Raw genomic sequence first — 70,397 nt, 5'->3', positions numbered from 1 at the left:
ATTTACCGCTAGTAAAACTAAAGTGACACAAAGATGATAATGAGTATATTATTATTTTGCAATGAAAGGGCAAATAAGCCACAAACCCCAGAATGGCTGATGCCACGTTACTTTTCCAGGTGACGCATAAAAAATCTAAAGCTCTTCAAAGAAATGTAGAGAAAAGCTTCCAGTGTCAGTGTCATCCTCCCTCCTTCCCTGCCTTCCTTCCTTCCCTTAAATGTTTCAAGCTCTAAATTTGTTTAGCAAGTAGGAAAATACTTGTGAAGTCCATTTAATATTTACAGATGTTTCGTGGAAGGAAAAGCAACTTCCTTTTACATTTCCCAGTGGAGGCCTCGTGCTTCTCCTTTCCCTGAGCCTGTCAGAGCCCGTTACATCCCCAGGAACTGGAGTGGAGATGAATTGTTTGTGAAGCTCCTGCATCTCCTCCTGGTCAGCTTTTCCTGTCACATCAGTGAACTGATACAGAAGCAGAAGGTTTTCCTCTCCATGAACAGGTTTCAGGTGTACTTGGAATGGGCCACTGCGCTGAGAAGAGAAGCTGAGAGGCTTTTCATTTCCAAATAATTTATTTTTCATTACAAAATCCATAATTAACCTTTAATTACAGAGATGAGTCTTTTTAAATAGCTGCAGAGATTTCTCTGTGCCACTGTTAAGATTCACTCTGTTAAATAAAACAGTTACACTTTTGTTCTCCATAGCACAAACAGCTTCTTTTGGATTCATTCTCATTCTCTTTTTTTGTTTTTACTTTAAAAGTAGCTTGGATAATCATGAGTTGCTGACTTTTGTCAAGACACTTGACTTATTTTATTGCTCCCTTTACAGCAAACACTCTTTATATGTAGTTATAGAAAAGGCCTATTCTATAAAATATGCAAAATAACTATATAAATCTGTGAAATTAATAATATATGGCCATGTTTTGACATTGCCAGCTGATGGCTTGAGCTGATTTCTGCTGAAGTTGATGGACAATTCACCCACTGGAATGAGAGGAAGATTTACTGCAGCCTTGACTGGTCTGACAGAAAACCCAGCTCTGGAATATCTGATAACTCCTGCATCTCAGGAATATCCGAAGCTGGTGTGCAATGGCAGCAATCCCACTGAAGACATTCCACCCTTGCTGAAGCAGGCAGGGGTCAGGAGGGGGAGCTCTGCTGTCCCCGGAGCTCTGTGCTCAGGACTCTGCTCCCCTCACCCCTCCATCCTCTGCTTTAAGGGACAGGGGCTGTTCTCTAAGGAGTGAATGACAAATATGTAAAGAATCCCCCAGGCTCCCCCTTGGGATGTTTTTTCCTTGCTGTCTAAGGAGAGGGCTCCGTGCTCTGGTGGGGGATAATCAGAGTTCCCATTTTCAGAGCCAAACCTTCCTGTTCTTTCCCAATCAACATTCCAATTGATCTGTCGTTATTCATTTTAACTAAGGAGATACAACAGGATAAAGGTCAAGTTTAAAATATTCATAAAAGCTCTTTGGAGGATGAGCTCTGATGTGGGGTTCTGCTGCCCAGGTTTCTCTGAGGGAATGTTCTGGCTCTTGGCAAATCCACTCTCCCAACGTCACTGGGGCATCACGTGCTGAATGTGGCATTTTTCTGGGGTGCCCAAGAGGCCAAACATCCCCTTCAAAGTGCTTTATCAAGGAGGAGAGGAAGTTTAAGGCACCAGCCTCAGGCTGTCCATCCCACATGGGAGGCACCAGGGCTGTGTCCACGTCTGCCAGCGAGGTCATTGCCCTGGAATTCCCAGGCAGCTCTGGTAGGAGCCTTGGCAGCTTTCTAGCCTTCTCTATACTCTTTGATTCTTTCAAACATTAGGGCAATACGAGCTCACACAAGTTCTCCTCCAGCAAATGTAATTTGTTCTGACACCTCTGGCACACTGGGCAGCACCTGCACACAGAGCTACCACTTCTGCTCGACCTGTGATTATTACCATGCATACATGTCCCCTGGATGCTGACAGATCTCCTGGAAGCTATTCCACTGCACACAGAACTGGCTGGAAGCATTTCCAGGCTGTAGGACCCAGGTCCTACAGCCACACGACCTGCTGGCCTGTGCTCCCAGTGCTTCCCCTCCATCCGGCCGCTGTTCCATGGAACTGAAATCACAGATGCACGAGGAGCAGCCCTGCTATAGGAATGTTAATCACCACTGTTTCAGCCTCAGAAACATGCTGCAAATCCCTTCGAGCCCTGGCTGTTTCAAGGAATAAGTGAGGATCAGGGAGAGACTTGCCCAGCTGATTTCATTTTTGCTGGAGCAAAGTTCCCCACTGGCTGCCGGCAGCCAGGGAATGCAGTGTTGCTTTTCCAGACAGGCTTCCACAGGGATGAATCTGTGCTATTGCAGCACAAAATCCTAATGAGGCAGCTGGGATTTATTGCTGGTTGCACAGGGCATGCTGTGGCTGAGGGTGTCCATGCTGAGGAGCTTGGGAACTGCAGTCCAGGTTCTGCATGGCCCTGGTCACACAGTCCTCACCGTGTCCATGGGGTTTGCTCCTCCAGCCCAGGGAGGATTATCCAGCTCTGCCGGGTCACAGGGTGACCCCACAGCCCCAGAGCTCCCCCAGGCAGCCCCTGCCCACTGAGCTCCCACCATGATTCCCACCAGCCCTTACACAGGGCGTGGCAGGAGCCAAACCCACCCCAGAAGATTCCTACTCAAACAGCACAGGGCACTGGGTTGCCTTCAGGAAGGTGGAGATGCCATCAAGAACCCCTCCTCACCCCACACTGCTGACTCAGATGTCAGTGACAGCTCTGCCTTGGTCTGCAGGAGCAGGGGTTTCACTTGTGGAGGCAGTGGCACAGCTTACATCAGTTAAATAAGGCCTTTTATTTACTGATGGACACAGAGCTTGGAGAAATCTGGCAAAGGCCCTGGCAAAATAACCTCACCTCTGTTCCTGGCATCCCCACAGAGGCATCAAACACATCTGTTCTCAATAGGGGTGTGAAAAATATTATTCTCTGACATCTCCATGTTCTTGATCAAGGGATTATTGATTTGATTTTGAATCAAAAAAAAGTCAAGAAGATTCAATACAGAAGCAGAGCTGCTCATTAACTCACTATGTGTTTAACACAGAGAAGTCAATATCTCTGAGAGAATGGCTTAAAAAGTCAATGTAGGCAAGTTTTAATGAGAAATTGTAGATAAAGATTAAAAGCATTTCAAAATGAGCCTGCTAAGAGATAATGTGTCACCTAGAAGGCTATTGGCAAGCAGAGGTAGGAGGAGCACTCTCCAGATGCATCTGAGCAATAGATGTGTCCAAAGGGATCCCTGCAGGCTGAGCAGGAGCAGCCCATGGCCACAGCTGGGGCAGGGGCCTCGTGCTGGACACAGAGATGGCACAACAGGAGTCACAGAGGGAGAAAGGCAAGCACACAAAACCCCACAGATATGGCACCCAAAATCTTTGGGTAACTGATTTCACATTTGCTGAGGGGTATTTTATATCCACTTCTCATGAATATTTAGCAATTTTCTGGACCTTTTTTTGTAAATCAATTTTAACCTAGTGGGGAATATTTTCATAAACCCTATTTTGGATTGCAGATGCAAGTGCTCATGCTGGAAGCCTCATTAGAAGCATTACCAATAATATGCCATTAATGTGTCCAACAAAAAGAAATTAATTCTGAAGATGAACTACAAGTGAACTTCAGATCAAGAATTGTCTGCTGAAATTACTTTGTGATGAAGTGAATAGTGAATACTGACGATTTGTGACAAGAAAATGAGGCAGAATTTATTGAATAAATTACTTGAGGGTTTGCTGTGGTGGTGGTCAGGGATTGCTGGGCTGAGGCTGCAGCAGGACCTGGGCTCTCACTGCAGGAATAAAGTCTCTGCTTTTGTTCCCTTACCTGGCATTTTCTGTGATCGTAGAAGCATAGAATGGTTTGGGTGGGAAGGACCTTAAAGATCATCTGGTTCCAATCCCCTGCCACGGGCAGGGACACCTTCCACTAGCCCAGGTTGCTCCAAGCCCCGTCCAACCTGGCCTTGGACACTCCCAGGGATGGGGCAGCCACAGCTTCTCTGGGCACCCTGTGCCAGGGCCTCCCCACCCTCACAGGGAAGAATTTTTCCTAATATCTGATGATAGTTTCTTTTTCAAGATGGGAAGGAATTGACAGAAATAGATGGGGAAATAAAAAGCAACATCAGGTTAAAAACGGCTGGAAAATGTGGGGATGTGTCTGTGGAGGGAAGGTGGCTCCCCTTCCTCTGGGCTTCCTCTGGGCCACCAGCACAGAGACCAGGCTGGCCCGTGGCAGGAGCAGGAGCACAGCAAAGGTTAAAGTGGGCATGAACTACCTACAGGCAGTTGGGGGGCTCAGCCTGGAGCAAAGGAGGCTCAGGGGGGACCTTCTGGCTCTGCAACCCCCTGACAGGAGGGGGGAGCCGGGGGGGGTCGGGCTCTGCTGCCAGGGAACAAGGGACAGGAGGAGAGGGAACGGCCTCAGGCTGTGCCAGGGGAGGGTCAGGTTGGACATCAGGAGGAATTTCTCCCTGGAAAGGGTGGTCAGGCACTGGAAGGGGCTGCCCAGGGAGGTTTGGAGTGCCCAGCCCTGGAGGTGTCCCAGGAAGGCCTGGCCGTGGCACTCAGTGCTCTGGGCTGGGGACAACGTGGGCACAGGGGGCACTCAGTGGTCTTGGAGGTGTTTTCCAGTCTCAGGGATTCTGTGGTTCTGTGTATGGAGAGTAAAACTGTATTTCCCGCGGCAATGAGCCGTCTCGCTGCATTTCTCCCGTGGCTCCCTAGGTGGCGGGGGCCTCCTTCCTTCATGGAGCTCCTGCCCACGAACTATTTCCTCAATATTTGGGCCCGTGCTTCTGGGTTCTGATTGACGCTGGAAGGCTGGGCACGAGCGTGAGGCTGGATTTGGTCCTGTAATGCACAGGGAGGAGGACATCCCCATGGACATCGCTCTCCGGTGTTTCCTGTCCCTCTGACAGGAGCCCTGGAGGGCAGGGATGCTCCAAGCCAGGGCCAGCACAGCCCAGTCCGTGGCTGGGGACTGAGACAGAGGGGCTCGGGGGCATCACTGAGCCCTGGGGGATATCCCTGTTCATCTCCAGCAAAACGCTAATTTCCGAGTTATTTCCAAATTGATAATGACTTCCTTCTGCCGGAGGGCAGGATGAGATGGGATACTGGGAGAGAATTCTTCCCTGGGAGGGTGGGGAGGCCCTGGCACAGGTTGCCCAGAGAAGCTGTGGCTGCCCCATCCCTGGGAGTGTCCAAGGCCAGGTTGGAGCAGCCTGGGCTAGTGGAAGGTGTCCCTGCTTGTGGCAGGGAATTGGAACTGGATGGTCTTTAGGGTCCCTTCCAACCCAAACCAGTCTGTGACTCTGTGATTATTGCACATCACTGCCAGGTTTACTCTGCTGTGCCTTGGGAATTTGTCACACTGTGAACAAGTAACCAGCTGTTTAATTATACAGACACGAAGCTCTTGTTCCACAAGGAAAACTGAATACCAGCTCTAGTTGGAGTTAGCAGGGACCCTGCTTTACTCAGAGCTCGCCAGTCCACAAGCATCTTCATGGATTTCAGGAAGAATCAATGTTCATATTCTGAGCATTAGTCTCATTTCTGTTTTCTCCAGGTTTGTAGAACTCCAGTACTGCTGAAATATTGAAACCAATCTGATGAGCAGCTCTCAACAGCCCTGGGACCAAATCACGGAAGGCAGTACCACAGTTTGACTAAAACCCCATTCTCTGACCAGCAGAACTCTTCAGGGATGAAAGAGCTGTCCATCATGGCTGGACTCATGGATTTACAGCCAATCCCTCCCAGTAATGGAGCAGCACTGGGGGAGAGAAGGACACACGGAGCAGTACTGGGAATCTTTCTGCATCAGCTGGAATCAGCTGTCTGGATTTTTTGCTGAACAATATCTCTTTGTACTGTCTCCTTTCACATGGCATCCCACAGACATATCTGTGACCTTCACAGATGTCACAGCAACAAAGAATGAGGTTCAGTTTAAAAAATGAACGTAGCAGTTCCAGACCTGGAGTAAATCCATGTGGCTGTGGCCAAGTCAGCAGAGAAAGGCTGATTTACAGACACTGCCCTACGATTACAAATTGTTTAAGTGAACTGTTACTGCTGTGCCAGGTCAGGGATCTGGTGATTAGACAAGAAAAAGCGTGTGATTCATTGGGATACGTGAGCTTTCCCAGCATGTGGGAGTGCAGTGCCTGGAAATGGGCAATGGAACTACCAAACATTCTTTCTGTGTTTTAAAAGTGGCACATGATGATGTGCATTTGATCCCACCTGATTAAAGGCACTCAAGGATCATCACAGTAACAAAGTAATACCTGTCTCATTCCACACCCTCTGAAATGTCATAATATATAACAATTCACCTTTCTGTCCCAAAATGAAGGGCCACAGCCCTCCTGCAGGGCTCAGTACAGCCCAGGATTTATGAACAAACAAACCTTAGTTCTTGTGTGACCTTTTCACAAGGTTCTGAGTGCAGCCTGTACTTGGCTTTCTTTTACTGAATCACGGAATCATTTGGGTTGGAAAAGACCTCTGAGGTCACTGAGTCCAACTGCTAAATCATTCTTTCACAGTGTCATGGAATGGTTTGGGTTGTAAGGGATCTTAAAGACCTTCCAGTTCCAACCCCCTGCCGTGGGCAGGGACACCTTCCACTAGACCAGGTTGTCCTTGAGGGATCTGTCTTTGGGAGCTGCTGCTGTTCTCCTCAGCCAATAAAATACTTAAAAGATAATAATTTAATAAGTAGTTTAAGATGAAGGGCTGTTTTCGTGTTTCTTATCTCTGAGTTTACTTAGCACTAAGATTACCATAATAAAACCATCCATTATGCTTGAGATTTTATTGGTTCTAAGAGCTGACAGAAGGAATGGGGGATCACTTGGAGCAGCAGGATGTGCCAGGGTGCTGGACAGCACCAGGGTGAGCTCAGAGTGTTTTACATCCGTGAGAACTTGGGGTGCATTTTCTGAACACAGCGAGTCCTCTCCTGGATTTTGGGGCACAACAGGCAACTGATGGCTTGAAAATAGTGGGAAACATTTCTGGCCTGAGACTTCCTTCCCACTGAGCTGTGCTGAGGTTCTTCAGTGTCCAGCCCTGGCCCTGCAGACTTTCCCCACCCCTCACAGTTGGTGCGTTTTTACCTCCCTGAGCACCCACGATGAGATGTGAGGGATGGAAATGCCAACAGCAAAATCACCCCCCAAAGGCCTGACCCTGAAGGGCATCTGGGCCACATCCCACGAGTGCATGAGTTCAGTTTTATCCCATTAAATCCCCACCAGAAGTGATAAAATATCAGATGTGTGAACGCAATTACTCTGAAACAGAGAGGGAAGCTTCATAAACCACATTTACTGCTGCTGTCACGTGTGCCACTCTCAGGGGACCCAGAAGCAGCAGCCAGTAAAGCACAGGTCAGCTTGGGGAGGATCATCAGAGCCCACACTAAGCTCAGAGCTGGGGTTTGCCTTTCCACAGCCCAGTGTTCCCTTCAGACAGGACCTGGGACCACAGTGCCATGGGGGTGTGAAAGGAATTACCCACAGGGGTTGGGCACTGACCCAGCTCTGCTCTCCTGCCTGCTGCCAGCCTTTGGGGATTCTTTCTTTTCCTCTTTTTTTTTTTTTAACCTTGACCAAGAGTTTTAAACCTCACCCAACCCCACATGCAAGTTGTAATTAAGATCAGCAGAGCACTTTGAAACCCTCAGATAAAAGCAGGCTATAAATGCAACAAAATCCATTTCCAAGAGGCGTCAGGCAAGATAAGAAAAGTTCCAATCCCCATATTTGCATTTTAAGGAAATTTGAAGAATCTGGGACCTAAGTATATTCTTGGATATTTTTAGATCTGGGCATTTCAGTTTTATTATCCAGGTCAAAAGAACTCCCTGTACCCTTCACCTCGGAGGCATTTGGTCTCTGCTTTTGGACTTCAGCTTTAAAATGTGTGTTTTATGATGCTGGTATTTGTTTGGGTGGTGGGTAGGTGCAAATCCACATGTATACATGCTTTTATGTTTAGTGTGACTTTAAAAATAAAGTTTCCAATGCTGCAAGCACTTCCACATGCCCTTAACCATACGTAATTAATGCCATGGAGATTACTGAGGGAAAACAAAATGCATTCCTGGGGACGATGGGACCATTCACTTACATCACCAAAGCAAGATTAACTAGAGATGTTTGTCATGTAAACGCTCAGCTGAGAAATTCCCAAGTAAGTAAACTCAGAGTAAAAATTGCTCTTTTTTCCAGTGTTCATTTTGTTTTCAGTGCTGGATTGTTTATGGGATTTTTAGAATCATTCTGGAATTCACTGAGGCAGAGGATAAAGTCAACAGAATGAAATAAAACTCAGGTCCTGCAATTCTTGTGTCAGAACCCTTCTGGGGTGAAACTGTGGAAGTCTGGGAAGGCCCAACAGCCACACGTGCCAAGGTCCTCGGAGCAGGACCCGGAGCCTTGTCGGGCCCATTGTCTGCAAACAGGAACATTAACACTGCTGTGATTTATCTGCTGCAGAGCAAAGCTCTCCTGGGCTGCTGAATGCATCTGGACCAGCCTAATGAGCACATTCTTCACCATCAGAGAGGCTGTGGAGGGCTTCAGATATTTTAGACATGATTCAGAGAGCCAAAAGGTCTTGTTTACTGATATGCTATTTATACCTAGCTCAATTAAACCTCTTTGAAAAGAAAAAAAATTCAAGGATGCCAACGTTGGCAGTGCTGTTGGAAGTGAGTATCTCCTCGTTAGAAAGGTTACAAAAACACCATTAATAATTTTGATAGACTCTGTTTATGCACCAATCTTTGTCCAAGTGGCCCACATGGTGCAGTTCTGGCAGCAGGAGGGATCCGTGGGGGTTTAACTGCGTCCTGGTGACCATCAGTCCTGGGTGCCACATCCCCGAGCTGCTCCATCCCTGGGGGTAACACGGGGGATGCACCATCCCTGGGGGGCTCTGGGCACCCGCCCCGAGGCTGGGGCAGAGCTGCACCATCTCCTGAAACCAAAGACCTGCAGCTCCTCCTGCGAGCATCGTTCTCATGCCAAGGTGCTTCCACCCCTGGAAGTGTCCAAGGCCAGGCTGGATGGAGCTCTGAACAGCCTGGTCTAGTGGAAGGTGGCCTTGCCCATGGCAGGGGAGTTGGAATGAGATGATCTTTAAGGTCCCTCCCAACCCAAACCACTCTAGGCTTCGATGATTCTATGAAATGTTCTCTGCTGCCACAGCTCCTCACTAACATCTGGTTGGAAAATCATTGGTAGTTGTCAGTGCTCAGGAGTAGGAGAGCCATTGGGAATGGAGATGGAGAATGGTGTGGGGTGTGAGGCACCTGGCAGAGAAGGGAAGGGCCCAGGCAGGAGGCACGTGACTCCACTGGGATCAGCTTGGCTCCTGCAGGTCCTGGCCTCGGGAGCCAGGAAAGAGGTAAATCAGCAGAAGGTCCCTTCTTAGAGAGAGGGAGAGGTCTGTTTAAAGGAGAAAGCTAAAGGATAAATCATACTATTGAAATCTATTTCTTGGAAATCCAGGGCTTTCAAACCTATGAGTTAAAAAAGTCAGTGCCATGTGTGTGAGGTCCAGTGTCCTGCAAAGTGCTCTTTCATGGAGCTTCCACAGCAGGATGAAATATCTCACCTTGACATTCCCATCCGTGTGTGCAGACTCCTTCTGGGACATGGAGCAGCCAAAGCTCCTTGTTCCATGTCACCAAACCTTATTTAACCCTTGCTCAAGAGCAAGGAGCCTGGGAGATAAGGAGCATTCCCGTGGCAGTGAACACTGGGAACATTGCCATAAAATATTGAGGCATAAGTTAGTGGTGGAAGGTAAGGACAACAACCTTTATATAACACTTTAAACTGATGTACTCATTAAATAACAAAGATTTTCTTCCCTTAATACACTATTAATAAATTCCAAACCATCATATCTTTAAAAAAATGTCCTTCAGTCGAGTGGAAATCAGACTAATGTGGGTTTAGAAAGAGGTTGGGAGTGCAACAAATTATAAATGCTTTCTACTTTATCAGCGTTATGGAGTACTATTAATTTTAAAAATAGCTTTTAAAAACATACATGGCATACCATAATGGAGATGGCTGGGTTTCAATACATCATCCTGATGACTCTTTCCACAGCAGTCAGTTATGCAGACACGGCAAGCTCCGGTTTGCAAATATGGTAAGTACTGGGCTGCAGGGAAAGTTAAAAAAGGCAGTTTTGTCTTTTGATTCAGGATTGGGCTGGGCTGGAACTTCCAATGTGAGCACTTACAGATGAGGTCTGTGTGTGCATTGAGGGCCAGGATGGGACAGTCCCTTCCACCACACATCATCCTGCAAAATGTCCATTATCCCATCAAGAGCTGGAATTGGACCTCTGGTACACATTCTGAATGATTAAAAATAAAGATGTTAATGGAAAATGCTAATGTGACTGAGTAGCTCCTCTGAAGTGCTTTGTCTCTATGAGTTTCAGGGCTAATTGGCGTGAGCGTCCTTCCAACAGTGTGCTGTGTCTGGCTGAGTGATGAAGGAGGTAGTTGCCATAGCAAGGGCTGTTTTTATTGACTGCTTAAAGGAAAGAGACACATAAAACCCTAACTGAGGCCAGAAAATGAGTTAGAAAAATCCCTGGGTAGCTCTAACTTACACTCGAGCTTGTTTGTTTGCCTTTTTTCTTGTTCTTCAGACTGCACAGTTCTCCACTCCTCATAATGCAGCAATTACAAATATGAGGGAGGGCAGTGACCCGTTCCCCAGCCCTCAGGGGCTCGGGAAAGCTCTGCCTTCTCTCTGCAGGAAAGGCCCCCCAGCCCCAGCCCTGCTGTCCCCAGGGTTTCTGCTCAGCCTCCATCGTGCCCCCATTCCCATCAGATCCCAGAGGAACACCAGGCCTGTCCGAGTGTGTGTGACTGTGCCATCTCTGCAGCTCCTCAGCCCTTCTCCCAGCAGGAATTTTTGAGCAGATTTGCCACTTTCTATCAAATTGCCCAAAGCCCTAAGGTCCCCTTGGCTCCCAGAGCCCCCCATTGTGAACAAGACTGACCCTGAGAGCCAGGGTTTGCGCTCTCCTGTTGGGAATGCACTCTCCCATTGGGAATGCACACTTGGGTTTCTCTCTCGTGGCCCCTTTTGTGTTCACTATGACACCAGCTCCAGTCTGAGCTTCCCTTCAGCTGTGACATTCCCAGCTTTTTTCCTCCACAATTTAATATTGTCACTTCCCTTGCAGATAAGAATATTCCTTACAGAGCATGTATGTGCTGCTTCAGTGTGTTCCCATTTTATTTTATTTAGTGACATAAGACTATCCCTAAATTAATCACCATTTACTGGTTCCCTAATTCATCCCAAAAGACCAGAATTCATTGAAAGGCAGAAGATTTGCTCTCTGAAGGAATTGGAATGATGGTCAGGCACTAGAACAAGCTGTAATGGTAAGGTTAGCAAAGTAATTTAATTTCTTTACCACCTCTAAAAAAATCGATGTGCCCACCTAGAAAAGGCAAACTCTATTTCCCTGTGTCCTAGGCTGTTGGACATCCTTCCTTTGGGTGTTCCCTCGTCCCTTCCTCCCAGTCTTGTCTCCTGGGCCAACAAGTTCTTGTCACCCACTGGGGATGATGGTAACTGGGTCAGTCTGTGCTCTGCTGTGCCCCTGGCCAGTGACAGGGACCTGCACCTGCATTATCATATTCCCAGTCAAATGAGTCTCAGATGCAAACCCATCTCTCTCATGACACTTAGGTAACACTGTTTCCTCTCTTGTTTATGTGATTACAGAGATAAATAATTCCTCTGGAGCTGTGCTGTATGAAACCTTTATTATGACAGGTACAAGGAAATTCCGTTGCCCAGATTTACTTCCACATGCTGCTATGGAGCTCAGGGCCATAAATCTGGCTTCATCTGTGGCCAACAGCCACATTCCAAACCCATGTTGTGAATGTGTGTGTGTGTCAGGCTGTGATGGATGGACACGCACACTGAGGGCACAACCAACCAGCGCCAGCAATTCACTCTTTCTTTTCTTTCTTTCTTCCTTCCTTCCTTTCTTCCTTCCTTCCTTTCCTCCCTCCTTTCTTCCTTCCCTCCCTCCTTCCTTCCTTCCTTTCCTTGCTTTCTCAAATATTTCCTTCCTTCCCTCCCTCCTTCCTTCCTTCCTTCCTTCCAACAGCACCTTCTCCAGGTTACAGCTCAGACCCTCGTGTGATGCTTCTGTAAAAGCAGCTTTCCTCGTCCCTGATGTCAACACCATGGACACCCAATGCTCTCGTCAGTCACAGATGTGTTGAGGGGATTCCCATTTTCTGTGAGGGCTCTGCCCCCTCCTCACTCTGTGCCAGATGTGCTTCATGTCCACGCTGCACCAGCTGTAGATCAGATGTTGGCTGTTATCTCACATCCAGAAGAAAAGTCTGAGTCAAATCCAGTATCAACTTAGCACTCTTGTTTTTCCCATTATGTTCTGATCAGCTGCCATTATTCCAGACTATTTCAACTCCATTCCTCAGGCAGACATGGAGGAGTGTTCTGCACTGTTGTTCCCAGAGTGAGATACCTCACTGTGAAGGAACATGATTGTTTCTGCTTTGAGCAAATGAGAAGAGACTTTTCTTTTTGCACATTACTGAGCTCTGCGTTCTGGTGTTGATTGTTTTACTGAGCCTACGGAACAGAATTAAAATATTCATACACTGGTATTATTTAGGTGGTAACTTGAGTATGTCTCTTGTTTATATGAATTTCCCAAGAGGGAGATGTTTCAGAGACCCATTCAGGGAACAGAAATAATTTTATCTTTTAAAATTATATAATTTCCTCTCCCTTATTCCCAGTTACAGGTTTCTGTGCCACATCCCTCAGAAATCACCAACAAGTTGCTCAGCCCACGTCACTTGTCCCAAGGCCCCTGTCCAGCACCTTTGGCCATCTTTGTTAGCTCCCTTTCCAGTTTCCCAGTTCAGGACTGCCACCTGTACCTACTCCTGGGCTGGTTTTCCATCCCCTTTCCCAGTGCTCTGGGGACAGAGGGTGCTTTGGCATTAGGGTGCAGACTAACACACCTGGTGCAGGTTTGTTGGGAAATGCAGGTTTGCTGGGAGAACTCCAAAGGTGATCAGTAGGGATCCCAAAGAGCATTTTGCATTCCCCAGAACTCGTGGCACTGCTGTGCTGCCCCAGGGAGCGTTCAGGGGCTCCCAGCAGCGCTCAGTGTGTGCACAGAGGGAGGGGTCCCTGGGATAAGAGATGGGGTGTCAGGGGGACAGCATGGTTTTACCACATCCCTTGTGAGAGCAGGGAGGAGAGCCTGACCTGGGGTTTGTACAAACAGCCAAAAAGATGAGGGCCCTTGGTGGGAAGTGTCATTTCTGGGTGTGCTTCTCTCCATCCACACCCTTTGGACAGAAAGGTGTTGTAACCCCTCCATCCTGCTGCTGCTCCAGACCAGAGCTCCTCAAGAGAGCGCCAGAGGAGGGCAAATCTCCCAGAGACAGGTCAAAAGAGTTACAACCCCTTAAATCAAATTAGTGACAGCATCTGAGTGGGAGCCTCCGGGAGATGAATGAGCTGGCAGCTTCCAAAGAGTAACAACGAGGTAATAAACAAGATTAACACAAAACTAATGGAGGAATGGAGATAAATACGGGGAATGTCCATGTAATGTCAGAGGGGTTGCATGCCAGACTTGGGCTATGTGCTTGAGACAGGCATAGGTAACTCATACCTACTAAATCACAGCCATAAATCCCACACAGTGTTCCCACAGCATGAATGATCTGCTCTGCAAAGAATGGGAAAAGAAAGGGAAGTTCATGATAAGAGGAGCTGCTAACCTGAGCTGGTCTTTTCTTTGGGCCGGGTTTGGAAAGGCCCTGCAGCTGCTGGGTGAAGCAGGCAGAGGGAGAACATCCTTTATTACATGAGCCAAGTTTTCGAACTGGCAGACTTTATCAGATCCCAGTTTTGTCCACTCTGCAGGGCCTCGCTTTCAGCATCCATGGGTCTGGGGTGCTTTCCTTCTCTCTACAAACCTTTTGGTCTCTGCACTCAGACCATCAAAATGTAACCAGAGGATTATTTTTCTGCACCTCTGGAGCTGTGGAGTGTGACCATGCAAACATGTGCTTGGTTGCAGCCCAGTCAGGTATGTTTTTATCAGCATCCACAGCTGGACAACAACAAAAGAGATGAAGGGGGGCTGGAAGGGCTGTGGACTGGAGAGCAGGCTGAGCCCTGGGGTTCTGAGCTGTGCCAGGGACCTGGGGAGCTCCCGGAGCTCCTGCTGCTGGCACAGACACTGCTGTCAGCGGTGGGAGAGCAGGGATGCAATGGAGCTGATGGAGCCACTCCAGGGAGGGGCTCACAGAAAGCTGGCAGAGGTTGGGCCCCTGTTTTAGGCATGTGAGCTCATCTTGGGGTGAAATCCTTTGGTGCCCTTACAGCCATTTGAGCAGGTAGTGGAAACTCTCCCTCTGTGCTGCCACTGCTGAGCAGCCCTGGGGCACAGCAGGGCCTTTCACTTAAGTGCTGCTTCAGCTTGCAAGAACGTTTGATAAACTGTAGCTAAACTATAAAGAAATAAATACTTTCTTTTAAATCCATGGTTGTTTTTTGAACTTGTGAGCAACCAGTTAAGCTGGACGGATTTAGAGAGGCCCTGCAGTGTTTTTCTGTTGAAATACCAGATGATAAGCACCATTTTTCTTGTGGCCCTGCGGAAACAAGACAGCCCAGGGTAACATAAAATGTTCTTTTACTTCCTTCCAACAATGACCCATTTCTCCTTTTAGAGGCTGATTAATATTTATTACTATAGTAAATGGCAATTTAAATATATGGTGTAGCCCTGCAGTGTAACATTAATTTAAGGAAACAGGATACCTCCTATCAAACCACAATGGATCCTTCTGCAGTGAATAATGGGGGTGATATGGCAGCCTTTTAAAAGGAATTACTGAACCCATTCCCATGCAGAAGCCGATCATTCCAACAGTCCATTACATAGGCAACCCCCAAGCGAGGCACCTTCTGGTATATGCTGAGAGTGGCAACAGAATAATCAGAAATATGAAAACAATCACAACCTGAACATGAAAATCCATGTTCTCCTCATTAAGGCCATGGAGACAAAGTCCTTCACATCCATCCCAGAGCTGCAGGGTGGGAGGGCAGAATGGCTCCGTTTGTGAAAGGTTGCACGTAAATTCTTCCAAAGGAGGGTTTGAAGTTGGAGTTGGGAGAGAGACCTTTGGGGCCGAGTTTCAATTAAGAAGATACTTTTCAGAGGAGGAATCTTTGTTTTAGACTGTTTTTCTTTTTGAGATTCCTGAGCTGTTTTCAGATGTGCTTTTTTGAAAGTCGAAAGAGGGCTCTTAGTGTCAAAATGAAAAACAGTTTAATCCATAAAACTACATGCCAGACTCCAAAGAAGAGCATCAGATAAGGTTAGTCCTGTTTTGCTAATGGTTCTATTTTTTAACTACAACGATCTGCAAAATTACTTTTGTTACTTTTATATTCTGGCATTTCTAAGATTTCTCCCTGGTAGTAAAGGTCTTAATGCCATAACATTCCAGTCCTCAGAGAAAGAACTCCAGCAGCTGACACAGCCACACTCAGAGGTGTCACCTGCTGCAGGACTGGGACCGATGGCCACAGCCTTATTTACATGTGCTTTTGATGCACAATAAGGGACCAGGGGTGCTGGGTCAGCAGGTCCCACAGCCCCCCAGCAGCCTCCAGCAGGATTTGGGCAGCACAGGACGGGCAGGAGCCCCCATGTGCCACTGTCCTGGTCACAGCCACACACCGCAGTCCCGGCGGCTGCTCTGCCTCGGCACAGAAGCTGCTTGTGCTGGGCAGCCACATCCTGACAGGTCTGCCTGTGCTGGAACAGCTTCCTCTGAGCACCACGGCCAAGGCAAGAGTAAAAACAGTCCTTAACTCAAAAGGAAAGGGAAAAAGGTGATTCATTTTCTTCCCGAGCACTGTGTGTCATCGCTCGCTCTACAGACGGGCGCAGAGCTCCGAGTCTGCCACTGATCCACGATTTCAAGGGCTTTACTCACTACAAATAATCTTTTGATGATGAAACCAACTGCGTAAACTTTGGATGAAAGACCCTGCCTGAATATAGCCAAATTAGGAAAGCCCTACCATAACAGCTGTGTTCAAACCCACACATATTGCTGGTTTATTTTTTAATCTACATTACTGAGTCTATTTTCAACTACAAATGGGATGACTCATTTGATCACGACCACTGAAAAAACATAGTGTGCTACCACAAAATATTTCTTAGAGTCGATGCGGTATTTTCTTTCCTTTCTACAGCAATCATATATCTCTTTAAACCAACCATGGGTAAAATCAGCCCATACAGGAATTGGGGTTGTTTAAGTCAATAATCAATAGAAAAGGAGCTGCCTGGACTTAATTCTCCTTTGTCTTCCTCTTTGATTAGTTTCTTCCGTTTATTTTCCTGTCATTTCCCTTTGATCACTCTGCTCCAAGTGGGAGTCCAGATGAAAATTTCTTAAAAAATATTTCAACCAAATTTTAGCTTTACTACCACGTTCATGGAAGGGGGAAAACACTTAAACGAAAGCAGCTGCGGAGCCGTATTTTCTCCTTCATTTATCCCTTTATGTTTGTACAAAATAGAAAAAATTGAAAATTAGCCAAGAATGTAATACCACAGATTCTCTCCCTAGAAAACACAGCAGAGTTTGCAGTAATCTCTTTAACCACAGCACCAGCCTCTCCATCTGCAGCACACAAATGCTGCTCTCAGAGAGGGGACAGCCCTGACTCATGAGGTGCCCTGAGGTGGTCCCTGCCAGCCCATCAGGCTGTGGCCTCACTAGCCTATGGCACCACAAATATCTGTAGTTTTTGGCCATTTCTGTTGTCTCTAGACTAGATTTCCACTTGAATCAGCCAAGGACCCATTCAAGAAGCTCTTTTAAATACACAGTATTGGTGTGGATGTGGCCTGGGAGCACCGGGGCTCTGTGGGCTCAACAGCTCCAGAGCCCAGAGGCCTCAGCTTCCTGGGGAACAGCAAACCTCACTTCCAGCTGCCAGCTTTGACTCCCTTTCTCCACTAATGCCTTTATTTCTTCACAACAAAGCAGGTCAGCATCAATTCCGGGCAGACGTTTGGCCCTTTCCTTCATGTGGGATTCCTGAAGAAATCACAAAACCCTTAGGAACATCTCTGCTCCCCTGCACTGCCCTTCCCCTGCAGCCAGGCTCCAGCCTCGTCAGCCTGCTCTGGGCTTGCCTGCTCCCCAAAACCCCCCGCCCCAGTTCCCCAGCCAGACCCCCTCACTCTGTGTCACATCTGCACCTCCCCTTGGACCTGTCCCCTTCCCTGAGGAGCCCAGGCAGGGAGAGGGGCTGGGATCAGCACCAGGACCCAGCACTCATCCCACACACAGCGAGGGTGAAGCTGCAGCTCAAGGACGTGTCTCCCTTGAGTCCTTATGGCTGATAACACTCCATGTAAGCCTGGACAACACCCCTGGTGGGACTCGCCTGGCTGCTGCTGTCCATGTCCAGGCAGGGACAAAAGATGGCAAGACCTCCAGCAGAAGGACAGGAGGAGCCCGGGGGGCTGTGCCCATCCGGTGGCAGTTTCAGATCCAAGGTCTGGTACTCAGGACTGCACCGAGCACATTGTAACCCCCTCATGCCAAGGCTGGATCCTGGCACAGTCTGTGCCGTGTGTCCCTGGGCACGTGGCAGGCAGTGTGTGCCACAGCCAGGGTTGGCACATGGGCAGCGAGGAAGGAGGGGACAGGGATACTCCAACTCAACAAGCTGACGTGGTGTTCCTCAGCCAGCTGCACCAACCCCGGGGGTCTGTCCTGATTCTGACAGAGCCTGTCCTCACCTCAGCCCCTGGAGGGCTCCCCACCTTTTCCATCCTCTCTTGCCACCTTATGGTGGGTCTCTGCTACCTGAGGATGATGCCTGTGGGCTGGGCTGGCCAGCTCCAGCAGCCTTGGTACACACACAGAGCTGGGCTCAGTGAGCAGACCCCTGGCAAGAGCCTGTGGGTTTGGGAAGGGGAGGAAGAATGTGACCTTCATTCTCCAGATTCAAAGTCAGAAAGGCTGGCAAGTGCCTTGCTCCATTCCTCAAAGCCATGGCTGAAACAATACGAGTGGCAGGAATATAAATGAGGAACAAAGCTGCAAACTCAACCGAGTTAGACCTTGCAACATCCATCTCAGAGAGTGCAGATTCTGACCAGGAGACAGGTATTGCTTCAGGGGCTTTAAATCACAGAGAGTGATGCTCTCAGAGAGGCTGCCCTCCACAGAGGAAAAGACCTCATATGTCTTTTCCTCCTCTGTGCTCAGTGTCTCTGATAAACTCCTGCCTTGCAGACTGATGAGGACAAGCTCCCAGGAGATGGGGAGCCTGGGCTCACCTTCAGCAGCAGCGAGGAGCAGCGCTGGGATCACAAACCATCGCTGATGCCCATCTCCCACTGCCGTCATTCCAGCCAGAACCTGGACTGCCCATGGCACATGCTGCTGCCCCTGGAGCTCAGCTGACCCCGAGGGCACTTCAGGAAGCCCCAGCCTGGTGTCACCTCTGCAGGGATAGTTTTGTGCTGATAAAAGCAACCGATGAATCAACAGGAAGCTGAAATCCCTGATTCTCATAATTGAGCATCTTTGTCCGTTTGTCGGCAGTTTATGGGCAATGACTCCTGCAGGGATTTAGCTGTGTTTAGTCACAGGATCATTCTGTCTCTTCCTAGCAGAGAGCTAAGTTTAGCACAGACTCACTCTGCAGAGGCTGTCGGTGATAACCAGCCCTGGCATCCTTCCCATGGCTCAGCAGGAGCAGCCGGGTCCTCCTCGGAGCCACTTCAGCTCACCTCCACCCTCCCTGCTCTGCTCCACAACTGCCGGGACACTGGAGCACATTTCATCCTCACAGACAGCATTTATGGCTGTTTATTGCTGTTTATTGACAGCCTGAAGCATTCAGAAACCTAGAAACTAAAGCAGTCCCCATCCAGCCTGGCTGGGTTTGTCATCCCAGAGAGTTCCCACCATCAGGGGCTTCCCAAAGGGGTTCTGAACATCAGGAATAACCTGCCCTTGGTGTGTAGCTTCTTGCTCTGGTTACACTTCACTATCACTTGTTATGATTTATTTGTGTTATCATTAATTACAACACTTCCAGACATATTTTGTCGTAAATGTAAGCATCTAGGATGGTTCTAATTCTTACTCTAATCTTGAGTTTATTGTCTTCCAATATTAAGTAATGACAGAGCCTCATTACACCCTGTGTGAAGCTGTTTCCATGCTGATGGAAAGTTCTGGCTGCACTGGGAGTGCCCAATCCCACCCCAGCACCTGGAGCCTGTGGGGGCTCAGCTTTGTAACTGCTGCCTAAAACTAAATCCAAGAAACAAAAAGCCCCCAAACCTGTCACTTCTACATAGAACATCTCCCTGTGGAATGGATTTGCCCCCCTCCCTCCTAGACAGAGCTTTTCCTCCACACTCATCTGAAGTGTGGTCTCAGCTCTGGGCAAGTGTGGGAGACAAAGGGGACCTGCCACAGTGTCCCACAGTGTGGGTGACAGTGGGGACCTGACACAGTGTCCCTGGGGTGGGTGACAGTGGGGACCTGACACAGTGTCCCTGGGGTGGGTGGCACCTGGGCAGTGCCACTGCTCCCACTGGGTGCTGACCCATCACCCTGTGCCTCGTGCCACCCTGAAATCCCTTTGTAAGTTCTTTCCTATGTCCCAGGTGGCCACGTGCATGTGTGCATTGGGAAAGTGAGATAATGTCACCCCATTGCCATGTCAAATGTTTCCTGGGGCTGCCAAGCTCTTCATGGGTTTGAAAAACAATATCCCTGTGCTGTTTGTTCCCTCTGCTCACTCCCAAAATGACACTGGAAGGTCAAGTTCAAACAACCTCTGCAGAAGGACTTCATCTCTCCAGAATTTCTCTTCTGCCTTTGCTTTTTAACCCTTTTTAATTTTTTGTTTAGGATGTTCAAATACCTCTTCTAAAAGTGAACAGACATTTGCTCAGGGACACATTCCTGCTCTCCAGGGGGAACACAAGCCCCTGATGCTTTGGCCTGTTTGCTGTATCCAGCCAGTATTACCTATTGGGCTCCATCCCCATTCTCTCTCTCAAAGAGAACGAATCCCTTCTCCCGGGCTGACCCCAGAGGCACTGCCCATTCCATCCTGTGCCGGAGGGGGAGCCCCCAGCAGTGCTCAGGGCTGCAGGAGCCAGGGCTCACCGGCCACAGGGTGGTGGCATCACCGTCCCGGGGGGATCCTGAGGCACAATCCAAGAATTCGGGGGCCCAGCTGCCCCTGCATGGACCCAGGCAGCACATCCCACAGCTGGGAGCAGCAGAAAATCCTTATCTTCTTCTGGAAGCAAAGCAGAGCGTGGCTGGGGCAGGGGACAGGAAACACAGGCGCCTGTGCCCATTCCTGATCTCCCTGGTGAGGGACCAGCCTGTGCTTCTCTGTGCACAGAGGCACTCTAAATTGTACTCCTTCATTTTGGAGAAGCATATCCAGGTCCAAATGACCCTGGGGTGCCTGTTTCCCTGTTCCCCCTCTCTGCTGCAGGAATGCTGCAAGAAATCTCAGAAAAATGTCCCAGCATGGGAGGTATTAAACCAACACAAGAGTTTCGGATTTATTTTTTTCAGATTACAGTTGTAAGCAGGCAGTTCAGCCCTGAGCTGGGGCTGTGCTCCCAGATCACAAACCATAAGGAGGCAGCTGGATCCTGGTTTGTGTTATTTCAGCACGGGTTTTTCCTGGACTCAGGCACAATGAAGAAGGGAGAATGGTGTGTATCAGTGGGAAGTGGGGAACCAGGGGAGAGAGCTGGGAGCACGTGGAGCCCTCTAACCCTCACCTGCACAAAGGGGCTTTGTGCTGGACCTCCCAGACACAGCAGGAGCAGGCAGGAATGTTTGTTGGAGCAGGCAGGAATGTTTGCTAAAGCTGTAAAGAACTCACCATTTCATGTAAAAAAAACCCAAAAACCCCAAAAGGCAATAGATTGTCATTCAATGCTCAACATCCGTTGAAATAACAAGAGAAACATAGTTTTGGACAGTTTCTTCTGCTAAAAACATTCCTTGTCTGTCTGCTGTGATAAACTGCCCCGGCACATTCCTCTCTGATTCGGAAATCCATTTCCCTGCACTTGATGTCAGAGCCTGGGATGGGAGGATGGTGGTGGGTCAGTGGGTCAGAGGGACTGTGGGACAGAGGGACAGTCCCAGCCCAGCCACAAAAGGCAACTTGGCTTGAGAGCTGCCAGCTCCCCCCAGCCCAGCCAGGGCTGTGCACTGCTTGGGCACCCCCAAATCCTCAGCGTTATCCCTCCCCACTGCACTCTCCTTGCACTGCTCCTTTGGGGCAAGAACGCTTGAAAATACTATCCATTTTTTTCATTATCCTGTCTTTTTTAAGCCCCGGGAGCCGTGGCAGGAGCTGTACTGTCTTATCATAGAGTCCTAGAATGGTTTGGGTTGGAAGGGACCCTAAAGCCCATCCAGTGCCACCCCTGCCATGGGCAGGGACACCTTCCACTAGCCCAGGTGGCTCCAACCTGGCCTTGGACACTTCCAGGGATGGGGCAGCCACAGCTTCTCTGAGCAACCTGTGCCAGGGCCTCCCCACCCTCCCGGCCAGGAATTCCTTCCCAATATCCCATCCGTCCCTGCCCTCTGGCAGTGGGAAGCCATTCCCCCTGTCCTGTCCCTCCAGCCCTTGTCCCAAGCCCCTCTCCCTGTTTTCCATCCCGTCCCTGTCGGACACGCGCCCATGTGCGCGCGTTCCTCTGCTGGCCCCGCCCCGCCGCACGCCATTGGCCAGGAAAGTTTTGAACCGGTGTGGGATTGGCTGAGAGCGGCCCGGGGGCCGCCGCGGGCGCCAATGAAAGGCGGCGCTCGGGCCGCGCGCCCGGCGCGAGCGGCGGGGGAGCCGGAGAGGAGAGCGGGAAAGAGGTGGGACCGTGCGGGGACGGACCGGGAATGGACCGGGAATACGGACCGGGAACACAGCCCGGGTCTGTGCGGGGACGGACCGGGAATACGGACCGGGAACACAGCCCGGGTCTGTGCGGGGACGGACCGGGAATACGGACCGGGAACACAGCCCGGGGCCGTGCGGGGACGGACCGGGAATACGGACCGGGAATACAGCCCGGGTCTGTGCGGGGACGGACCGGGAATACGGACCGGGAACACAGCCCGGGTCTGTGCGGGGACGGACCGGGAATACGGACCGGGAATACAGCCCGGGTCTGTGCGGGGACGGACCGGGAATGGACCGGGAATACAGCCCGGGTCTGTGCGGGGACGGACCGGGAATACAGCCCGGGTCTGTGCGGGGACGGACCGGGAATACAGCCCGGATCCGTGCGGGGACGGACCGGGAACACATCCCGGGGCCGTGCGGGAACGGACCGGGAACTGATCCCGAGTCGGGGCACCGGGCTGTGCCCCCTGCCCCGGGAACCACTCCGGGGAATGGGCACCGGGCTGTGCCCCCCTTCCCCAGGAGAGCCCCGGGTGGGTCCGAAGGGGGGACCGGGCTGTGCCTCCCCTTCCCGGGGGGCGCCGGCGAGGCCGCACCGAGCGGGAGCCGCGTCCGGGGGGACGCGGGAGGGGCGAGCGCCCACCGGGCACCGGCACGGCTGAGAAACTCCGGGGTTTTATTTTTTCCCCCTATTCCTCATCTCCCATGTTCTGCCCAGCGCTGTGCCGGCAGGAGAACAAACCCTCCCAGCTCGGGGCTGAGACAGGACAGACCCCCCACTCTGGGCCGGGAGGGAACAGACCCCATCCCTGAAGTCCTTCCCTCCTCCCTGCCCCTCCATGGGCACATCCACCCGTGAGTTCCAGCCCTGCTCCGGGACTGCCCACCCGCAGTGCCCAGCACTGCTCCTGGGTTTGGGCTTTTTTCGGTACAAAAAGGTACTCCACCAAAGCTTTTGCTGGAAAAGCGACTGTTTATTGTCTGAATTAAGTGGTGTAAGGCACAGCTGCGCTGAGCTGGGGTCCTGGGGCACATGCTTGTGCCCTTCCAGACCGTCGGGAAAGTGTTCGTTCCAGGAAATCCCAGCTGTGCCACAGTGTCCTTGGATGGGGACAGAATAGCCGACAGACCCTCCTGGCATGGCACTGAGCTGGATGGAAGGGATTCTAGTTGCCAGATAAAAGCGTGTTGTCAGGGAGCAGCTGCTTTCACGACCTTCCTCTCTGCACCTTTGTCACCGCGTGGTTCGGGGATGAGTTCAGCGCCCCTTGCCAGCTTGCTGAGATTCCATCTCTTGATGCCAGATGGCCCCGAGCGGGCAGTGCCGAGTGCTGTGCCCTGGGACCAGCATCCATGGGTCTCCCAGGGCACAGGGGCACCTCCAAAACCTTCACCAGGGGGGATGCTGCCCTTTGCCAGGAAGTTTGTCGCCGGTGCTGACCTTGGAGGTCCCTCCCTGCCTGTCAGGATGGGAAGGTCAGCCTCTGTTGTCGAGGTGTAGCTCCTTGTTAGGTTAGGTTTGAACTGAGCCACTGCTGGATCCCAAGAAAAACTGTTTGCCGGGTTTTACTGAGGACTGGCTGCTCCTCGCAGGATGCCCCGGGCAAAGGTTGGTGTTTGGCAGCAGGAGTTGCTGTCTGTGCCTGGTCTGGGTGACTGGGGCTGTGTTGTGCTCCTGCTCTCCCTGTGTCCTGCCTGACATACATGATGCTTTGAGGTGAGACTGAGGGCTTTGGGGTTCCTCCTTCCCTCCCTCCCTTGCTCCTCTTTCCAGCACTGCCACCTTCGCTGTCCCTGCTGACCCTGTTGGCTGCCTGCCGTGGCACTGTCAGTGCTTGCTGGCACGGGCAGGCACCCCCAGTGTGGCACTGCAGGGTGACCCTGTCCCTGCAGGGGGTGGCCAGGGTTTGGTGGGACCTGTGGGGAAGGGCTCCTGGTGTGTCATGCCCAGAGACTCAGAGCAATGTGTCCCCTGCCAGCAGGTCCCTGCTGCTGATAACCCTCGGGCACATCCACAGGGTCCTGTCTGCCACAGTTCCCGTGGGGGCACCTCTGGGTGCCAGCTGGAGCACTCGGGAAGTGTGTGAGATGGAGTGGAGTGGATCCCATGGGAGTGAGAACTGACCCTTTTCCATGGGGCTGTGTGCAGGCAGGGTCTGCTACAGCAGCTCAATTCCTGCCTTGTCTGGAGCAGGGAAGGCTGAGCAGGACCGAGCCCCTGCCACAGCTCCAGGCTGGGTGTCCTTGTGGGAGAGAGCACAGGAACAGGGCTGGATGTGGGCAGCAAGGAGTGCTGAGCAAATCCATGCTGTGGAGCAGAAGCACACCCTGGCAAAGCTATTTCTGCACTGGACCCATCTCCCAGGAGCTTCTGGAGCATTGTCTGCAGGGAGTGGAGCAGTGAAGGCTCACAGTGGTGTGTCAGAAGGCTCACAGTGCACCCCAAAAGGTTCATGGATGCAGAAACCCTCAAGCCTTCCCCAAACATGTGGCTGGATCCTCAGCTCCCCTTGGTGGTAGGGCAAAGGACAAGATGCCATCTTTATTCCACTTAAATCCATGAGGGAAAAGCACAAAGTGCCTGCAGTGGAAGGTGTAGTTCTGCTGGGAGACCCTCTCGGGGCCCCCTCTGGACTGTGCCCAGTGTAACCCCTGTGGGGGCGAGGGGGTGGTGCCCTGGTCTGCAGGGCTCTGCTGCCCAGCTGCCTGTCTCCTCTCACCTGAACACAGCAGTATCAAAAAAGAAGTCCCAGCTAGTTTGCACTTCAAAAGGGATATGAAGTGACATAATGAAAACAAGGGAAAAGAATAATGCAGGCTCTGGATCAGTGTGTGAATAGTCCATGTGCAAAGACAAACGGGCGTCTCCGCAGCAGACGGCTGTTTAATTTCCTGAATCCTGAGACGGGCATTTTTTCTGGGCATGGCGTGGAGTACTGTCAGATTTTAATTTGGCTTGGCAGTGTCACACAGCCAGTCTGAGCAAGTCGGGGAAGGCAAGTCTGGAACTCATTAGGGCTTGTTGCGAGGCCCCGAAAATTTGATTTTCAATCACTGTTGGGTTTAATTATTGTTGATGTCTTGCCTAGCGCATTCTGGGATTCTTTCTGAGGAAATTAAAGCAGCATGAGTGGGACAGCGTTCCGTTTGGCACAGGGCTTGTTTGGATGAAGCTGTAAATGGAGAGTTAAAGCTGGGAGCAGAGCGGGTGCGATGGCTGGCACAGCGCGGGCGCTGCAGCGGGGCCAGCTGGCCAGGCGGGCACTGGGCTTGGGTACTGTTCTCACTAAACTCTCTCCCTTCTTGTCAGGAGAACAAAATAACCCACTGAGCTAAAAGCACCCATCAAAGCCAAGGTAAAGTTTGCTCAGTTATTACAAATTTTGATTCTTTAGCTTTTTCTTTCTTCAGTTCTTTAGCACGGGACTTGCAAACATCCAAAGCAGCCCGTAGGACAGGAGAGAAGCGTTGTTGTTACAGGGATAAATGGGCTCCAGATATGCTCTGGGGGCCTTGGGGAGAGGCAGGAGCTCCCTCTCCATCAGCAGAGTACCTGGATGATTGAAAACCCCTCTGCATGTATCTGCAGACGTGGGTGGGAATGCTGGTAGGGACTGGGAGCTTGCCCTTGATAAAATCCAAAAATTTAGAGCTTTTAAAAGCTTGAGGAACACATTGGAGACTCAGCTTTTTTGTTTGTGCTTTCACAAACCAGGTCCCTCGCTCAGGGTGTGCAGGTGCCTGGCTGAGCCCCGAGCTGTTCTCCAGGGCCTGGCAGGTGCCCAGCTCTGTGGGGAAGGACACTCAGCTCCCAAATAATGGGGTGCTCTGCCCAGAGATTTCCTGTGGGACACATCTGCGGAGTCTGTTGTGTCCCAAAGCAGCGTGAGCAGTTTGGGCAGGCAGTGGTGAGGGTGGCAGGAGCTGTGCCTGCCCAGAGGGGCTGCAGAGCCAGCACCGAGTCCTTTGAATGTGCTGCTGCTCAGTTGAGTAAACGCTGTCAGAGCTGTACAAACAGCTTCATCTCGGCTCTGGGGACTTGGACCTCATAACTTTTAACAATTACACCACTGGGAGTTGTTTGTCCCTTGCAGCCCTTTCGTGCTCATCCCTTCTGGCTGTGGTCCCTGCCAGCAGGAGCTCAGTTCCCATGGGGAGTTGGTACCTTCTCTGCAAAGCCCCCTCATGATGGATGAGGGTCCTGGTGTTGGGGACAGGTCACACATGCATGGCTGGTGGCCCAGGGAGATGGCTGTGCCAGCTGTGAAAGCTGGTTTGACCTCATGGGACTGAAACTCCTACTCCCAGAACAGCGTCCTTGTGTTGGAGCCCAGGGGAGGAAGCAGCTGTCACAGGGAAGCAGATGTTGATCTTAATGCAGAAACCTGCTCTGAGCAAGTATTTATAGACATGAAATCATAAAGCAGCACAGGGGTTAAGGAGCTTATTTTGGGACTTGGACTCAGAGCTAAATCAAGTCCCATAAAATACAATTTACAAGTTACAAAATCCCGCTGGTGCTGCAGGGAGGCAGTGTCTGGAGTATTTGTGTAGCCTGAGGTTTTTCTCTTTTTTTAAAAAGGAAATATTGTATCTCAGCCATTCAGGAAAGGCAGTACTCGGATGTCCCAGCTTGGAGCTACTATTTTATTTAGAGATGGGGCTCAGAGAAAGGGGAAGATTTCTGGGCAGTTGTTTGCTTTTACCATCTCATCTACTCCCAATGCTTTGACTCCATCACTTGGTTATGTCAGAGGAACACAGGAAAGCAAGTTCACCCAAAAGCCTGGTGGCTGGATACCTGTGTCTTGCCAGTATTTGGGGTGGCACAGCCCCTCAGCTTCTGCCTTGGGGTTCAGGGCATCACCAGCCACAAGATTCACTTGGACTTGTTTATTTGCTCTTTCTGAAGACCTGGAAACCTGTTGCTCAAAACCATCTTACTTTATTTCCCTTCTAACAGGGAAACTTGTGTCAAGATTATGAAGCTCCAGGTAAAAAATAATTCTATCCCTGTTTTCCTGTCTCACATGCTGCCCAGTCAGTTTGGACAAGCACAGAGCATCCACAGGTGCCAGCTGCAGCAGGAGGACTGTCTGGGCTCCTGTCAGCCTGTGTCCTAATCCAGAGCACCAGGATGGAGTCAGTGAGCAGCACCTGTCCTGGATCAGGACCAGCCCTGCAGACCCAGGGCTTGGTGGGACAGCTCTGCAGTAGCTGCCAGGGCTGTTAGCTCACTGTGCCTTTCCTCTGAACTGCCTCATGCCCCAGCCATTTTTTGGCATTTTGCACAGCTGAATGGGCATGTGGGGACTTTGGAGGGGTTTGGGATAGGTGGCCACATTCCATGGTCTCCTTGGAGCTGACATGGTAAGGCTGCAATGCAGGATGGGGTGAAGGAGAGGGATAGGAGGCCCAGGCCCTTGTACCCACCTTCAGCTTTCTCCTGTTTCCTTGACTGTAAAGATCCTTCTACTTCTGAGAGATATTTAGGACTAAATCAGCTGTTCTATGGAAGTCTGATGGAAGCAGCTCCAGCAGTGCATCATGGCAGTGACTGAGCCCCCATTCCCAGTGACAATCCATCACCTTCTCCTGCTGCAGGAGGTGGGAAGGACACAGCTAGCTCTGGGCAGGTAACTGGAGGTCACACTTCAACACTTACCTGAGTGCTCTGGAACTCAGCACAGCTGCTGTTTAATTAAATTTGGGTGGGTTCTTCCTGTTCCAGGTATGTCCTCATGGCTTGGTTTGGGTTTATAATTAAGCCCAAATATCTGAAGCACTGTCTGGCTTGTGGAAAAATCTGTTCATCTGATTTTTCAGCATTTACCCTCATCATTAATTCACACATTGTTAGTGAAGAAAGGAATGTTGCCAGCTATGTGCTCTTGGAAGAGCGAGGTATTTGCAGAGGCCCTGGTTGTTGGAGCTCTGTCATCCCGTAGGCTGGGATTTGGCAGCTCCATTGAAATAGTTTCTTCCAGTATTGGTGCCTTTTCCTGGTCTTTTTGTTGCTAAAATATAAGGCAACAAACTTCTTACTCTGCAAAGTTTAATAAGTGCTTCTGGTATTCCAGATGATACCAGCCCATTCACTGGTGCCTTAAATAAATCCCATAGAGAGAATTTGAGATGAAAGACAGCCTTTTGTAAGGGATTTTTTTTCCCTGTGAGTGTGGTAATTGGAATAACTGCTTGCTCAGAATCTGGCAGGGAAACAAATTGCTTTCAGGTCATGATTACAATAGATGTTTTCTGTCTATAAAAATGAGAAGAAAATAGATCAAACCAGCCCTGTGCTGTTCTCAGAAGGGCAGTAGTGAGTGTGTGTATTGGTTAATGCACTTTTAGGGGCAGTTGTTTGCCCTTGCACGGATTTATTCCACTTGCAGATGCACTCATGGAGTCCCTCCTGAAATTCAGCATAGCTTGGCCAGCACAGACCTGCATGTTCCACTGAGCTGAGCTCTCCTGCATCAGGTCCAGGGGATGTTTTGGACTGTTCTGTACCAGGACTGGATGTTAGTCCTGAGCACACCTGAGGCTGGACCTCACTGGGCATCAGGTGTAGTCAAGGAATGTGTTGATCTTAAAGGTCCCTTTCAGCCCAGATCATTCAGTTCATTGGTCATCAGCAGGAGGGGAAAAAATGAATACTCAATAATAGTCTGTATGTAAGACTGTTGGCCAAGGTCAGGTGTTCCAGGAGTGGCAGTTCTGCTGTGCCACTTCTGCTCTGGTGTGTCAGGGTGAAGTGGAAAGAAAAATCCTCAAGAGCTGATATTTTTATACTTCAGTTGGTCCAAGTGCTGTAGGTTTGCATGCAGAGTCCCAGGCTGGGAATGTCTGGAGGGAGGGATGTCTGCAGGGCTGGCACGTGTCAGCCCCATGCCATCAGACCTCACCTCTGCCTGATAAGCAGAAGCAGCAACACCATCCCTGAGGAGCGGCAGAGCAGTGGAACCAGACGGGGCTCTGGCACAGGAGACTCAGGGAGGATCTGTTCCAGAAGAGAGGATGAGCCAAACAAACCCTGAGGGGACTCAGGCTGTGCTCCTTGTTCTCCAGCAGGGACATGGGGATTTCATCCCACCCGGGGCTGGTTTGTTGGATTCCTTCAGTGTCTCAGTTTTTGTCTTAATGCTCATTTAGGACAAGTGAAGTGGGTGGCATCCCTTGGCATCCCCAGCGGGAGCCTGGGCAGCGTTGGCTCCAACACTGGTACCTGCAGTGAGCTCAGCTCGAGTGATCTCTGCCAGCACTTGGAGCTGGAGCAGCACTCTCCCCAGGCCATGCTCAGCACTGGATCCTGAGGAACAGGTCTACAGTGGAGCTTGTTGGAACTTTTCAGCTCTCCCGTGGTGTCTTTGAGGGTAATTTCCCCCAGCAGTTTGAGAGGCAGGTTCAGTGAGAAGCAGGTGACCCTCCTCCCCAAGGAATTTATTGAGAGGTTTTCCCAGATGGGAAAGCTATCTAGGAGAATGCTGAGTGAGGCAGACTGCCCATCCAAACCAGGAATTAAGGTGCTGGAGGCCAAGCTGGTCCTTTGTGAAGAGAGTTCAGAGGTGCCTGGGTTGGGTGAACAGGCTACCTGTCTCTGCCCTGTCCGGAGGAGAGGCGGCTCTGTGGGACTGGGAAGGGACACTTGGGTGCCACACGTGGCTGTGTGCATTAAGGCATGACAGCAAATCTGCCTGTCTGGACCCACAATAGGAAGGAAAATGCAACCAACAGGCTTTTTGTATGTGCAGCATCTGGCGTCATTCCTGGTTTAACTTGGATGCATTAACACTGTGTTGTTGGGTTTGGCTGATTTTCCCTGCAGCCCATGTAAGTCCAGCTTCACTTTATCCGACGGTGCTGTGCTTCCCCAGAGTTTGCAGCACTCCCCTTGTTGGGATAGAAACCTCTTGTGTTGGATGTAAACCCTTACACCCTCCAGTTATTGGAAATCCTCAAGGAAATTTGAACTGGCTTCCTATTATTATGCAAGCTTAGCTCTATTATAGTCAACTAATGACAACAAATTAAGTGCTATCCATCCGTATCCCAAAACTCCTCAGCAATTGTGCTGAGGAGACTGGTCCCACCCATGTGAATATTGTGAGACTTTTCCCTTTTCCATTGTTCAAGGGTCTGTTTCAGAGTTAGTTGTTAATCTCCAAAATTCTTAGTGGCTGGAGGAACCCGCCCAAAGGTTCACGTGGTCCCTGAGCTCTCTTCTGCCATGGCTGTTATTTAGGGGCAGGGTATCCAATGCTGAGGCTGCAGGAGGGTCTTCCAGAGGCTGCAGGGAAGGGTTTGGACTGAGCTTGCTGTGGGTGCTGGGAAGTGCTCTGACTGCAAGGAGAGGTGAAATGAGGAGCTCAGCTATGAAGGGCTGTTGTGAACTTGGAGTAACTTTTTGGAAACCAGCTTTTCCTCTTCCCTCCCTAAAAAGGAGGAGAAAACATACTTGAGGTAGTTACGTGTCTCCAGCACCGTTTTCAGTCTCCAAATAGGGAGTTGTGCAATAAGTGCTTTTGGGATCCAGAAGCCTCTGGAAGCAGGAGGGCCCCCCTTTGCTCGTCCCTCCCGGAGCTGTGGCCGTGGCAGTGTGTCCCCAAAGCCCTTCTGTGACTGGAGAGCTGCAGGTGACCTCCCCAGCAGGGAGGGCTGACAGTGCTGCAGGATGGATACCCTTCACCCTGCTCATGGATCTCCCTGACACTCATGCTCTCCCCTGGCACTGAGCACAGGAGTCAGAGCAGCTGAGTCCAGCCTCGTGTCCCGTCAGTGTCTGTGGGACCAGCTTGTCCAGGAGAGGGGGTGTAACTGTCTTGGAAGTGTAACGAGCCTTTGATGGTCTTGATTAATGGCTGTGTTGGCCAAACCTCCAAAACTCTGAACCTTATTTCATGCCTGAGTTCCTCTGAGAATGAAAGTCCAGATTAACCTGCCAGTTGGGCTGGTGACCCTCTGGGTCCCCTCCACAGTGGCCAGTGCTGCTGCTGACCAGAGAGGTGTCAGGGCTGAACCCTGACCTGCTTATGGCTCCTAGCCAGAGGTCCATCTCACTTGACTTTCCTGGGAAGCTCAGTGTTCCTTTCCAGAGGAGTCCTCAAGCTCTGAACCAAGGTGGAGCCATGTTTGGGTTCTTTCCTTGTCACTTGTCATTATGGGCTCTCTGTTTTCCAACTGTCCAGCGAATGGATGGCCCTGCCTTTGGCCAGTGGAACAGCAAACCATGGTATTACCAGCGTGTTCCTGAGCCTGTTCAGAGATGTTTTTGTGGGTAGAATGGCCTCTGTTTCCTATCATTTCACTACCCAAGAATTTCCTCTGCCCTGTCTTGCTTTCTCTCCTCTAACAGCAAGAATGCTCTAAGGCATGGAAAGCCAAAACAGAAATGTTGCAAGGAGTGTATATCTAGTCCTGGTGAGCAGGATTTTCTTTTCTTTAAGCAGTTTGTTGACACGGGCCTGGTTTTATCTTTTTTTTTTTTTTTTTAAGCATTACAAATGTCTTCAAACTCTTTATCTTAAGGTGATGCCAAAGTTCAGCTGCAGTTCCCGGATGGGCTTGGGCATAGGTGGAGCCTGAGATAGTTGGAGCATTTGTTTCACATTATCTTACTGGGTTTGGGTTTTTTTGCAGTGTCTTGCATATTTTTTTAAAAAGAAATCTCCTTTCATGCCTATGTGAGGAGCTGGAGCAGAGCAGTGAGCAGAAGCTCCGTGTCTGGGCAGGACGTGCTGCTGAGCGGGCAGCGGCGCCTGCTCCGTTTGGGCCCTGCACAGGGGTGGGAATGAGAGTGGCTCGACTCTCCCTCTGCTTCCAAGGGGGTGAGGAATCACCTTCTCCTTCAGAGACCTGGCTGGGCTTTCAGGACCCTTGAGGAGGCACTACCCAGAGGGATCTGAGCTTACAGGGCATGGCAGTGCTGCAGCTGGTGGGCAAGTGCACCCAGGCTGCTCCTGGTGCCCTGGCAGGACCTGTCTGTGCCACAGGGATGTCCCTGAAGCTCCATGGGGTCACCTAAGCAGCAGTGGGGATGAGCTGCCATCTCAGCACCTTCCCCTACTGCTGCAGACCTGCCCCTCCAAGGGCAGAGAGACCTGAGCCATCTCAGGAACCATGTGTTGGCTTGAGGAACCTCCCAGTTTGCAGAGTGTTTCCCCCATGTGTTTTCCTGTAGCTCCAGACTCATGTGGTGAGGAGCCTCCTGCTGCTGACACTGCAAGCAGGAGTTCCTGAGGTGGTCACAAAATCATGAAATCCTAGAATGGTTTGGGTTGGAAGGGACCTTAAAGATTATCTAATCCCAACCTCCTACCCTGGGCAGGGACACCTTCCACCAGCCCAGGTTGCTCCAAGCCCCATCCAACCTGGCCTTGGACACTTCCAGGGATGGAGCAGCCACAGCTTCTCTGGTTGTGCACTGGAGCTCCTGGTCTCAAAGGTGTGGTCTCATCCTGGCTAGAGCAGGGCAGAGGTGGGAGGGCTGAGGACCAAGTCTCCTGCACATGCCTGAAGCTGTATGTGCCCAAAAGTAATGGCTCAGACTTCCTTGGTTTTGTCCTGGAGAAATGGAACCCCAGCTTTTGTTTAGAGCCCAAAGGCCCCTGGGAGCACTGGTCAGACACGTCCATCCACCTGAGCTGGCTGTTCACCCACGGTGCTGTGGGGGAGCACCCGTGGGACCCCAGCTCTGCCCACTGTGGGCTGCAGGACACTCACCCTACCCTTGGCAAGGGACAACAGTGCCCAAGCCACTGCTGGCAGCGTTTGGAGTGAGGAGCAGTTAACCTTGATTGAACTTGGGCAGGGAACAGGAATCATGTTTGAACAAGTAGAATAAATTACCAAGAAAGGGACTTGTTCTCACTGAAGCAAGGAAGTGGCATATGGGGTTTGTCTCTGTGTGGGGGTCACTGGCTGGTGCCACCCCAAAGGGCTGTGAGTTCTTGCAGTGACACTTCCTTGGACTCCAGTGTCAGGTTGTTTTAGGAGGGCTTACATGCTGCTTCTTGCTACTGACCGTGCTTTTCCCTGGGCTTTTCCCCTTGTGTGTAATGAACCTTTTCCCAGTGAGTTTATTTAATCCAGATGTTTGTATTTTAGATAAACCACCACTCACAGTGCCTTGCTGATACTCAGCTTCTGTCTGACTCACTAAGATCAGTCAGTTAAACCCATCAGTCAGTGGGTACCTGGCACATGGCTCCAGAACTGGGGGATTGTGAATGTTACATGGAAATCTTAGATGCCTTTATCTCTCCTGGAGAGCTGGCACATGGCTGAAGAACCAAAAATGTCCTCTCTTTCTGGATATTAGAGACAGAGTGGAGTGTTTGGGCATGTTAAGGTCATTTTTAAGATTTACTTTTATTAACTCCTGGGGTGAGAGGTCTTTTCACTGGCTTCAAAATCTTGGGACAAACTGCAGGTGGAAAATTGAGTGAAAATTACAGGTGAAAGATGAGGCAGAAGTGAACTAGCAGTCCTAGGGCAAAGGGAGCTGAAATGGGCCATTTTGTACCCCTTTGTGTTTTTCCAGGATGAGCAGCCTTGTGTAGAGATTTATTAGTTCTGGGCAAAAAAAAAAAGGCATGTAAAGGCCTGTCATCTACCTTAAAACTGGCAAACAAACCTCTGGTCATTTCTAGAACATCTGTTTATAGAACCTTTGTCCTTGTTAGCAAATTTTACTTGTTTCCAAATAAATGAAATGTCTTTCCTGAGTGCCATCAAATGACCTCATCCTCCTGAAGGCTGCAGAATGAGTTTGAATGTCAGAGAAGACCGTGGGGTGCCCCAGATCCATGCAGGAGCTTTGAGGACCCTGGGAGCTGGTGCTGGAAGTGGGGGAGGTGGATGCAGAAGGAAGGAGGGCTGAAAGCATCTTCACTGGCTTCACACCCGGGCAGAGCTGCAGAACCTGGAGCTGGACAGAGCTGGGGCAGCACAAGGGCCCCACAGGACTGGGGAGCAGCATCTGTTCTTTCACCTGTTCTTTTACTGCTGTTGATCCCTCTCTTTGAAAATAGGTTTTGGCAAGAGCAGCCTCTGCCAGCGTAACTGGTAGTGACTGAAATAGTGTATGATCTTGTAATGAAAGACTGTCACAGCTCAGAGACACATAGAATAGGCTCAGATTCCGTGGGCAGGCACCAGCCTTCCCCAGCACTGGAAACCTGTGCAGCCTTGCCTGTGCTTTGCTGGAGTGTGAGCCCTTGAGCCTGTCCCAGGACCAGGGAGTTGGGCATTGATGATCCTCGTGGGTCCCTCCCCAGTCAGGATGTTCTGGTATCCAGACAGGCTCTCGGGGTGTGTACAGGTCTTGAATAGTCAGTGCCTAGAACAAGGGAGATTAAAGATCTTCCATAAAAGCTCAATAAATGGGAGCAGGGCCCAAAAAGGGGCTGGGAGGTGCGAGCCCTGTGCATGTCATGAGCCCTCATGGGAAATGCAGACTGTGAGGTCCAGAGTGGTCAGAAACCTCCCCCTGGCAATGCCTGGAGACTGAAGGTGGTGTTTTTTGCAGCGGTGGATGGTGGGTTAAGCCCTGTGGTTTGATCTCTGACTGCACAGACTTGGGTCTGCTGAGCTGGGGTGACCGTGGTGCTGCCATTGCTCCTGCTGGGCCTGGGACAGTCCTTGTTTTCCTTCAGCTCATTTTTACAGGGAACAAATGTGTCTTTCAAGCAAGAGCCTGACAGTTCCTGTATAAACATCCAGGCTGAGATAAATCCAGCGTCTCGTGGTGTCACCTCGCCCTGGTGCCTCCTGCAGCACTTTGTTTTTGTCTCCTGCCATTCCCTCCTGCGTTCTTCATGTTCAGAGAGCTGTGTTTGATAAATTCATGGGACAGACACTGAAATAGGTTTATTTACCAATGGTATTGGCTCCTGGTGTGGATTTTTGCTCTTGTCTCTCCTGTTGGGAGGTTGTTTGGATGTCTCTGCAGCAGTGAGTGGCCATGGATATGAGTGACTTTTTTCTGTGTTCAGTGAGCAGCACAAAGTGCAGCACAACTGCATCCCTGCATCCCCCATGTCCCCCCCTCACCTCCCCAGAGCCTTTCCACTGTTTCCTGTTCACTGTTGAAGTCACCCATAAAGCCCAGTGCCAGAAGCATGGAAATGTGCCACATGCCCAAAATACCCTTGGAGAAAGACCAAGGAGGTCCCAGCTGCAGTAAAACAAGTTTAGCACCAGGTTATTGTAACACACCTCCATGTCTCCTGTGTGATCTGAATTGCACAGATCCATGAGCAATACATGACCTGTACAAACTGAATCAAAATCACCTTTAAATGAGACCTGAGGTCTCAGTGGACGAGGTGAAGGTGGCTGCCCAGTGTGGCCATGTTCACTGGCTTTGATGTGCCATCCCCTCCATGCTGTTCCATTTTCCCTCACTTTGAGGTGAACCTTCATCCCAAGCATCCCTAAATGAATGTGTAGTGGGGCTGCATGGACATGGTCAGTTGGCATCTGGGAGGTTTGAGGCTTCATGGGCCATAAGGAATGGCTGAAGAAGTCAATGTCTGAAGGACAAAGCACACTCTCAGTGCTCTGTCTGGGATAACCCCTGAGGATAAAGCCTCTCCAACAGGGTGTCCTGCTCTTTTGCAGATGTCGGGGAGCCAGCCGCAGATGGGGAGAGCTGTGCCTTGCCTGCGCTGCCGAGGGACCTGCATGGGCTTCGAGCCACACTCCTGGAGGTAACTCCTGTCCTGGAGGGGCCCTGCCTGGCCACGTCCTTGGGTCCTGTTGGTGTTCAGCCTCTGGGGACTGAGAGCAAAGTAGAGATGCTGAGCTGAGGGGATGCTCGTGCCCCTGCTCTCCGTGCCCCTGCTCTCCATCCCCCTCCTCACTGCTCCTGCTCTTTTATTCTTTGGGTTCAAATCTCATCTACAAGTGCTTAAAGCGAGCTGAGGCTCCATGCAGTGGGTTTGTCCCCTTTTGCTATCACTCTGCAGCCTGCTGTGCTTGGCCAGCCCCCCAGTGCCCTGCAGTGTGTGTGTACCAGAGCACAGCCCCCTGCCTGCCACACGCTGCCCTCTCAGCTTGTTTGGGAATACTGAAAACAAGCACAGCCCTGCTGGCTGTGGAGGCAGGGAAGTGCAGACCCAAATGACAATCCCACGTGGTCAGGAGGAGCTGTGCTCAGTGCCTGGCTGTCACCCTTGTCCATGGGCTCAGAGCTGGGGTGTGCCCAAGAGCCACGGGCTCAGCCTTGGTGCTGTGTCTGGTCCCATCCCGCCTCCTCCCAGCTGAAAGGCTGTGCTTAGTGCCAGAACGTCTCATTTGAGATTTCATCTTCAATATTTCCTTTTAAGAGCACTAATTGAAGTGAATAGCCACTGGTGGCAGTAGCTGGTGGGAGCTGCCCAGGCCAGCATGCCCTGCTCAGGGCAGGGATGGGAGGCTGCTCCCTGCCCTAACAGCACGACAAAGGGGCTTTCAAATGGAAGGCAGCCCTACATATGTCACTAATTAAAAGAGAATTAGTGCCCCCTGAGCTGCCTTGCAACACTGGGCTCCTTTCTGTGTGCCTGCAGAGCTCTGGGGTCTGTGTGTGTCTATAGCAGCAGCACAGGAGCCTGTGGCCCAGCTGTGCTGGCTGCAGCTGGAGTGCCTTGGACACTGTCAGCTCCCTGTTTTGATACCTCAGCTGGGTAGAATCCAAACTTTAAAACACTCATTTGGTGGAAGAACTACGTTTTTTTTGTTAATTGACTCCATTAGAGGCTGGTTTGACTCATTCTTGCTCCAGGATCCTGCTGAAATCCTTGGGATTATGTCAGAATTACTTTGTCCTTTTTGTTACTAGTGTTTGATGGCAATGCTGGCCAGCAGAGAGGAGCCTTAGATATTTGTGTGATTTATAGCTATTACAGTTCAAATTATAGTCAATTAAGCATCAGTTCCTTCTAGCAATCACTTTTTTAATGCCATGTAAAGCTTCATAAGAGGTGAGGCTGTTACTGGGCCATTGGAGTCTGATGAGGAGACTGATCTCCAATTTAGTGATGCTTGAAGGGGTTTTTGAAGTTCAGGGGAAGCAGCAGCTCCCCACAAGTGGGAGTTTTTGTAGTGACAGGACAAGGGGGAATGGTTTCACACTGACAGAGAGCAGAGTTGATGGGATATGGGAAGGAATTCTTCCCAGTGAGGGTGGGGAGGCCCTGGCACAGGTTGCCCAGAGAAGCTGTGGCTGCCCCATCCCTGGAAGTGTTCAAGGCCAGGTTGGACGGGGCTTGGAGCAACCTGGGCTGGTGGAAGGTGACCCTGCCCATGGCAGGGGGTGGAGCTGGATGAGCTTTCATGTCCTTTCCAACCCAACCCGTTCCATGAATTGTACTGAGCCTTCTGTCCTGCAGTGTGACCCTGGGCTGGGTTTAACCCCTGGAAGAGGCTGACGCTCCGTGACCCCCCCGCCTCCCACAGCCCAGCTCACACCCAGAGGGTGATGTCTCTTGTGGCCCACAGGAAGATCTGCAAGTCGTGCAAGTGCAGCCAGGAGGAGCACGGCCTGAGCTCGGAGCTGGACGATGACCGCAAGGTCGGGCGCCTGCTGGCCGACTCCAGGTACTCCTCGCTGACCGCGCGGCTCAAGGGCGGCGACGGCGTCCGCGTCTACAAGAGGAACCGCATGATCGTCACCAACCCCAACATCTCGGGCAAGGACCCCACCTTCGACACCATCACCTACGAGTGGGCTCCCCCGGGGCTCGCCCAGAAGCTGGTAAGGCTTCATTTCATCCACGGCCTGTTGGGTGGGTCGCTGAGTCAGGAACAGAACTCAGCTCTGGAATAAAGTTATTGGGGAAAAACAGTAAATCCTGGTTTGCCTCAGAGAGCAGAGGTGAACAGAGCACTCTGTGTTTTGGAAAACCATATGAATAAGCACAGTAGGTAGGAGAGGGGGATGGAATGCCTTTGGGGTTTACAGGTTGGTTTACATTTCTAGGAGAAGTTTTAATGGAGTTTACAAGTAGAAAGCTCAGTCTGTTGGTAAAGCTCATATCTAATGAAAGCATTGCTGAGAAGAGATCCCATCCCTGCTGTCCTACAGCCCTGCACAGCCCACCTCAGCATCTGCCAGCTCCAGGCAGGATGTGGGAGCAATTCCTCCAGGCCTTCCTGGGGTGTCTGGGCTGGGCAAGCAGAGGAGCAGGAAGGGGTTTGACTTCTCCTGGTGGTGGGCAGTGTGGAACTGGGTGGGCACTGGGTGGTTGTGCCCCCGGGCCCCCCATCTCCTGCTCACAGGGAGCATCCCTTCACTGCTGGAGGATGTCCTCCCCTGGGGCAGTGGGCTCAGAGCCTCCATTCCCAGGGCTCCTCACACTCCCTTTGAAGAGCAGCAGCAGCCCAGCCCTGTTCCAGCAGACTTGTGGAGCTTCCTGCCTCCGGGAACAGGAGCAGGAAGGCTTCTCGTGCCAGGGCATGTGAGCCTGGAGCAGAGCTGAGCTCTGTGCTGAGAGTATCCTGCTTGCATGGGCAGGAGCTCTGCCCACCTCTGCTGCCAGAGGAACCCCTCCCAGATCCAGCTCTGGAGCTAGGAATTTTTTTCCTTACAGTTAAACATAATCTGGCCCAAATAAAAAATATTTTGTAAAGAGAACTCAGGATAAAAAGAGTGTGGTCCTGTGCCAAGGCCTGGATCTGAAACCAAGCCCCCAGCCCTGCTCCACCTCCCTCCCCTGCCCAGTTTCCTTCCGGACAGGCTGTGTGGGAAGGGATGGAAGTGGTTTTTGGTGTGTGGAAGTGTGAGCCAGCAGAGCATTTCTTGAAGGAAAGCATTTAACTGGCTTTTCACTGTGCTGTGGTATAAAACCATTCTGTATTCCACTGTCAGGGGTGGGCAGGGAAGAGCTTCTGCTCCTCGGATGACACAAATAACTTAAAGCTGCTGAAACTGCAACCAGATTTTTTTGAAGAAGAACTGGGGATACAAATGTGGAAGTGCAGCTGCAATCCCCAGGGACAGACTGGTTAACTCTCCCTAAAACCCAGCGGCCCTCAGCCCGTTGGACAGGCTGACTGGGGGGTGTGAGCTCTGTACTGGGGATGCACAGGGGGCTAATTGGAGCAGCACTGGGCTTAACGAGGGGCCGTGACCCTGGTGCCCCCCTGCTCCATCGTGTGCCCGCAGCCACCTCTGCCCTCCCTGTGCTCTGGGGGGAGCTGGCCCAGCAGGAATGTTTGTGTGACCAGTGTTAGCCTTCCACAGGTCCCAGGGGGAATCAGGGAGCTGGTGAGGGATGGGCAGAACAATGATGGTGCTCTTCCCCCAGCCTAGGATTTCTGGGGAACCCGGGATCCGTGGCGGCTGCGGGGTGGTGCTGCCAGTGCCTCGGGCAGGGCTGGCTCCTTGCCCTGAGGGGTGCCCAAACTCTGTGGCTTCTGGGCTGATTTCATCTTTCATGGCCCTGCACTCTCTCCCTTGGGAGTGTGTGTTTGGAGTGACCCTGAATGCAGCCCCGTGGGAGCCCAGGGGCACTGGGGAGTCTGGGGACACAGAGGGGCCCTGGAGATCCCAGCTCTCCTCTTCCTGCAGCATCCAGCTCCATCCCTGCAGTGCTGGCAAGGGGCAGCTCCAAGGGTACAAAATATTTCTGTTTAGGTTTTATAGAAAGAACTCAGGGTAAAAAGGGCAGATGGGGAGCATGGTCCTGTGCCAAGGACTGTGTCCAAAAACAAGCCCCAACCCTGACCCACCTCCCTGAAGGTGGGGGGTCAAAAACTTTATGAAAGCTTTTGATGTCTTTATCGTGCCTGGATGTGCTGGAATATATCTTGGTTCAAATAAACAACGTTCAGGAGCTTGGAGACAACGTTGATAAATTTTGGCTTGAAGATCAACTTGACAAATTTTGAGGAGAAGAGCTGGATGTCAGCCACTCTCGGGATAGTTTAAAGGGGATTTGGGCCAAAAAGCTGTTAGTGCATAACTGCCTCTCTCCAGTGGTTTCCTTCTGAAGGCAGGCTGCAGACTTGGGATGGCTTTTAACCTCACTGGGCTGAAGTGGTTGGTCAATAATAGGAGGAAGTTCAGAGCACGTTCTCATTAAGCAGTGCCTGGAGAAGTCATGAAGTGGATACTCAGGGTCCCTGGGGAGAGGGAGAAGAACAGGTCATAAAATAGCTCCAAAATCAGTAGTGAACAGTGAAATCCTAAACATGCTCTTCCTTAAAATTACCTGCACCCAGGCAACGTAGTGAAGCATTGACTGTAACAATATGTGGTAACAGCAGACGTAGCAACTTTTTATTATCCTTCATGTCAATGTTTGGTGTCAGGTTGGATTTTTTTTTTTTCCCTTATCTTTTCTCTGGACACATTTAATGACATCTGCAATTATATCTTCAAGCATTCCCTTGATCAGGAAGTGACATCCCATCACATGTTGGGGCAGATATTGAAACCTGTCCCTGAGCAGGCTTTAAGGAAGGCTCGAGGTTTTGCTTTTTTTGCTCTCAGCACAGACACTTTGTGTTGGGAATGGAGAGGCTGCACTGGAACAGGAGGCTCCAGGTGCCCACGCTGTTCTCCTCTGTGTGAGTGCTCATTAGTCTTGGCACGTTGGTAGTGGGTTGAGAATCTTTCCCATTCAGATCCCACCATGTCACTGCTCTGCTGGAGCTGGTGCTGTGGTGAGGGCCGTGCAGGGCAGCACGTGCTGTCCTGGTGTCCCTGGTCACACAGCAGCGGGTTTGGTTTTCTCTTTGCAGTTGTTGGATACCACCGGCAGTGCCTGTGTGAGCCTGGGAGGAGCTGTCAGGGAGTTCTTGTCCCTTTCTCCTGCCATTCCTATTAGGATTCCTCAGGCCTGTAAAAGCCATTAGTGCACCGGATCACTCCCCCAGCATCCTGCAGTTCTCCAACCTGCTGTTCCTGAGCAGCCTCTTCTTCCACAGGGCACCAGCCTTCCCAGGAAACTGGACATCAGCCCTGCCATTGCACAGGGACACAGTGTACTGAGTCGTGATGTCTAATATCCCAGTGTACAGTGATTTTAACTTACACCCCAAGATGCAGGGAAGAAGCCCTGCTTCCATTAAATCATTATCTGTTGCTAGTTTCCTCTCAGGAATTCTGCCTGGCAGCACTGTTCTCTGGCTCAGAGTAGCCCAGGTGGAAGGGACTTGGAAGTTTTTCCCAAGGTGATGAGTTGTTCGGTGCTGTGCAAGCATTTCTGTATTTAAAAGCCTGGCCCGAGCCAGCCCATGTGCCACAAACAGTTAAATCTCTCTGCTAATTCTTTTTAAATTGAGTTCCCAAGTGCTGACCCAGTAAGAAGCAAATCTAATGCAGTTGGATGCTGGTCTGACAGGGAATGGCAGGGAGCCAACTGGCTGCCCTGTCACTCTTCACACTACAATAGGAAAAATGCCGGAGTGGGAAACTCCCTTCCCTTGTCCCCAGCCAGAGAAGTTAACTGTGCAGCCCCCACATCCCACAAGCACTAACCCAGCCTGGGACAGAGATGGGCTTACTCTGACTTTAAGGTAATGGCAGTTGAATTGGGGATTTATTTTGGATATTGTCTTGGCATTTCCTTTCCATATCACAGGGCACTGGAGACCAAATACCTTCCCTCCGCTGGGAAATCAGTAGTGGGGTGGAGTTGGTGCCTGTTGATGTTCCAGACCCAACTGCTATTTAACTACTTTTTCCTGTATTAAGATAAAATTTTTAATTGATAAAAGGGGATATTTTACTGTAAACTGTGCTCTGTGCAGCCCTGGGGGCTCTGGGATGGCCTGGGTACAGCCCCTTACCCACTCCCTGCAGCTCTCGCTGTCCTAGCACAAGGCAGAAGGAAACTGGTCTTGGACTTTGATGTTTATGGGCTTTTAGACTTTTCAGCAACCTTGTTGTCAAATTACACAGAAAAGTATCCTGGTAGTGCCAGCAAGGGAGGGTGTGCTGGGATCTGGGTGTGAGCCAGCAAAGCAGGTCTGTCCATGCTGCTTTGCTTTCCTGGGCAGGCTGGGTTTTGTTTGAAACAAAACAAAACCTCTCCAAAAACAGGCAACCTGTTTTTGAGGGTGAAGTGATTAAGTACAGCCTGCCTGCCACTGGCATCTGAGCCAGTTCAGCCTTTTATTTCCAAACTGTGGGTTAAAACACCTCAAAGGGAGAAGGGAGGGGAAGGGTCACGTTTTCTGCCACCACTCCATAAGATGAGCAGAGCGTCCCACACCAAGCTCGTGCTTCCCTGCCACAGACAGCTCAGAGTAACTGGGTCTGTCCCTGTCCCAGGCCATGCAGTAACTGGTCTCTCCCTGTCCCAGACCATGCAGTAACTGGTCTCTGCCCGTCCAGGCCATGCAGTAACTGGTCTCTCCCCATCCAGGCCATGCAGTAACTGGTCTCTCCCCGTCCAGGCCATGCAGTAACTGGTCTCTCCCTGTCCCAGGCCATGCAGTAACTGGTCTCTCCCCATCCAGGCCATGCAGTAACTGGTCTCTGCCCATCCAGGCCATGCAGTAACTGGTCTCTCCCCATCCAGGCCATGCAGTAACTGGTCTCTGCCCATCCAGGCCATGCAGTAACTGGTCTCTCCCCATCCAGGCCATGCAGTAACTGGTCTCTCCCCGTCCAGGCCATGCAGTACATGGAGCTGATCCCGAGGGAGCTGCAGCCGGTGGCGGGCACGGACGGGGCGCTGCAGCGGCGGCGGCGGCTGGCCAGGCAGCTCCCGCTGTACGACCAGGACCCGGCGCAGTGCCGCGGCCTCGCCGAGGGCGAGCACCGCCTGATGGAGGAGTTCGTGAAGAAGTACAAGGCCGAGGCGCTGGGCGTGGGGGAGGTGGCACTGCCCGGCCAGGGCGGCGGCGGGAAGGATGAAGGGAAGCCCCAGGATAAGAACATCGACTCCAGCAAACCCCCCGAGTCCACCAACGGGGCCCTGGAGAGCGTGGCCGGGCACTACGTGAGTGCTGGGATGGGGTGGAATGGGATGGGATGGGATGGGATGGGATGGGATGGGATGGGATGGGATGGGATGGGATGGGATGGGATGGGATGGGATGGGATGGGATGGGATGGGGGCACGGGGGGATGGTGCTGCTCCGGGCTTGGGGAGCCTTCAGGAATACAGTCAGTCTCAGCTGGATGGGGAAAAGATGGCACCAGCCAGGGTGGTCTGTTCCTTGTCACCATCCTGCTCCCGTAGGCTTCTCCACCCCTGCTGCAGGTGCTCAGCCACGTCGTGCTGTGCCTTGGTACAGCTCTGGGAAGCACCCTGGAGAGACCCTCTGCTCCAGCAAGCCCTGCTGAGCACAAGGGGCTGTCTGACAGCGGTGAAAGGGTTTCTCCTCTTCCTCATTGCCCTCCCTCCACAGCAAAGGCCAAGGTGAGGGGATTCTTGCTGTAGGAGCTGGTGATTTCAACTTTGGAATCTTGGCAGCTCTGAAAGGTTGGGCATCCCTGGATGATACGGTTTAGTGGGTGTGGTGGTATTCAGTTGAGGATTAAACTGATGAGCTTGGAGGTCTTTTCAAATCTTAATGCTTCTATGGTTCTGTGATGTGAGCCAGTAAGGTACTTGCAATCAGAAGCTGTTTCTCTGTGAGTTAGTGTTTCCAGGTGGGCTTCCAGCCCAGGGTGAGTGGAAAGACCAGAGCTGACGGGAGGTGATGGCTCAGTGCAGTTACCACAGAGCTGTGAACATGGAGATGGTGCTCCCAGGGCTGTAATTATTGCTCTGGGGAGATTTAAACAGCCACCCTGTGTCCCTGGGAATACAAATACATTTCCACAGGGAAATGATTGAGATTCTCCAACACCCTTTTAGATTTATGTTCCCCCAGCACTGTCTGGAGTGGCCTCTGTGGCTGCTGAACAGATGCTTATCATAAAATATGGTGAGTGGAAATATCTTGTCCTGGCCTTTGTGAGAGTGACTTGCAGCAGAGGATTTAAAGCTGAAAAAACAAATGGTGTCCAAGTGTTTTTAAGAGGAGATTTTTTCCTGCCATTCCTGCACTGAGGTTGACATGTTAAGAGCAGTTTTCATTTTCGGTCCATATTGGGTAATGTCTCCCCTCTGCCATGGCCTGTTAATGTGCATCTGACTTTGGGTCCAGTGGCACAGTAAAGGTTTTCACTATTGCAACAAAACACCGAATTGGACAAAGAATTGTAAGCTAAAAAAATAGCCTAAAAAGGAAGGTTTCCCTTAAACATTTCAATAAGTTGTCATAGTGATAAAGGTTTACTTAAACTGCAAGTTTGTCCTTTCAAATAAATAAATACATAACTGTGATGTTATTCTCCTTGATTTGAAGCATCATTTTTCTCAAGGCACCAGCTGAAAAATGGAACAGCTTCCAAAACAGTGGCAGATCCAGTGGGATGGCCACAGCGTGCAGCCCAGTGCATGGCAGAGCCATGGCAGGCCCAGTGTCAATCTCTGTGAAGGCAGCTGAGCTCAGGCAGCTCCTGAACTCTTTTGGGCTGCAGAGGGGGCCATCACTGCTGTAAGTCTGTCCCACAAGCTGAGTGTTCTCTACCAAGCACAAGATTATCCTTAACCCCCTCAGAAGTGGGGACTCCTCTGGTGTTACAGGTCACTGGGCTGGAATCAAATGGAATCCTGAAGCAAGGTGTCCAAACTAGCAGCTGTTCCCAAAAGCTTGAGGCCAGCAGTGCAGGGAGTGCTCTGGGGAAGGCTGGTGCTGTCTGGGAGCTCCTTCCCTGGGAGCTGGCACTGCAGGACAGGAGCTGCTGAAGAGAGCAAGCTGAGAAAAACTTAGGAGAACAGGACACTTTTTTGGCCAACACCTCTGGTAATTCAGCTAATAAAGTCTTCACTTCTCTCCGTGCACAATGGAGATGTAAAATGAGCACCAATCCCATCTCAAATTGGAAGAGCCCCTTTTATGTAGTGTGTAAATGGCAGGGGATGGAGGTTATATGATGCTTGGAAAAAGCCCTGTGAAGAATTTTTCCCTGTGAAGAATTTCCATAGAAAGAAACACCAAAATAAGTTGGTTTTTTGACAGTTCTTGTTGGCGATAAACTTGAGCTCAGGGTTGGAAACTGCTGTGTTTGTTCTCACTTTAGATCCTGCAAGATAAGCAGAGCTGGGATGGTGGGTCTGTGGCTTCTTGAGGCTGACAAAGCAGAGGCAGCTGCAGGGCTGGGTTCTGGGGCCCCAAGTCACCCAAACTTGGTGCCTCGGGGAGGTGTCGGGGGTGTAGGGAAAAGGCCTCAGTCCCGTATGGTGGGTGCAGAATTCCTTGGTGCCCATCCATCCACGCTGCTGGTGTGCCAGGAGTGCTGCTCTATGCCAGTCACTCAATGCTGTTCCTGTTCCTCCAGAGCAGAAATCCCACAGTTTCTGTGCCGTCTCCCCCTTCATTGATGCTGGGCTTGGAGTGCTTGGAGTCTTGGAGCCCTCCGAGGTGGAATGAGCATTGTCAGCAGACATATCCCCTTTCAGCAGAACAGCCAAACCAGGAAACATTCTGTCTGTGCTCTTGTGCTGCCTCTTCTTGTCAGAATGGATTTCCTGGGAAAACAGGAGATGCCCATCAGCGCGGTGGAACCGCTCCAAGGGCGGCGGGTGGTTACTGACAATCCAGCTGGATGAGGGAGGAGGTGATGGCAAAACGTGGGATGCTGGAAGTATCAGTGACCAAACGGAGAAAAGGGGGTGTAGATAATCCCGTGGCCTCCTGCTGTGTATAACAGGAGGGATGAGAGTCAGGAAACACTGTAGATGCAAAGGTCAGTGTCTCAAGCTCTCACATGTGAGTAGGTGGAAGGGGCTGGTGATGGTGGTGGAAATCTGTCCCCTCCCCTGTCTCTGCCCCATCCCTGATGTCCTCCTGCAGCTCAGGGACTGTTAGTTTACCTTCTACTGAAAAATCTTATTTTCGTGTCTCTTCTTTTCTGGAGCAACATGGTCTAGCAGAAGGTGTCCCTGTCCATGGTAGGGGGTCAGAACTAGGTGATCTTTAAGGTCCCTTCCAACCCAAACCATTCTATGGTCCTATGATTTCACCCACCTATTAGAAGCTGTTGACTTAAGTCAGGGTGTTGATAAGTGAAGTTGTCGCCTGAGCAGAGGGACATTCCCAGTCCCAGTCCCTGTGCCACCTGGAGCAGGGACAGCACTGTGCCAACGCTCGGGTCGGGCACAGCAGAGTAACCACGACACGTGTGACACACAGGCAGCTCCTGCTGCCTCGGCCAGGCTGCTGCAGGGATTGCTGGTAGAAATCCAGCCATGGCTCTGCTGAAGAGATTCCAGCTGCTACTGAAGAGTGTTTCTTGTCCGGAGTGACGAAGGCCAGACTCGGAAGCTCTTCCCCTGACCTGGACTATCCAGCTTCAGTGGGAACTGGGACAGCATCCTGTCAGCCTCTGAGTGGAGCTTTAGTGCTGGCTCTGCACTAATCACAGGATCGCTCTGTGGGCACACATAAACAGCCAGTGGTTGGTCTTGTGTGTAATGTGCACGGATGCTGTTAATCCTGAGATTAACCATGGCTAATTCTGGCTCTTTGGCCTGTTAGAAATGGAAAATGCTGTTCTGAAACTTGTGGAGTGACATCTGAGTTAGGCACAGATAGAAAGCAGTGAGAAAAGACCAAAGTTCCTAATCTCTTTGTAAAATTACATCTTTGATGTGCTGCAGTGCTGCACTGTAGGAATTCTTAACTCTGTCTTGCAGGACCTTGGGATTCCAGTGAAGGTTTTAGCCTGGGGGGTCCCAAAGGGCAGTCACTTGGCTGGTGGTGGGTAGTACTGTTCTTACCTGCCCGAGGATATGGCTGGAAGAAAGTGAGCAGTAGTCTAGACAAATATATTTATAATTACTTTTAACATGTATTACAGCTTGACACTGTCCATAGGTAGCACTGGTCCAGGTGTTTGCCCAGGATGTGGAGTGATAGTCCTGGGGATGTTGGCCCTGCTGGCCATGGGTGCCCTATGATGCCCTGTGTTGTCTGCTTTTGATTGGCACTGTCCTGCTCAGTGCTGTGGGACGTGGAGCAGCAGCACAGCAGGTCCTCCAGGCCGTGTAGAAGTGGGAAGCGTTGAGGACACGCTTGGAGATGAGTTTGTTCTGTTTTGCTACCGGGGCTTCTGACCAGCTGTGTGGTTCAGAGGGATGCAGAGAGCACATCTGGGAAGGGAGGATCCCTCCCAAGACCTCCAAAATAAGCTGCTCAGCACCCTGTCTTCCCCCTGTGCCCTGGAGCCAAAGGTGCTTCCTCGTGGCTGCAATCCCAGGGCTTTGAGCCCCGGCACGGAGGGTCCCGCTGCCCCTCACTGCCGGCCTCTCTCCGCAGCGCTGCGAGACCTGCAAGCAGGCGGTGCCCGGGGACTGCCCCGTGGTCTACGCGGACCGGGCCGGCTACTCCCGCCAGTGGCACCCGGCCTGCTTCGTGTGCTGCCGCTGCTCCGAGCCCCTCGTCGACCTCATCTACTTCTGGAAGGGCGGAGCCGCCTGGTGCGGGCGCCACTACTGCGAGAGCCTGCGGCCCCGCTGCGCCGGCTGCGACGAGGTACCCGAGCCCTGACCCCTGTGCCACAGCCCTGACCCTCTGTGCCAGAGCCCTGACCCCCTGTGCCATAGCCCTGACCCCCTGTGCCAGAACCCTGACCCCTGTACCACAGCCCTGACCCCTGTGCCACAGCCCTGACCCCCTGTGCCACAGCCCTGACCCCTGTGCCACAGCCCTGACCCCCTGTGCCACAGCCCTGACCCCTGTGCCACAGCCCTGACCCCTGTGCCACAGCCCTGACCCCCTGTGCCACAGCCCTGATCCCCCTGTGCCACAGCCCTGACCCCTGTGCCACAGCCCTGACCCCCTGTGCCACAGCCCTGACCCCCTGTGCCAGAGCCCTGATCCCCCTGTGCCACAGCCCTGACCCCCTGTGCCAGAGCAGGGACCACCCAGAGCCCTGACCCCCCTGTGCCAGAACCATGACCCCCTGTACCAGAGCCCTGACCCCCTGTGCCAGAACCATGACCCCCCTGTGCCAGAGCAGGGACCACTCAGAGACCCTCTGATCCAACCAGTGCCAGGACAGGGACCAAACAGTCTCTCTCTACCTCTGCCAGTGCTGGGATCCTGGCACAGGCTCAGCCAGGGCTTCTGAGCAGCCTGGTCTACTGGAAGGTGTCCCATGCCCATGGCAGGGGGTTGGAACGAGGTGACCTTTACAGGTCCCTGCCAACCCAAACCATTCTCTGGTTCTTTTATGTACCCATTCCCAAAGCCTGGCCCCCGCGTTGACGGGCTTGCCCGGAGGTGTAGGGCTGGCTGTCCCTGCTCCTGGCACACTCCAGCTTGGCGAGAAGGTGGCAATAAGCAGTGGTGTGTCTCTCTGTCTGTGCCATAGATCATCTTCTCGGAGGACTACCAGCAGGCAGAGGGGCTGGCCTGGCACAAGAAGCACTTTGCCTGCCTGGAGTGCGAGACGCCGCTGGTGGGCAAACCCTTCGCCCTGGCCAACACCAGCCTCCTGTGCACCATCTGCAGCCAGAGCAAGCGCCTCTGAGGGGGGCAGCCGGGGTCCCACCAGGACTGGGGGCATTGGGCAAGTACAGGAGAAGGAGAAGGTTAAAGAAATTAGAGCCTGAGTATTCACTTGCATCCAGCACAGCCTGGGGCGGGTATTTTCTTGGGGTCCTCTTGGATCTGAAGGGAGCCCTTATGCCCATGGGTGGGAGGTGCATGGCATACCTGGCAAGGAGGAACTGGAAAGGAGGGGCTGTGCTGTGCTGGTTTTTATCATCTGTCCAAGCTTCTTATGACTAAGATCTTGCAATAGTATTTTGGAAATAACACATCTCAACAGTAACTTCTGGCATACTAAACCTACGGTCATGGTCAAAACCAAGGGGTGTTTGTGGTTTTTGAAATCCTTACTGGAATTAGGCTGACAGGCTGCTGTGGCTGTGCTAGGGCAGTGGGTTTGAGGAATTTGATCAACCTTCTAAAAGCAAATTGCAGCCACACGCAGCCGTAGCTTTGTCCTCTGCACGTGCAATGGTGTAAAACCAAGGAGTGGGCACACAGGGTGATGGGCTCAGCCCCGTGAGAGGGGCAGGGCACAGCTCTGCCTGGGCAGCAACTGGCTCAGCCCTGGAGCTGCAGCCATGGAACTGGAACACAAAGAATTTTGTGGAAAACCGCTTTCCAGCCTAAGGTGTCTTGGGGGGCAGGGAGGGTGTGTCCCTGAGATGCTACAATGCTACTTTACCCTGCAATACATCAGTGACCCCTCCAAGTACCAGGGAGCTGTACCTTCCCCTCTGAGCCAGCAGCCCCTCACCCTGGGCTCTGCCCTGCTTCTTGTCCCACAGCTCTCCCATCCCCTCTTGGATCTGATGGGAGTGACACTATCCCAGGATCCAGCACTGAGTCCCTGAGAATTGTATTTGTTCCCTACATCGAGCAATGTCACTGAAAACATTGGCTACTCCAGGCTGGCAGGTGTCTGTGTGCTCAGTCTGTTTTCTTACATTAAAAATCTATGTTATTTGGCAGAGAACTGGAGTAGTTTCTCACCAGGGTGAGTGTGCAAGGAGCTCACAACTGCCGGGGGTTCTTTCTGCTCAGAAGACACCAGTTTCTCCTCACAACCTGCTCCATTCAGAGGGTGTTTGCTTGCCTCTGATCAAATAACCTGGAGATGAGAGCTGGGTGGTGCTGTACCTGCTGCGGGGTTGGAGCAGGGGAGCTGTGGGCCCTCAGCCCCTGCCCCAGGGGTCCCTGCTCTGCTGCTGGGGGGAGCAGGGCAGATCCATCCCTGTGCTGGGGCAGGTGGAGGGCCATACCTGGCTGTGGGTGCAAGAGCCTCTCACGCCTCCTCCAGCCCTGTGCACAGCCACCGTGGTGGGTAGAACTCCTGGGAGCCCTGGGGTGTTTGGAGGGAGTCAGTGGGAAGCTGGAGTGGAGCAGGGAGGTCTCAAGGTGCAGAGAGAGGTGAGATCTCCCCCAGCCCCCATGGGTGGCACATTTGCTGCGTCTGGGATCAACATCTACACGTGAGCACTTTAGAGTCTGGATTTTCCTAAGGGACCCCTGTTCTCATGGGGTCCCTCCTGCCTGGGGAGCTGTGAGGGAAAAGGGGATCCCCTTCCACCACAGCCAGGGTTAAAGTCCAGCCGAGACTCCCTCTTCTCTCAGTGGAGAGGAGGTGGTTCTGTTCCTGCTGCAGAAGAATGTGCGTGGTGGGAGCTTGGGCAAATGTCAGAGCGGAGGCACGGGGAGGGGACAGGGTTTGGGGGGAGCACTGGAGTTGCCCTTTCCTCGTCCCCAGCCCTCACTCCCAGGGACTGTGAGAGCAGGGCTGGGTCATCCCCATCACCCTCCCTGCAGTGGGGTGCTCTCTGACAAGAGAGAGGTCAAGTTCACTTTATGTACAAGAAAAGACTCCAGGGAGACCTTGTAGCACCTTCCAGAACCTCAAGGGTGTCCAAGAGAGCTGAGGAGGGACTTTGGACAAGGGAGAGTGGCAGCCCACTGTAGCATGTTCTGAGTTTTGATTTTGTGATCTAGAAATTGTAATTCTTCTCTGAAGTCCCTTTTCCAGCACACACTTGCTTCAGGCTTATGGCACTGCTGGCACCTGCTAAAGCCTTGCAGGTATTTCTGCAGCTCATAAAATACTGTCTGCTAAAAAATGTACTGCAATTAAACAGCTAAACAAAATCCTGTGCCTCTCCAGTGTCGGGAGCAAAAGCATGAAATTAATGCATCTAACAGCTCAAAACATATGGCAGTCTTTAATGTTGATTTAAGGACTGAAATTCAGTGCAGGCATGAGAAGATCCTCGCCCCAGTGAGGACATTCACTGTGTTTTATCACCCATAGCGGAGGCAGCAGCTCCTGGAGGCAGGTGAGGGGCTCTGGGGTTCAGGAAAATCGAATTTACAGGGATGTGGTGCTCCCCCACAGAGCCACAAGCAGCACGTGGGGGATGTGTGGGTCCCACACAGACGGTGCCAGTCGGGGCAGTCCCTGAGAGCTGAGCTGGTGAGCTGAGCTTCTCACCTCGTGGGATTTGTTACTGATCCAGCTCTTCCATGCAAGCAGAGGGATAAATTGTCCAGCAGTCAGTTCAGCCCCAGGTGCCTCAGGAAGCGACTGCAGTGTTCTAACTTGTGGGGCTGCAAAGGACAAACCCTTCACGTCCCATCGATGGCCAGGGGGGCGAGCACACGGACTTGGTGCCTCCTGAGGAACAATCAGCTCCAGTTCGAGCTCACGGGTTCTGTGGAGTTGTTCTAAACATGACTGACAATACATGAAAATGTTCCTAAAGCTTTAAATAAAGTATTTCTGGATGCAAAAGTTCTTCACCTGCTCCCCCAGGTGACAGGGTGGGAGAGAGGGAGGGCAGAGCCTCCCCACAGAGAGAAATAACATTGACTGGGCAGAAACCACATTTTAGCAAAGTTTTGCAAACTGAAGTTTTTCAGAGCTTAACTGCTCTGAGTCTGCAAATATTTGCAGTGCTGTCTTATTTGTGGTCCGTTTTTTTTTTAAGGAATACTTGAGGCAGCAGAAGGGCCTCAAGTCTGTCTGTGATGTGGAAGATTTCACCAGTGGAGAGGCAGAGGCTGTTTAAGGACAGCAGCTCTGTGCAGGTCACCTTCCTCCTCTTGGGTTCCCCACAGCATCCCCCCCGGCACTGGGATTATCCCCCCCTGTCCACAGCATCCCTTTCAACACTTGGATCATCCCCACTCAGGGCCAGGTGTCCCCTGGGACCAGAGGAGGGGGTGGCCCTGGCTGTAGGGACATTACTGTGCCCTGCACATGGGCACAGGGAGCCTGACCTGCTGAGGTGGGGAGGAAAACCACTGGGAAATGAGCAGTGGCTGGAGTGATGCTGTCACACACCCCAGAGAGAGCCCTTCAGTGGCTGCTGGGTCAGTATGTATTTGTAATATCCAGGCCAAGGCAAACCATAAAACTTGAAATTAAATTCCTGGTGACAGGGGGACAGTAACTTGCTGTGAAAGAGCTGCCACTCCAAGGCCAGGGGTCCATGAACCCACCAGAGGAAGCTGGTTGGCATCTCACAGCAAGGCTCCCTCCCACCACTGCCCTGCACAGGTATCTCCAGAGAGAGACAGAAAGGAGGGAGGTTGGGAGGCATTTAGCAGGTTTCCCTGATCTATGGAAAACACCTGGGCACTGAGGTTTATGTATTTATGGGCCCTGGACCCGTGTGGAGGGAGCCCTGTCCTCAGGGTCAGTGTATGGGAGATAGGATCTGTGGGGCACAGATGGTGTGAGGGGCCCAGGGCCAGTTCTATAACCCCTGTGCTTCTGGGACTGTGCAGGAAAGGTAGGAAAATCCTTAAAAGAGGGGCAAAATTACATGTCTGGCCTTTCCCTGCAGTGCATGGCTTTGAGAGCAGAGCCCCAGGGGTGAAGGTTGGCACTGATAGTGACTGGGCTGTTTTGCACCATTCCAGGTAAGAACAGTGATCAATATTCCCCTTTACCTTTTATTTCCAAAAAAACCTGTTCACTTGGGTACCTCTGCAATGAATTGACTCGGTCTTGACTTACTGGAATTGATGGATTCTTCTTATTTACCCCAGTGGTAACAAACGGCCACAGAGAAGCTGCTGATCCTAGGTATAACAGTAAGAACCTGATCCCCAGGTGGAGGACAATTGCCTTAAAGAGAAACTTTTAAGGAGTTTTATTAGTGCAGTCAATTCTTAAAAGAATGTGATTTCAGATACCTGTAACTAATAAACCTCAAAATTCAGTGGCTGCAGGTGAGAAAAACATAAACCAAAGGCAGAGTGAGGTGGCTATATAAACACTACAATAAAACTTGCTTTAAAGACCCAGAGAGAAAAATTTAGAGGAGAAAAAACAAGTATTCAAGAAGTGTTGGTGTGTTTCAGTGGAAACTCTTCCAGAGACCTGCAGCAGCTGCTGCTTTAGGCTGAGCTAAAGAAAGCTCGTCTGGCGGTGTTATTCTGTAAAAAACCAGGTTAATGATGGCTCTATAATCTAATCTGAGCTTTTAGTTACTTTTTAACTCCCCTTCTTCAGCCACATCACCAAATAAGTAAACCTCTCCACAGAGAGGAGTTTGTGGATTGTTGCCTGACTCCAGGAGCTGATGCAGGTGAGGATTCCAGCAGCCCCGAGGCTCAGGGCTCATCCCACAGTGCTTCCTGCAGGAATGATTGATGTTCTTGCATGTCCGTGCACTGCAGGGAGTTGTAATAAAGTAAGTGGGTGTCCCTGCCTATGGCAGGAGTTTGGAGTGATCTCCAGGGTCCTGTCCAACCCAAACCATTCCATGACTGATAAAGAGAGGTGAAGGGCACCAGTTTTGTCTGCCTGGGAAGTGAAGAACCTTCTGTAGAAGTCACAATGGATAGTGTTCAAATAACCCCTGTAGTTGGTTAAGCAGCTTCCAGGAACAAGGGGAAAACCATGTAGTGCTGCTCCAAGGAAGGACTGATGCAAGGGCAGACCCCGAGAGCTGCCCTGTGTCAGCCCCGGAGCCAGCTCACCCTGTGACGGGGGGCTGAGGAGTGGCCGTGGAAGCCCTCAGGAAGAGACCTGGTCTCGTAAAATCACCTCTGTCCCGGGGGCTGTCCTGCCTGCTCTCTCCCACCTTTTCTTTCGGAGAGTTTGCAGCCAAGCCCTGCGTTTAAAGAGGTGTCACAGAGCTCCAGCAGCTGGCGGCGGCCGGCGGTGTTCCGGATGCTGCTGTGCCAAGGAAACACCTCCACATCCTGCGGGCAGAGTCAGTGTTTGGACAGTGTTAAAATATAACCCGCGGTCCTGAGCTCAGCTGGACGCCCTGGCTGTGCCCCAGCCCCTGCCAGCCTGCGAGGCACTGCCTGGCTCGGGGCTCGGGGCTGGCATTGGCACCCGGGAGCTCAGCAGAGCACACACCAGGATCTGTGCAAGCACTGCCTGAGCAGGGGCTGCAGGAACGGGCTCGACTGAGGGCTGGGAAGAAAAACAATTAAGCTGGTCAGGCAAAATACTAGGAAAGAGGCTCTGCAAATATTGGGTTTTTTCCTCTCTGGAAAGTAAAGAAGGAGCCTGAGGCTGGGAGCTGTGCTCTGAATATGCAGGGGGCTCTGCTGGCCCTCGGGCAATGCTGGCTTGCAGGAGGTAAGGAAAGCCTCAGCTGTTCAGCTCAGCTCAGTCTGTCATTCCCCACAGTAGCACACTATGAAAAAGGCTGGAAAAGTCTGAATGTGGTGATCAAGGTGTATTAGTCCTGATAACACAGAGTGAAATCAGGCTGGACTCCCTTGTGTGCCCGAGGAGAGGAGCCTGGGTGTGAGTCTGGAGGAGTAGAGGAGGGTTTTCCCAAAGCCTCAGAGCTCCAGCAGCCCACGAGCTCCCGCCACATTCCCTGTGGCACAGGGCAGGTTTGTTGGCTGGCACAGGGCAGGTTTGTTGGCAGCCACAGGGCTGTCACAGGGCGGGGGCCACTCTGACCCTCTGACCCCCAGTCTGGGTCCTGTCCCCTCGCTGGCTGCTCCCCCTCCACGGCACTCTCTTGGCACTCAACCAAGAGCCAGGTTTGGCGTCACAAGGCCTGGAAACACCCCTGGAAAAAGGAACTCGAGCACAGGGCAGCTGTGTCTGTCCCAGCCCAGCCCATCCAGCTGTGGCTGCGTGGCCCCTGTGGCTGCAGGAATGGCTGGGGAATTACAGACTGAGAAGCAAAATGTTTAATTTGGCTTTGTGGCCTGTGCATGTGTGCAAGGGCAGCAGGAAGCACGGAGAGGCTGTTTGGCTTTTTTCCCCTCAAGAAAGGGGGTGTAACTCCACATCATTCCCATTTAAGGCCATGCAAGCACCTTACGTGACGTACGACAAACCAGCCCTTGGGATATTCCATGAGGCCAACACGAACCCCATTGGGATATTCATGAGGCCAACACGAACCCCAGACACAGCCCTGCCCTGGACCTGCTGGGACACAGCCCAGCACAGGACTGGGAGGGACAGGGACGAGCCTCCCTCCTGCATGGGGGAGCAAAGGCTCTGTGCCCATGGGATGCAGGGCAGCTGCTGCACCCCCAAACAACCCAATGTGACATCCCCTAAGCAACCTGGGATAGTGGGAGGTGTCCCTGCCCATGGCAGGGAGATGGAACGAGATGGTATTTAATGTCCCTTCCAACCCAAACCATTCTGGAATTCTATGATTCTATGGTCCCTCCTCTCCCCTGATGCAGCAGCACCACCAAAGTTGCCTGTCACAACCCTATGCTCTTCCAGCTGCAGGAAGGTCCATCCCAAACCCCAGGGAATTTGCAAAACCCCCTCAACATTAGGCACAGTCAGTTTAGCAAGAGTAGTTAATTAAAGACCACTTGTTATCAATTTGGAGATTCCCAGAGTACACGACTGTTCAATCCCCATAAAATCACCAGAAAAGAAAAATCTCTGCATCCAGTTTTCCTTGGATTTGAAAAATGACCTTTCTTCTCTGTGTGAACTCGGAGCTGCACCCCTGGTAGGTGGGTCGGTCCCAGCTGAGGGCTCTGAGCCCCCTCTCGCTCACAGGGCTGGGCTGCATGCGCTGTCAATCGGAGGAAATTTATTTAGGCAGTCTCGAGGGAAGGTCTTGGCAAAGCATTAACGGGTTTCTCTTATAAAAGAGCCCTTTATTCGCTGGCCTGTGAGCTGGCCTGTGTCTCGCTGGGCTGTTGGAGTCCACGTGCAGAGACAGCGTCTGTCGCTGAGCGTTTCCCCGGGAATTCCCTGAGCCCATAATGAACCATCTGGCTCAGCAATAACTCAGCTGCACGTGGCAGTGCCCACCCCGGGCTGAGCTGCTGTGCCCTCAGCTCCACAGGCACCTTGGCTCAGCCCCACAGCAGCACCGGGCTGGGGTGCTGGACAATTGGGGTTCTCAGTGGGATTACGTCTGTCAGCACTGCCAACAACTTGTTCCACTGGGAAAAAGCCAGTGGAGACCTGGAAAGGAAGAGAACGAGCAGAACCCCCCTGTAAAAATAGAGCACTGTCAGTAACCCAGGTATCCTGGCACTGATTTAACTGCAGCTGGATGCAAAGTCCCAGCTAGTTGTGAAGTATCAAGTACAAAGTGATGTGCATGAACTCCAATCAGCTCTCCAAGAGACATCCCAGCTCTGGGAAAACAAATTTCAAACTGTTAAGACAATTGTGCAGCTGAAACACTTCAGTTAACTGCAGTTCTCACGTGGTCTCAGATTTGTCTCAGAGCCTCCCTAGATTTTGCTCCTTAATCCTAAAATTAAATTCACATGTTCTTAGTGCCTGAATAATTAGTGTACCCTTGCAGTCACCTGTAAGGGCTTGATGCCTTCCCTTCCCACATAGGAGAGACATTTCTTCACTTCTTCAGCAAAATCAGCATGGCCAGCTGATGTCTTCACCATCTGAGTGGTTCCATGTCAAAAATAGATGCAAGAAGTCAAAGGCACTCCAACCCCCATGGAGTTATCAAAGGGATTACCACAGTTCCTCCTGCTGCTTCATGAATATTGCCTCAAAGATTTTTTAAAATTATTTTCAGCATTATAAATAGCATAGAAAATTAGAAATAAAAATAATATAGAAAATGATACATTAAAATAATATTTAAAATTATAAATTAATTATCCTCTCATTATGAATGAATTCTCATCATAAACAGTCAGAGCAGCTTACACAGGAAAATGTGGGACCATGGCTCCAGCTGTCCTGTTCCAGCTGATAGACATCCCAAACTCAACAGTCCTCAGTCATTCTATCTCCAAACATACCAGTAGCACAAGCTGGCAGCACTACTTATGGTAATAAAATGACTCAGATTCATTCTTAAATTTAGCAAAATAAATTGATTTATCTCTGAGAAGTCATTAGTAGGCTAGGGGTTTTTTTTGTTTGTTTAAGTTCACACAATCAGGAAATATCCCTAACACAGAAATATTCCCCTTCATCTCATTTTTCAAAATTAATCTTTCTATTTCTTATTAGCTTTTGGCACAGAGGGTTTTTATAGTGGGGTTTCAGCCAAAAGGAGATGAGTTGGACTGTGAATTTCTCTCATGGCAAGAAGAAAAAGTTCCAGAGAGGGGAAGTAAAGCTGGTTGTCCCAAAGCATCCCAGGGAAATGGGCTGGTTCTCCCACGTCATCCCAGCTGAGACACCCCAGTGTGCTCTTGGAGCTGGAACAGGAGCACATGGAGAGAAGTCCCGCTGGTGCCAGGGCAGGACTTTGGCAGCTCTCCACCAGTTCCCAGGGGTAAATAAGGGACAATTGAGACACTTGTGTCACTGTCACATGTTCCTCAGGCCCAGTGTTCAGTTTGGACACAGCTGCCTCAGCACCTGAGCCAGCAGCAGCGCTCAGAGGTCCCCTGCTCCAGGTGTGCTGTGACACCCTGTGTGTGTTGTGATACCCCATGTGTGCTGTGACACCCTGTGTGTGCTGTGACACCCCGTGTGTGTGCTGTGACACTCCATGTGTGTGCTGTGACACTCCATGTGTGTGCTGTGACACCCCGTGTGTGCTGTGACACCCTGTGTGTGCTGTGTGTGCTGTGACACCCCGTGTGTGCTGTGACACTCCATGTGTGTTCTGTGACACTCCATGTGTGTGCTGTGACACCCTGTGTGTGCTGTGATACCCTGTGTGTGCTGTGATACCCTGTGTGTGCTGTGACACTCCATGTGTGTGCTGTGACACCCTGTGTGTGCTGTGATACCCTGTGTGTGCTGTGACACTCCATGTGTGTGCTGTGACACTCCATGTGTGTGCTGTGACACCCAATGTGTGCTGTGACACCCCGTGTGGGACATGGACACGTGGGGGGGCTCAGGGGGTGACCTGGGGGCACACGGCCTTTAAACGAGCACCAGTGCCCGGGCAGGAGGAGGCTCCCTCCCCCCGTGCCAGCAGCAGAGCCAGAGCATCCAGCATCTCGTGTGGGGAGGTTTGACTCCCCCTCAATCCCGCCCCACCATGTCCGTGCTGCTCCCGGCTCCGGCCCCGCTGGCCCCACGTCCCTCTGGGAGGGGACCCCATGGCCCAGCTCCCCCCTGGCGGGGTCTCGCCGGGTGACCGCTGTGGAACCGATTCCTGGTGGGTGATGTCACCGGAATCACAGAGGGAAAGGCCAAGTAAGGCAGCATTTCAGGGAAAATATGTCCTAAAATGGGAGCTGGACTGATGACCAGCAAGCGCAGAACACAGATATGATACTACCATGATGAGAGCCCAGAGCCCTGCGCTGTCCCAGTGCTGGAAAAATCCCTCCAGGACCTGGAAAGATGAGAGAAAATCAGCCTCAGTCTCAGCTTCTTCCTCCCTAAACACAGGCTGGGCTGGAGGTCAGCGTGGGAAGGATCCTGGTGCTGGGGTAGATGGACACATCAGTGCATGAGAATTTTTTTCCTGAGAAGAGGCTTTTTTTTGAGGAGTTCTTTCAGCATGGTTTTAGCTTTTCAACACAGAGCAATGAACATACTCTGGGCAATAGAACTGTGTTATAAAGGTGCTCAAAGCAAAACCAGGGAGAAAGCTGGACGGAGTTGAAGAGCTGGGAATGGGAGCACAGAGCTCTTCCCCATGGATCCCACACCAACTCTGGGGCTGGAGCAGGCACCACTGTGCCCCTCTGGAAAGGGAGCCACTGGGAAACTGGTGGGCTTCAGGGCAAGACTCCATCCCCTCTGGCATGGAGGAGCTGTTTGGGGTATCCTGGTGTGCTCAGCACCCTGGGGAAGGACGGAGCTGCAGAGGGATTGTGTGGGGGAGCCGAGCCAGACCCACTGGGAATCCACACACCTCCATCCCTCTGCAAGGCTGTACTCCCCAGTACCAGGAGCAAGAAGGGACAAGCTGACAGCACAGTCACTGCCAGCAGTTTATCATATTTACTGGATGAAATTGCATTTAGGGGCTTCTGTGACAAAAGATTGAACTTGATTTATAAACTAAGACTGGGGGTCGGGGGGGCGATGTGGGGAGATTTGGACTCACCTGGCAGAGTCTGGTCCTTTGGGAACAGATGGGGCCTCACCAAGAGGTTACTCAGATACTGAAGGACTGGAATAACAGCCAATTCCAGCAAAGCCCCAGCTGTGCCCCAGCTGCAGCTGCCTTGTTGGCATCTGTGCCCCGGGCAGCTGCACAGGCACACGAGGTGGGTGTGCTCAGGACCACACTGGGGGAATTTCCTGACAGCAAGTCCATAAGGAGAAATTAAGGACCTAGCCAAGGCCCTGAGAATCCCTCGTCATGGTGCTGGGGAACACGAGGGGAAGAGATGGCTGGAAATGGCCTCGCTCAGGTGCTGGCCCCGGCTTGGCCAGGGGCCCTCTGCCCTCACCCAGTGGAGCCTCACAAAAACACAGGATGAGGATTTCAGCCTCACCGAGTTTCTCTCCTCATTCCCATCAGCACTAATAACAAATACAGAGTGCAGCTGTTAATAACTGTGATGACCAGTGCTCTCTGCAGGGACAACACCAGGCACAGGCTGGCAGGGCCCCATGCCCAGCACAGCCCCAGGAATGCGATAGCTTCCTGTGAAAGAGGTCCTGCTCATTCATCAGGCATCGAAAAGTGTGTGCAAGCCAGGAATGTATTTATTTTTCATCTAAATATAGCTGAAGTTCTATTAAAACCCAGCAGGAGTGGCCGGGCTCCCACCCACAGCCGGCACAGAGGAGGCGACAGCTGGCTCTGGGTGTCGGTCCCTCATTCCCACGTGTGCCTTCATCCCAGGATGCTCATCCCGCCTTGGCTGGGAGATGTTTTGGCACACAGAGGGGGTGTGGGGAGGGGTGATGGCCCCGCTGGCTCTGGCTGTGCCCAGCTGTGCCCAGGTAAGACACGGGGGCCGCAGCACCTCCCCAGGCACAGGAACACAGGCAGGCTTGGGCATTTTGCAGGAACCAGAGCACCTGGGGCCCTGAGATGGCTCCTGCAGGGATATTGCAGGGATATCACAGGGATATCTCAGGCAGAGGACACCCCACTGCCAGGCAGGCTCGGGGGCTGCTTAAGGGTCACTGTTTGGCCCCAGGCAGCAGCAGCAGCAGAGAGGATGAAGTTTATCTCATGTGTCAAGAATGACTCGATAACAGTAAATTTGGGTTGTATTTGTTTCAGAACAACCACTAGCAACTGTTGGGGCCAGCAGGAATCTGGCCTGCTGATTATTTAGGCTGTTTGGATTGCTTCGAAAGCTTGTCCAAACTGTCTGGGCCCTCGCAGTTGGTGGCTCAGGAGAAAAACACCCTGTTGTTTTCTCTCTGCCCTGAGTGTGTTGTGTGGTCACCCCGAATGGCAAAGGCACCCTTCAACAGCCTCTGGTCCAGCCCTCCACAGGGGATGGGACCCTGTCTGCAGGACAGCTGGGAGATGCATTTTACTGCCAGCCTGGTTCCCATGGAACAGGACTGGTCACCATGAGACAGGACTGGTCACCGTGGGACAGGATGGGGCCCTGGCAGTCAGCCTGGCTGCTCCACTCCCTCAATCCCAGCCTGGAATTAAGTGGAAGCCAGAAATTTGCCCAAGAGCTGGTTTTGACAGACCACATAGAAAATAAAAGCATTTCACTCAGAATTCATTTTGGTATTTTGGTTTACTCTCATTTTTCCTGTGAAACCTTCCCCTTCCTGTGGGTGAAGACGGTATGTTCTAGCTTAGCTCTTGCATTTGCAATCACATTTATAACAGCAGCAACAGAGATTGCAACACTCCAGCAAGGATCAGATGGAGTGGAATCCTAATGTTTATTCAAAATCAGCTACTACGATAAAAATAGTGGTAATAAATTATGTCTGCCAGGGCTCTGAAAAGGTAAAAGGAACAATAATAATCCCAGTTGCCTCCATCTTTCAATACATTTCTGAAAAATTATTTCCCTGGTATTTCACTTGGTAATTGAGATTTCTTTGATAATTAGAATTTCTTTTTCATTTGCTAAAGATCACCTCTAGATAAAAAATTAAATTGATGACTATTCTCAACATTTTATTGTGTCTACCCAGGCTCACTACTCATCCCCCCGTGAGCTGCAGGGTGGGCAGCAGGTGGGAGGGGACAGGGCATCCCCCTTACCTCCTGGAGGATACAGGAGGAGGTGGCAAGTGCTGCCCTGCAAGGCCACTGAGATTTCGGGTTCCAAAAGTCAGAGCCTCCTGTTAACTCCTGACAGCAGGAGAGGTGTTGTGTTCCCTTTCCAAAGCAACAGTGAACCATTCTGCTCTATTACCTGCAGGACATGGCCATTGCTGGTGGCCCCCAAGGGAGCTGAAGGTCTCATCTGGCAGAGCTGTGCCTGCCTGGGGCAGTCAGCCCCCCCAGGAACCCCAGCAGTGTGATGGGCATGGCTGGGCCATTTCCAGTGCCTCAGGATGGATGGAGATGGTGCTTTGACAAATGAAGCTCTTCACATAGGGTGATTGCAGGCACTTTGTACAGAAATGGGAAGTGCTTGGGAAACACCCAGCAGGGCAGGTAATGGCTTTTTGCTGAACCTCACAAGATTTTCCTCAGCCCCATCTGTGACCTCCTGAACCACAGCTCCCAGATGGAACTGCCAAGGCACCAGCACCAGCAGCAGCCTGGGGCTGGCACTGAGGGCCTGGAAAAAGGAGCCCAGGAACTGTCCCTCATCAGCCCTGGCTGTCAGGGGCTCTGGGACTCAACCACTCCAGCTCCATCCCTGACCTCTTGTCTGACCATGGACCATCCCGTACCTCTGTGAACCCACCTCAGCTCCCACCACGAGGCTGCCCTCACTAAGGACTAAAAGTGCCCCTTCAAGCCCCTGTTTCTGCCTGACCCCAGGCTCAGCTTCCCCCAGGGACCCCAGCTGAGCTCCTAAGCATTCCAGTAAAATCAGGAATAAAAGTCGCGGCTCTGAACTCCTACCTGTGCTGCCAACCAGGTTATTCCCAGCTGCTGGAAGGGCTGGAGCTTCTCCTCCTGACCGGTCGCACAGGTCTTGTTGTCCCAGCAGCACAGGCATTGCACCTTTGGATGCAGAAAAAAAAATTATTTTAAATGGGAATTTAAGCACTGTCCACTCTCAGAGATCTGTGGATCCGCGGCGATTCCCGCGGTCCGTGTGTGTGGCTCGGCTGGATCGGCAGCTCCAGCTGTCCGGGAGACAGCGACAGCACACACACCGCACATCCACCCTCCCCGGCCCCTGCCTCCGGGGATGTAACACGTTTGCTGGGCACAACAAATGACTAATGCCAGCCTCAAACCTATTTGTAGATGCTGAATTAGTCGAAGAATGTATGTGTACATCTAACTAAGGACAATCCCCATTCCCCCCGCAGCGGCAGGAAGGCGAGTGTCGCTCTGCAGACGCAGCTCCCGCTCCGACAGACGCGGGAGGGCCGCGCTGGCGCTCGGAGCATCCCGAAGGCGGCGGTGCCGGCGGATTAGCAGCAGTTAACAGCTGATTCATTAAGGCTCTTCAAGCCGTCATTAGCCCCAGCGGATTCACGCTTGAGAGACTGCCACGGTTACGCGATATCATCTCTGTTATTCCAAGCGTAATGGAGCCACATAAACAAAGCAGTTTTAGAACAGTCTCTTCTTGTTTTTCCTCTTAAAGATAATTTTTAAGCCTCCTAAGTTTGGTGTTTGAATAAAACAGAGGGTGGTAATAATTCTCCAGGCTGCTCTGGCCAAGAAAGCTGCCGAAGTCCCGCCGGGCCCTGCGGAGCTGGTGCGAGGAGCAGCTCCCGTGTTTGCCGCTGCCATCCCAGAGGATACAGCCAGTCCTGTCCCTCCGGCCCTGCTCACCACCTCCTCCACGGATGGCTCTGGGCCAGCTACTGCATTGCACGCCCAACATCTCACCTCATTTCCACAGTGCAGAGGCAAGTTCTGTTCCTCTCTCCACCGTAACTCGGGCTGGTGACAGCACGCGGGATAAGACACCTTTGCTACCCGGGCAGGGATTTGTTACCCCAATTCAGCATCTCTGCGGGACTCTGGAGCATCAGCCAGGAGCTGGCCAGAGCACGAGAGGGTTTGGGATGCAGGCTGGCAAAGGGGGAACCAAAGAGCACCTGCACTCAGATTCCCAACCCTCATAACAAGTGCAGGTTAACCCCAAACGTAGAGGAAGAGGACACACAGGCTGCCCAGCTCCTTCCCAACCTTCCCCAGGACGCTTCCTGTGGTGGGACAGCCGGGACTGTGCTGTCTGTGACAGTCCCAAAAGCAGGAGATTATTCCTGTGTGGAGCTGCCTGGGCATTTCAGATATCTCACATTATGCACACACACTCTTCCTGCGTCTAAATTCAGTGATAAAATCCTGCTCCTAACGGGACACAATCCAAAGCCATAAAATTGTGCTGCACAACCATTAAAGGACTCATAAATAATAATTATTTCACAAAGGCAAATGTCTGTGTAGTGCTGGCAAAAGAAAGCAATTTTTTTTCTTTATTCATCATTTCACTTAAAAAGTAAAATAAATTGACCAGCTACAGAGCTTGTCAAAAGCTAAATGGGAACTGTCACACAAACAAATGTTCTGCTAATGTCAGAAAAGGAATTTAACAAAAGAGGAAAGATTATCCAGCACTGCTTCTGGAAGAGGCTGCAGGAAGGGCTGTCTTCGAAATTCCAGAGGAAAAAAAAGACAGGTAGAAGGGATTTTTGACTTTTTTACCTGGTGTATAAAGAGGAAAAAGCCAAGAAACTGAGAAATGCAGTGAGTGGCCTGTTGCTGTCCCGAGGAGCTGGGGGGTCCCTGTCAGGGCTGGGGGCTGGTGCCAGGGCTCACCCACTCCCAGGCTGTGCTGAGCTGCCTGCAAGGGCTGTGCCTGAATCACGGGCTCCAGAGCAGCTCCCCAGGGCCACACGAAGGGGTCCTGGCTCCCCCCACCCCACAGAGCAGATGGCAGGGGCTTTGCTCCTGTGGGACAGGGCAGCCGAGGGCTCAAGGGTGGGTTAAACCCGGGCAGATGTTGTCACAGCTGCAGGAAGGTTTGGCTGCAGCGGCTCAGGCCGTGCCCAGGTGAGCAGAGGGCTGCACTCCAAACACCCCCACAGCCCAGCCAGACCTTGTTGCCAGTCCAGCTCGTCCCAGTGGCATTCCAGCAAAGGATTGGGGCAGCCCCGGGGGAGGGGGCCGCGTGCCCCCAGCAGGGACCCCTCGTTGGCTCAGGGCAGCACGGCCACCCCAGCCCCTCCACAGCCAGGGCTCGGTGACCTCCCGAGGGGCACAGCCAGATGGCTGAGCCACCACTTCCCAAAACAACCGCCTGCAGCAGCAGCAGCAGCAGCCCAGGGGCACAAGGAGCTGTGAGCTGGGCAAGCACACACAGCGTGCAGGAGGGAGGGTTCCACGGGACGTGGCATGTGTGCCATGGGACTGTCCTGCTCAGCTGGCACTTCTTGGGCTCAGCAGCTGCTGTCACTGTCAGAGAGTGAAGTTACAGGAGTGGGAACTGCCAGGTAGAGCAGTCAGTGCCCTGAACATACCCCAGACCATCCCCTCACGGTCACCAGCCATCCCACAGGCACAGAAGGCACCAGGGGCTGTCCTGGCTTCGGCTCCGGGTCCAGGTCACCTGTGGAAGCATCAGTGAACGAGGAAGCCCCGAGGGCCGGCAGAGCATGCAGAGATCAAGCTGATGCCTCAGGCCACCATCCAGGCAGAGGATTGGATTTACTGTCCTTTCCCATCCTGCTTTCCAGGAGCTCAGTCCCCGTGCTGGAATGGAGCAACACTGACACCCTGTGTAGGTGCCAGAGCCCTGCAGGTCCTCAGCTCCCTCCACGGCCCGGAAGGCTCCAGGACTGGGTGCCACAAGCCCTGGAGGTCAGGAGCTGGATCGGGACACTGACCCTCAGCCTGTGGCATCTGCTGCTCAAGTGATGACCTTTCTATTAAGGTTTCCCTCTTGTTTTCATTCTGTTCGTGGGACATGGGCTGTTTGTTTCCTTGGATACCACTCCAAAAACAACCACTGGGAGTAACTGGTCCTCCTGATGCCAACATGAAACCCTTGATTCTATTCAGCCTATGAAAGTGACCTTCATATCACAGCAGTGATTACAAAAATTCCATCTGGGCCAGAAAAGAGCAGCTGGAGGAGCCAGGAAATGCCAGCCTGGCCACAGCACCCTGTCTGGTGGCACAGGAAGAGGCTGAGGGTGTCATCCATCAACTGATTTACCGGACCTTTCTTCTGAGAGCATGCTCCCTTCTTCTGGAAAACAAAATCCAGCTCTGCTATTTCTCCCTCTGAAAATCAAACCCTGCATGCTTCAGTGGAAATGTCACATCCTGCTGCAGGAGAGCCTGTCCTTGAGCTGAAGGAGCACGGGTTCCCAAGGGATGGTGAGGCAGAAGCACTGCAGGAACTTCCTTGTGAAAAGTAAATCAGTAAGATGGTTTCAGCATCTCAGTCATGTCCAGACCAAGCAGGAGCATCTTCCTCAAGTTGTGGGGAAAGTGTCTCAAACAATTTTGGATTCACTGACCAATTTGTTGGCAGATAATGTGAGTCCGGTTTGGGTTGGAAGGGACCTTTCAAAGCCCATCCAGTTCCAAACCCCTGCCATGGGCAGGGACGCCTTCCACTAGCCCAGGTTGCTCCAAGCCCCGTCCAACCTGGCCTTGGACACTTCCAGGGATCCAGGGGCAGCCACAGCTTCTCTGGGCAACCTGTGCCAGAGCCTCATGACCCTCACAGCCAAGAATTTCTTCCTAATATCCCATCTAACCCTGCCCTCTATCAGTTTTTCAGAGAAATACTCTGGGAGCATGAACTCCCTGGTGCTTATTTTAACTATTGAATCACAACAAATCCTTTTTTTTTTCATTCCAAAACAGTAGATTTCTCTGCATGCTACCAAGAGAACATGGATGCCTATTTTTAATGTGCAAAGGTTAAGCAAAAACCTATTTAAAACAAAACATGGGGATAGGAGTGTGAGTACCAAATTCTGGTCCAATGGAAATGGTTTAAATGATCAGGTTAAAAACATCCCAAATTTGGAGTAAATTAATCAGCTGCACAGTTGTTACTACAGTGATGTTGCTGGAAATCACAATATTCTGTAAACAAGAAAACATAGCTCCATTTTAAAACAACAGTAACTCTGAGAGAGACTTTGGCCAGAGCCAGGGAATCCAGTGCTGAGGCTGCTCCTGATCCAATATTTCAGGTTTGGGTCTGTCCAATCAGAATCCAGCTCCAGACACATCAAACTGTGCTCCACCCAACACCTCCAGAACCAAAAACTCTTTTTTTCCATCTAATTAAACAGAAACTTCCTACAGCATCATTATTTCTTCTTAAGCCAATACAGATTTTCTCACTCATATATTAAGGAACTCAGAACTCAATTACTTCTCAGCAGCATCAGCAGCATCTCCTCAGGGCCCCCCAGAGCTGGAATTCCTTCAGGCACCACAGTAACCTCTAATGAAATAGGTACAGCCAAGGGCCTGAGACCACAGCTCAGCATGAGGGACATTTTGGTTAGGCAGCATTTTATAAGAGACAACAAACCCCAGTTTAATCTCTAACCTATGTCAGGCACCTTATAGTGGAGTTCACAAATCCCAGTTTAGAGACAAAACTAGGGAGCAAGTGGATGGTGCAAGGGGAGTGGTGCCCAGTGACAGGACGAGGAGCAATGGCCATTGAAATGGGAGAAGTTCCACCTCAACACGAGGAAGAACTGCTTTCCTTGGAGGGTGGCAGAGCCTGGAACAGCTGCACAGAGAGGCTGCAGAGTCTCCCTCTCTGGAGACATTCCAAACCCATGGATGTGTTCCTGGGTCACCTGCTCTGGGTGACCCTGCCTTGGCAGGGGGGTTGGACTGGGTGACCTCCAGAGGGCCCTTCCAACTCTGACTGTTCTCTGAGCACCCCAGAACGTTCAGGGACCATGTTCACACCTCTAAGGGTGAAGTCCCGGATCCACGGGGATCGTTGGGCTTTGCAATGTGTAGCAACGCCTTTAGGTGACAAACCTGGCACAGCTCTGTGCCCACCCTTTCCTCCCCTTCCACAAACACTGACCGGAGGAGCACATGTGCTGACACTTAGTGGAAGAGAGTTCTGGAAACGGTTATTTTTAACGTAGTACTTAAAAACACAGTTAATGAATAGCTCAATCAAGAAACACAACTGCATAAAAACCATCAAGACTCGTCATTGTGGCACCCGTGTTGTGCCAGGGGCTCCCTGCCCACTCCTTTGCTGGAGACACCTTTTGCAAAGTGCTGCTTTTTTTCTGGTTTTGTGCTCTGAAATGTGCGTTAAACGGTTAAAAACTGCCGAGAATAACTCTAAGACCTCAAAACCATGAGTGCTTAGGAGTGTTCACACCCTTAAGTGGTGCGAACAGCATGATACAAAGGAAAACAAAGCTGTACCAAGAGGCTTGTTGGATCCTGATAACATTGTTCCTGAATTGTTCCTTTTCACTGTAAAAAAAAAAAAAAAAATCAAAAAACTCCCAAACCAGCAGCAAAGGAAAATCTTGATTTCGTGGAATCGGATAATGGATTGTGCTTAACAGCATTAAACAGTGGGATTTGGGGATTATTACCATGGGTGGTTAGAAACGTGCTGTGGCTGCAGCTGTCTGTGAACAAAGCAAGAGCTGCTCCTGCTCCAGCTGGTGCCCCGAGGGGCTCCAGGGCCGTGCCCTGCCTGCCCTCACCACCAGCAAGGGCAATTTCTGGCCTGTGATTTAGCCCGGAGAGCCAGATCTGCCGGCAGCGCTGCCCAGGGCTGGGTTTGGGTGAGCTCGGGCAGGTCTGCAGCAGGAATGGGATGACTGATCACCCTGTGACAGGATGAACCTGTCCATTATGAGAGCTGAAACCCAAAATCCCATATGTTTTGGAATGAAAATAAAGGATTTGTGATATTACAGTTAAAATAAGGACTTTGGGTTTCCAGGTTCACCTTGTTCGAAACCCACTGGCCCTCTGAGCATCCCACCATTACTGACCCCATGAACAGCAGTCCAGGCAGTTCTCCCAGATGGACACCTTGCAGGAACCAGGACAAGGTGCTGTGACCATCTTCCTGGCCCCTTTGCCCCCAAGACAACTCATTGCCATCACCAGATGTCACCTCCCTGCTGGTACTGACACTCACCCCTCTAAACAGCTAAAAAACACCTCATCCAAACACAGCACTAAAAAAACAACTCAGGTGACCTTTCTGGATGCTTATTTATGCTAAAAACCTAACCCCTGAGCTGACTACAGATGGACAGTTCACTAAAATAATATTTACTGATCTAAGAAAACCACTTTCAGCATGAAATTGGCTCATATTAGTCCTTATCACCACCCCAGCACCCCCTCACATGATGGACCTTCAGGCACGTCCTCACACTCTCTGCTCCAGCCATCAGCACTAAAACCTCCCCAGTGACACTGTTTTATCTTTCCATCTGGGTGCATCCCACATGAAGAGACGTGGGCACGGCCATCAGCCTGTCTGAAACCCCCAGAGAGCCCAGCTGCACTCCTGACTGCACTGAGGTGCCCTCACCATGGAATCACAGAACCACAGACTGGGAGGAAATTCCTCTCAATATGTAACCTAAATTTTCCCTCTTTCAGTTTGAACCCATTACTCCTTGTGCTATCCTACAGTTCCTGAGGATGGATGACTGATCCCAGGAGTACAAATAGCTGGGTTTTGTTCTTTTGGGTGGGTACAAGTAGTGTTTAGTGGCACTTGGCCATTCAAAACACACAGTCCAGCCTGATTCAAGCAGTAAAAGCAGCTCTTGCCAAACCCAAGTGCCAATCCTTCATCTTGAAGGTGTAAAAATACAATCATCAATCCAAGCAAAAAAACACTTCCTTGCCAGGGCCAGAGTTATCTTTTCTTATCATTAAGCCATGAATGGAAGAAGCAATAAACATAACAGTGCACCAAAATGGTGGTTGTTCCAATGAGTAAAAATAACACTGGCAGAACAGGTTCATGTGGCAGAAACTTCCCTAAAAATACAGAACTGCAAATAGCAGTCCAGTGGGTGTAAAATGAATGTGCTCTCTGGCATTTGCAGCTGGAATGCCAGGATGTTGCCAAGCTCTGGTCCCACAGCAGGGTCAGGTCAGCAGGGCCCACGGCTGCATCTGGGGCAGGGTCAGGTGCTGTGTGAAAGAGGGGTTCAGCAGGAGAGACCTCTGGAAACACCCTCAAAGCACAGTGATAAACTGCCCTGATGTGCAAGGAGCAGGGAAGGTCCCCAGGAGCACCACGAGTGGCACGTGTGGCCCCTGACAGGGCAGGTGATGCTCCGGATAAGGGATCTTTGCCAGTGCTGCTGCAGCCCTGAGAGAGCCCCTCCAAGCAGGCAGGAGCCCAGCGGGCTCTGCCCTGAACGGTTCTGAGATTCCATGCACAGCCAGATGCACTTTTCCCAAAGGATAAATTCTTGCAGCTTGGAGTCTCTCCTGATCAGCTCTGCATTCTCCATCACTGGTCAAAGTCACAGCTGTCATTGCCCTGAGTCAATGCCGGGGCTGGACACCAGCCTTGGAAGCTGTGTTGACTCCTAGGATTTCAGGCCCATAAAACCTATTTCCTTACAGCCTGCTGGGGGAGAGGGGGCAAAATGGGACATCTACAAACACAGTGTCTCCAGGATATTGGGACTCTGAAAGGACCAGCCCCCCCAAAGTCAGGTGTAACCTCTCCTCTGCAGCAGCAGCTCAGAGCCAGCACTCCCTCTGCTGTGCCCGGGATAACACACTGGAATTACTGCAGCTCAGGGAATCACCTGATCCTCTCTCACTGTAAGGGGAAAAGAGACACAGTGCATTCCCCAGGGCCACTCTCAGCCTTTCCTCCTCCCTCCATCCCCTCCTCTGAGCCAAAGCTCCTGGCCGGCTGCTTCCCACAGCTCAAGCAGGCAGAAGTTGGGATGCTCCGCTGCCTCTTCTTAGGAAAAAACACCCGTGCCAGGCCTGAGGGAGCCCTGGCAAAGTTTGGCTGTTTCCTTTAGGAGGCGAGTCCACCAGACACAACTTTCCCGAGGGCGAACGTGAGCCGGGCAAAGGAGGAGGCTGCTCGCAGGGCAGGGGTACTGGGGGAGGAGGAGGAGGAAGAGGAGGATGCTCTCTCTCGAGCAGCCCTCACTAGATGGTGCTGTGAGACTGCAGGAGACCATCGACGGCATCTCCCTCCGCTGCCTTCGCCCCAGGGTTTCTCCTGATACACTAAATATCCTTTTTTCCCCCCCTCGTAGCTCTCCGGAGGGATGTGTTT

At 51.7% G+C, this 70,397-nt stretch overlaps 1 protein-coding gene across 2 annotated transcripts; it reads left to right on the top strand.

Moving 5' to 3' along the window:
- The first annotated feature begins 21,943 nt into the window (after positions 1-21,943).
- On the top strand, positions 21,944-49,439 carry LMCD1 (LIM and cysteine rich domains 1). 2 transcript variants are annotated; one of them, XM_051788709.1, is made up of 6 exons: positions 21,944-22,102; positions 35,760-35,848; positions 37,620-37,875; positions 42,743-43,072; positions 47,445-47,660; positions 48,502-49,439. In XM_051788709.1, exons 2-6 carry the CDS (start codon positions 35,760-35,762, stop codon positions 48,658-48,660), a joined length of 1,050 nt encoding a protein of 349 aa, XP_051644669.1. In that variant the 5' UTR covers positions 21,944-22,102; the 3' UTR covers positions 48,661-49,439. The 2 variants fall into 2 exon arrangements, with proteins under 2 accessions (XP_051644669.1, XP_051644670.1); XM_051788710.1 differs by lacking the exon at positions 21,944-22,102 and adding an exon at positions 23,776-23,853.
- The last annotated feature ends 20,958 nt before the right edge of the window (positions 49,440-70,397 follow it).

This window comes from Manacus candei, unplaced genomic scaffold, assembly GCF_025592945.1.
Source record: "Manacus candei isolate 608988 ecotype Guabito, Panama unplaced genomic scaffold, ASM2559294v1 h1tg000025l, whole genome shotgun sequence".
Classification (NCBI taxonomy): domain Eukaryota; kingdom Metazoa; phylum Chordata; class Aves; order Passeriformes; family Pipridae; genus Manacus; species Manacus candei.
Note: the sequence above shows the minus strand (reverse complement) of the source record. Positions and strands in the feature narration are given on the sequence as shown.

Coding starts and splice junctions, on each gene's coding strand:
- LMCD1 (XM_051788709.1), top strand. CDS start 35,760: ATGTCGGGGAGCCAGCCGCAGATGGGGAGAGCTGTGCCTTGCCTGCGC. Junction 37,876..42,742: donor CGGGGCTCGCCCAGAAGCTG/GTAAGGCTTCAT, acceptor CTCCCCGTCCAG/GCCATGCAGTACATGGAGCT. Junction 43,073..47,444: donor AGAGCGTGGCCGGGCACTAC/GTGAGTGCTGGG, acceptor CTCTCTCCGCAG/CGCTGCGAGACCTGCAAGCA.